Source organism: Eptesicus fuscus, chromosome 13 (assembly GCF_027574615.1).
Source record: "Eptesicus fuscus isolate TK198812 chromosome 13, DD_ASM_mEF_20220401, whole genome shotgun sequence".
NCBI lineage: Eukaryota > Metazoa > Chordata > Mammalia > Chiroptera > Vespertilionidae > Eptesicus > Eptesicus fuscus.
The window spans coordinates 65,918,136-65,990,224 of record NC_072485.1 but is presented as its reverse complement, the minus strand read 5'-3'; the positions used below and the strand labels follow the sequence as shown (position 1 = coordinate 65,990,224).

The window sequence follows — 72,089 nt, the reverse complement described above, 5'->3', positions numbered from 1 at the left end:
AGCAGCTGAGGAACTGCTTTCACTCTGAGCCTGTACTGCACAGGGCAGCTTCTTGGTTCCTGTCTATTTGGGAACAAAATAAAAATGAGATTATAATGATCCTGTGAGGACACAAAAAGTCTAATTAAATATAAAAGGTCAATCCAGGGAGCAGGAGAGTGGACTTCATTTTAAAATGTCTTTTAATTGTCTTAAATTCTTCCTCCAAATGCTAGCTATCCATTAAGTTAGGTCTTACTGTTACAGTTAAACAAAGAAATACAGTCTTACAAACTGCTATTTGAATAATAGGTGGGGAGGTAGGGCCCCACACAGCCTAATCCCTGATATGTAGCCCATGCTAGAAATAGCTAAACTCCACTGAACCTCTTCTATGCATCTTGCATTGGGTATAAATACTCATTCATTCATTCATTTAAAAAAATACATCTCAGACATGAGACATGGTTCTGGGTACTTGGGTCTCAACTGTGATAGAATCAAACAAACTCTCTTATTGTGATTCAAAACCAACAGCCTGAATGAAGGAGATGCAAAATATCAAATAAACAAGAAGAGAGAGAGTTCAGCTACCTATTGAGAAGTTATAAGAAAATCAAAATAAAGAAATAGGCCAGTAAAGTGGGAACTATAATATATAGAATGGCCGCAGAAGACTTCTGAGAAGGAAATTGATGTGAGAGCTGGAGTTCTCCAAAACCTCCTGGTAGCACATTCTACACAGAAGGCACAGAATGTGAATGACTGAGTCAAGAATGAGCTTGATTTGTGCAAACTCCTGAAAGAAAGCTTTAGGCAGATTATGATTTCCCTCATTTTGTATATGAAAAATTTGAGACTCATGAAGTTTAAACAACTTGTCCAAACTCACTTTACACATATTTGCCACTGCTGGGAATTCTTTTACATTTACTTTTACTTCTTGGAGAGGCAAATTGTTTCTATCTCATCAAAGCAGTATAAAAAGATATTCATTGGTTTTTAAAAAATGGGCAGAGGACCTGAACAGACACTTTTCCCAAGAATACATACAAATGGCCAACAGATATAGGAAAAGATGCTCAACTTCACTAGCTATTAGGAAAATGCAAATCAAAACTACAATGAGATACCACCTCATACCTGTTAGAATGGCTATTATCAATAAGACAAATAAGAACAAGGGTTGGAGAGGCTGTGGGAAAGAAGGAACCATCATTCACTGCTGGTGGTAATGTAAACTAGTATAGGGGGCGGGCTGGGAAATTGGGGGCCCCAATCAGGCCAGTTGGCTGCTGCAGTGGGCAACATAGCGACGGGTCATTCTGGTCATTCCGGTCATTCTGTCGTTCCAGTCGCTGGGCTTTTATATATATAGATATATTTCCTGAAGATGTTTCCATGACAGCACCTAAAAAGCTTCTCATTTTGCCATATAATCCTCCCCTGTATCAGTGAAAAATAGTTTATGTGATCATTCCTTTGATGATAACCTAGATTGCTTCTAGATCTTTGCTATACAAGCAATAAAAAACCTGTGCATATTACATTTGGTGTAGGTGAAACCACTGGGTCAAATAATTGATAAAAGTTGCCATCATGCCTTCCAATGAGGTAATAGATTTCTACTCCCACCAGTAATTCCGTTATGTTTTTCTAAAAGCTCATCAAAGGAGGGTTTTGTAAACTTTTGGACTTTTGCCCATCTGATAGGTGAGGAATGTTATCTCTGTATTGTTAACTTCTGGCAGCTCTCTTTATTTAAAAAAAAAAATCATTAACCTTTTATCTTGGACATGAGTTGCAATATTTTCTCAATTTGTCATTTTTTTTAATTTTACTTATGGCTTTTTTGTGTTGTTGTTGTTTATTTTTTGTTTTGTGTGGTTATTGGTTTTTTGCCATGCAGAGATTTAATTTTGTCATTTATTATACTTTTGTTCTTTAAGGTGATCAAATTTTTCAATCCTTTTGTTATGGCATATAGACATTTGTGTCATAGTTACAAAGACTCTCTCCAATTGGAGATTATATAAAAAAAAATCACCCATGTATTCTTCAACCAATATTTTTGTTTTGTTTTACATTTATATAATCCAATATATCCAAAGTTTATCCTTGCATATGGTAACAAGATATGGCTTTAACTTTCAAGAACTGGGACTTAAATTCAGATTAGCCTTTGCTCTTTGGCCAGACCTTAAAGTCAGAGAATAGCCTCAAAGATAAATCTACCTGAATTCTAAAATACATATACAACCCATTTAAAATTAGTTTTTTGGCCCCAAGCATCACAGGTTTCTTCAGGCTTCTTGGCAGCTGTTGGGGACATCCTGTTCTTCTCCAGTCTGTTCTCTGGGGTTGGTCCCAAATGACTAGGGTGTGTAAAAGTCACTAAAGAAGGGAGTGATCAATTGCTCTAGGCAGCCTAGGCACGTGATTCATGCTTAAGAGCCACTTCACTTACTATTAGAAAATGTAGGTCTTAGTCCTACCTTGGACCCCTCCTAGCTATAAGATTTGGAGAAACCACTTACTGGTAATTTCCTTTGGCCTTAGTTATTTTAACTACAGGAGAAGAAGTTTGGACCTTTTCTGCTTGATGTTCTTAGAATTAGTAAGTTACTTATGGTCTACAATGGTTTGGCCAGTCCTTGAATCTGGTGATATGTCTACTATGTTGTCAATTTCTATATATAGTGATAAGTATAAAATAATAGGCATTTACTGCATACAAGGCACTCACTGTTCTAAGCACTTTTTCTGTGTGAACCTATTCAACCTTCACAGCACTAAGAGGTAGATACTGTCATTATTTTCATTATGTAGATGAAGACAGTGTGGCAGAAAGTTTCAAAAGTCACCAACCCAAGAAAAAGTGTGACAGAGGAAAAAGTGAGAGAAGAAAGATGGTGGTCATAATCCACTATAATTTAAATATCTTACATGTGTAAATTATATATATATACAGTGATCATGTGAGCACACTGCTAGGGTCTCTCCCAGAGCCTTGAAAGGGACCAATCCAAGTGATAGGTTTCCAGGCAAAAGAAGTAAATCATGCAAATGTATGGAGAAAGGGTATCTTTGGAAGAGAGAACCACTAGTGCAGAAACTTGAAGCAAGAACAAATTTGAGATGTATGAGTCATTGAAAGAAAACCCCCATGTACAGACTGTAGCTTCACCAGCTGCTCCCGCTTTCTAACCACTCAGGAGCACAAAGGTGGTAAGGACCTCATTATGTAACTTCTGCCTAGAAACTCAGGAGTCACTATGATGAGCTTAAGGGATCATCTGGAATCATCTAATAATCTGAAATGCCCATTGGGTTTTTGACCCTGTCTCATGGAGCTCCAGAGACTGAAGCTCCTCACTCCAGCCTCAGCCTCATTGCTACATGTTTCATGCATCTGATTCATACCTTAGATTCCTCCGAAGGAATATTAGAACCAAGGGCTCTATCTCTGGGAAAGGTTGGAAACTCCATAAACCCCAACCCTGTCATTTAATCTGGGAGGACATGGTAGCTCAGAAAGAGGAAATGGTTATCCCAAAGCCACATGTAGACAGGGACAGAGCCACTGCAGGAACTCCAACTTCCTGATTCCCACTCTAGGGCTCCTTCGGTACTCCATGTCATGCTCACTCCTAATCTCCAATAAATTTTCTTTCAGATATTCTTTTAAAACATAGAGAAGTTGAAAGAAGACTATCATCAATTTCTATTCTCTATCCATCTTCTGAGACAAAGATAGAGAGCTGTAGAACTTGCTCAGAGTAATGAATTCCCCATTTGCCAAAACAGAAGCTTTGAAGGGAAAAGTGAATCTTTTGCAGCTATGATTCTACTAATTGAAGCTTTCACTAGGAATTGACTTCTGGTATCTCAATAAAAGTGTTAAGGGATGATGCCTGTATTTGCAACAAAAAAGCTACGAGGTGGCAGCCACCTCTCTCCTTCATCCCCACCACCCCCATCTGTTCTCAAGTCCTCAATACCTCTCACTTTAAGCCATTGCACAAACCTTCTGATGTTCTATTTGTCTCCAATCTGTCCTCCATGGTCTTGCCCAATTCTTAAATCTTTTAATTAAGTTCTTAAAAACACTCTCCCTTGAGGGTCTTCTACCAAATAAAATTGTAGAAATCACAGACTTTCCAAGAGTGTTAAGATCCAATCACCTAAACTTTGCATTCAAACCCTTTCAGAATCCAACACTAACATTATAATTCCCATTTTACTCCAAATTCTGGCTCTCATTCATTCTGTGATCCAGAAAGTTCTCATTCCCACTCTGTGCTCTATATTTTTGCAAATGTAGATTTGCCCACATGTCCTCCTCTGGCCCCTGCCATTAGAAAGCTTCTTCATCTCTTGCCGAAACTGGTTTGGCTCAGTAGATAGAGCGTCGGCCTGCGGACTCAAGGGTCCCAGGTTCGATTCCAGTCAAGGGCATGTACTTTGGTTGCGGGCACATCCCCAGTAGTGGGTGTGCAAGAGGCAGCTGATCGATGTTTCTAACTCTCTATCCCTCTCTCTTGCTCTCTGTAAAAAAATCAATAAAATATATTTTTAAAAAAAAGAAAGAAATCTTCTTCATCTCTCATGGTCTAATTCTCTATCACCTCCTCTATGAAGCCTCCTTGGTCATGTCAAGCAAACAATTATCATTTCAATTTTGATTCCTCATACTAGGTGGTTTATACCACTTCTGTGGCAGTTTAAAATGCTGCCTGTGTTATCATTCTTTGTGAAATTATTTGTTCCCATTATAGATTATGAGCTCTGTGGGGGCAGAACTAACCTATTCATATTTACATCTCCTAAAGGGCCTAATATACTGCCTGGAGCACAATGAGTGTCAGTTCTATATTTGGTGAAAGCACAGGACTGTGAGGTCCTCAGTACCAACTCCTCTTGATTAGAATCAACCCATGTGAACTGGTCAGAAACTGAAGAGAATTTCTTCATGAACTATCCAAAGGCTCTGCCCAAATGGAGGGGAAAAGATGGAGGGTCATTAACATGCAGATTGACAATAAATAGGCATGCAATAAAATTAGCTGAATAACACTGAAACTGTGTGACTTTGAGCAGGTTCCTGTTTATTCTAAATCTCACCTGCCAAATGAGGGTAAGAGTTAGGTGTGAAGACTGCTTGAGAAATTGCAATTCACATTTTTGGACATAGTAGTTGCGCAGTAAAAAGTAAAACAGCAACTACAAGAATCAGAAAATCAATCGCAAGCTGAGTGTTTATTACTGATCATCAGCCTCCAGAGGCATGAAACTGCCACATGCAGTAGCAAACATCTCTCAGAAGGTGGAGGTTTGGGTCTTCATCTTGTCACCTCAAGAATTCATTAGCCCTTCAGAAAGCATCTTTTCTTGAGAATTTGTTTTTCAGGCTTTGCAATTATCATCAGATCTAAAGATGATGCCAATGACATGAGTGTAAATAGCACTTCCAAAAAAAAGAGTGCACCTGGAATGAAAGACCTGAAGATACTTCCAATTAGGGTGGAAGGGAACAATCAGGGATGACACTAAAATAAGTCCCAAAGCCTAGTACTGCTAAGATGAGCAGAGATCTCGGGGTTTATTTTAACTGAGACATGCACCCATCCACCTTGCCCCTCCATCACAGGGAATAAGTGATAAAGTAGAATTTGAACATCTCTGGATCTTAGTTAAGCATTGATCCATTCATCCACTCTGTAATCAAGTACTGAGAATGAGTTAGTTCCATGTTTGAGAAATGCAGGAGTCATAGATCTAGAGACATAGAAGCCTGGAACAGACTGACGAATCTCAGAGGGAAGAGGGGTAGGAAGAGATTAATCAAAGAACTTATATGCATATATGCATAACCCATGGTTACAGACAATAATGTTGTGAAGGACTGGGGGTGGGGGAAGGGTGGACGAGGTCAATGGGGAAAAATGAGGACATCTATAATACTTTCAATAATAAAGATAAAATTTGAAAAATAATAATAAAATTATGTTAAGGCCCTGCCAATCCTATATAATAAAGAGGTAATATGCAAATTAACCCTTACACCATCACAAGATGGCTGCTTACAACCAGTCTGGCAAGGGGGTTAGTGAGGAATGACCAAACAACTGAACAAACAAGCTGCATGGGGTGACCAGGCTGGGGTGCAGGGGGGCAGTTGGGGATGACCGGGCAGGCAGGCAGGTGAGTGATTAGGAGCCAGCAGTCCAGGATTGTGAGAGGGATGTTTGACTGCTGGGGATCGGGCCTAAACCAGCAGTCGGACATCCCCCAAGGGGTCCCAGATTGGAGAGGGTCCAGGCTGGGCTGAGGGGACGCCCCTCCCATGCATGAATTTCGTGCACCAGGCCTCTAGTAAGTAAATAAAGATCATTTTCAAACCTCCCTCCCCCCCAAAAAAAATAGAAATGCAGAAGTCAAAAGGCATGATCCTGTCCTGGCCAGTGTGGCTCCATTGCTTGGGCATCCCTCTGTGCACCAAAGAGTTGCTGGTTCGTTACCCAGTCAGGTCACATGCCTGGGTTCTGAGTTGATTCTCAGTAGGGGACGTGTGGGAGGCAGCCCATCTATGTTGTGCTCTCATATCGATCTTTTTCTTTTCTCCCTTCTTATCTCTAAAAGTCAATAAAATATTTTTAAAAGGCATGATTCCTGTCCTCAAACAATTCATACTCTACTAGAAGAAAGATGACAATGCAAGCAAGATATGACAAGACCTAGAATCACACATGCCCAAGGAACAGGGAGAACACAAAGGAAGAGTTTCGGTTTTATCAAGATTGACCATGAAAAAATAAAAGTGTTGCTTAAACTGAGTTTTGAAGAATGAACATGAGTACCCTCCCAAGTCAGCATGGTGTGCACATGCAAAGGTACAGTGTCCTATTTGGGACTCTACACATAGTCTAGTGCAGGAGCAGAGAAAAGACAGAAGAGCAGCAGATGATGAACCTCTGATGCATAGTTATCGCACATTATCCCTTTCTGTGTTTCTCTAAGAATGCCTAATATGATGTTTGGCACATATGTTCTCAGGAGATAAGTGGTTGTTATCAATCTCGTATTATCTGTAGACTTAATCTCCTTGTGTGACAAAGCAGAATCAGAAGTATACTTTGTGTGTGGTCAGATAAGAGAACTGAAGAACTCTCAGACATGGCTTCTTTTTATCTTCCACTGGATATTATCTAATGCAGTGTTCCTTAACTCGGCATCCTCAACTACTCTATTAAATATTTTGTTTTCATTCAAATTGCAAAAATAATACATATATTAGAGTGATGAGCCAGCTATCAAGTTTTGCCATGCCTTTTGGCATTCAAGTTTTGTGTTTGTTGTTTTGAACATCTTAACACATGATCAGCCAAAGTGATAACTTTTTACTTCTAATTCAGTATTCTTTGGAATTCAGGCCCTCAAATTTGATAACAACTTGACCTGCAATTCCTGAAGATAAGGATATGAAAAACCAGAGAGGAGAAATGGCTTTGTAATGCTTTCAGCTAGTCCGTAATGGGGACTAGAACCCCAGATGCCTGAATCAATGTTTTCCCTGTCATAGTTAAGCTACCACGCCTCTGAATAGGCATCCACCAGTCCCATGACTTTCAGGATCTTTAAGTACAGATCCAAGTTCATAATTCACAATAGTGCAAATTATTTTATGGCCAGAGTTTCAGCTTCCTGTTTAGCTTGAACAAGGTCTGTGCCTCACCTCTCTGAGAAGCAAGCAGAAAAGATCAGGATAAATTACTCCAGCTTAGGATAGTAAAATTCGCTTTTTAAAAAAATCCATACTCTCTGACCCTCTCCTATGTCAGAATTTGTGACTTCATACATATAAGAAGGATTTCTAATGAGATGGTACCATGAAACTTCAGACCCTAAAGTAAGTATTGCTTTTTTAAACATTATTTTTCAATTAGAGTTTACATTCAATGTTATTTTGTTATTAATTTCAGGTGTAAGTATTACTTTTTTTATCCATTTAAAGGAGGTAGAAATTGCTTTCCTAGTAGGAATTTTAAAAGCAGAGCAATCAATCAATTTATGCTGTGCCTTATACACATTTGATAATTAATAAGTAGTTGTTGAATGAATAATAAATTGATGTTACCTAAAACACCCATCTAATGCAATCAATATTCTAGCTTGAAACTGGAAGGTGAGTAAATCACAGGGTGTGGGGATTCAGCAGAATCACCTGAGGAGTTTTTGGAAAATGCAGACTCTGGAACCCCACCCAGACTAATTAAATAGGAATTTCCACAAGCTGACACCCAGAATTCAACATTTACAAAAGTTCTTTCCAAGTGAACTCTTGACGTATTTTTCAGAGCAAAAGATTCTAAGTTGAAATGATGGAATCAGCAACGATAATCAATTAAAATCCTACATGAGAGCCCTAACTGGTTTGGCTCAGTGGATAGAGTGTCTGCCTGCAGACTTAAGGGTCCCAGGTTCGATTCCGGTCAGGAGCATGTACCTTGGTTGCGGGCACATCCGATGTGCAAGAGGCAGCTGATTAATGTTTCTCTCTCATCAATGTTTCTAGCTCTCTCTCCCTCTCCCTTCCTCTCTGTAAAAAATCAATAAATTTTTTTTTTAAATCCTACATGAGATGCAAGAACTTCTGGCATCATAGTAACTGACACCAGCTGTCCCTTTCCTTCTTCTGGATGTTTTCTCTGCTCAGGACCCTACTTATTCATTCTCTGAAAAAAAAAAACTTATTATTAAATGCTTATCATGCTAGACCAGGGAATAGAGTACTGAACACAATATAAATGGCCATTTTCTCATGGAACCCATATATCTCAGTCAGGTGAGTACTACTAGAGTTCTATCCAGGATATTTTTCTGAATTTATGCGCTTGACTTTCATTCCTTGTATCTCCTTACTTCTCACCCTTGCTACAAAGAAGCATTGGCTTCCTGGTCCCAATGGTGGAAAATAACTATTGACAACAGCTCTATAAATGTACATCTCCTCCATTCAAGAAAGTAGTCAATCCCCAAAAAAACTCACTGCCTCAACCTGGGCTGGGTAGGTCTCCTGGACTAGCCACTGTGGCCTAGAAAAGAGGTGTCTCATTACAAGGGCATGGTTGCTCCAATGGAACTATATCATCAGAGAGAGATTGGGGAAAAGTCCATTAGAAAGAGATAATGGACATACAATTTGATACATTTCAACCACAGTTCTCTGAGGGCCATCCATGCACTTCAGTGCTTGAATGCTATACCATTCATTTGGGTTGCCTAGAGTTTTATGCTGCTTACTGTCCAAATTTTAGCTCTGTTCAGATAATTAGGTTATTATAGTCATTCTTTCATGATTCACTCATAAAACATTTATTCGGCATTGACCTTGTCCTGGTCCTGAGGATAAGAAGAAGAAATAAGCATAAATGTGCTTCTCTTGGTATTTACACTTTACTAAAGCAGACACACATGTAGACACAAAATGATCATTTATTGTAGTGGAGTCATGTACCAAGCACCAAACAAACACAAGAGGGTCATAGAAATCTTCACATATTTCCTTAAATGGGTCTTAATGGACACAAAGGAGTTTTCCAGCTTAGACTGAGTAGGGAGGCTCCCAAGCAAAACATACTGTGAAAACAAAGTTAAGGTCTGTGAAGCAGAAGGAAGTTTCATGGGTGAGAGGTGAAGTAGTAACTATAGCTGAAAGATTAGTCACTTTATAAGTGTCTTCCCAGCCCTACCACTTGTGAGGTGGGTGCACTTGGGCACGTTGTCAGATTTTCTGAACATATCTCATAGGATTGTTGTGCGAGTTAACATTTGCAATGCATGTAAAGTGTTTAAAATAGTACTGACATATCTTGAGTGCTTAATAAATGTTTTAATGTTGCCATCATCGTCATTATTTCAAACAAATGTGCTATTCCTGGGTGAGTTCATTTTACTTGTGTGAGAAGACCCCATTTTGTTTATCATCATGCCATAGTCATTGTGATTTGGACTTGGCCCAGGGCACAAAGTAGTCAATTGAAAGATCACATGCATTATGTTGCTGACAAGGTTATGGTGGATCTTACAGAATTAGCAGAGGAAATTCCAGTGTAATCTCACTCGCCACAAAACCACATGCTGCTTTTGCATAGTTGTATACTCTAGTCATAAGGTGCCAATTCTACTGTGTTTGGTTAAAGACTCTTGCTGACTACACCTCTCATTCAGCCCAGACCCCACCATGTGAACCAGAATCCAACCACATTTTTCCAGAGCATGAACTAGTCTTGAAAACATAGCACCACATCACATGGACAGTTAAATTTCAACTTTGGAACTATTTCTTATATATTCTCAAGACTTTGGTTCAAAGGATGTGATCAATGTCCCCCTCCCCCTTAGATTTGGGTGGAAATTAAAGAATTTTTTTTTATTTCTTCCTCTCATTTCTCTATCTCTTCAATCAAATACCAACAATGGGGACAGTAACATTTGAACTGAAAACTCACCCCAGAACCACATCCTTTGCTAATTCTATTTACATTTTCTCCTGGCTTGGCCTTTTCAGGCTTGCTTCTTCTGTACAAATAATGCTCTTCCTGCTAAATCTGCCAGTCACTGTACAGGTGGTATTCTTTACTCACATGTTGGATGGAGAACCATAATGGATTGCTACCTTCACAGGGACCTGTCTAGATTTTGCCTGCAGAGCAGCTTACCCTGGCCAGTTAAATCTTCCTTCTTCAATGTGAAAGAAAGACAAAGATAGAGACAGAGACTCACACACATGACTTAGAGAAAGAACCATTGAGATCTTGGAAAACACAATGCTATCTATCTTTTCTCTTAAAGAGACATGGTGAAGAGACATACTTTATTAATCTCTGAGAGGTCCAAGAAAGGAAGGAAAATATAGGGAATAAAGAAAAGAGGAGAAAAAGAAGAGGATATGGCAAAGTGAAGAAGAGAAGGAAAAAGAGAGAAGAAAGATTAAGACATCAGTTGTGGGATGGAGTCTGTTTCAATATATCAACATGTTAAAGTAATATTTGCCCACACACTTGACCCCATGCATCCACAGGGTATGTAGAAAGGGTATATAAACACCTCTAAATGTGGCTTCCATGTCCCAGAGGCCAAATGACATTCCTTAAGGTTCACCAAATCTGGGTTTCTTGAGCCAATGGTCTCATGAAACCACATGGTAAATTTACAGGATTTTCCAAAATTGAGATGAGATACTGGATAAAACTGAACAAAAAGCCAAGTTTCCATGAAGTTTTAAAATAAATTTTTTTAACCAGTCACTTGAAGCCACTTGAAGCATGACCACCAGGGCATTTATTTGTTTTCCTTGAACATTAGAGAGTCTTTAGGAGAAAAAATTTAAGGAGTGATTTCCATCTTCACCATTTTTGAGCTATCTAATCCCTCTGAGCTATTTAATCTCTCTGAATCTGATTTCCCCTGCCTGAGAAATGGCACTAATAACAAACTAATAATAAAAAGAAAAACATTGTTATTACTATATTAATAATAATGACAATAACAAAGTAGCTGACAAACCTGAAACTCAGTCCCATTCCTCTGCTCATTCATTCATGCATTTATTCACTTGTTTATAACAAATATTTAGTGAGGAGCTGATCCTATGTCAGACTCTACAAATAGAGTGATGAACCAAACAATCAAAAATCCTGCCCTCCTAGACTTCAGAATGTAATTTTCTACTCTGTCCTCTAGCCTTCCTCATCTCTTCTTTGACTAGGTGAACACAAAGTCTTAGGTATCCATGCTTATTTTTCAGAAATAGGTCTTCATTTCTTTTATCTCTCTATGAAATAAGGCAGTAGCTGACACCACAAGAATGTGGTTGTGTTGAGTTTGTGAGAATATAAGGCTGTGCTGCTCCACCTGGATCCTCCCCACGGCAGGGCCTGGGCCCGCCAGGTGCCAGCTGACAGGGGACCAGGTGAGTGCTGGGAGCGTCTGTGACTCAAGCAGTCCTGCCTGAATGTCCACATTGAGATAATGAGACTCTTCAAAGCCAAAGCACCAGGAGGTAATTGGGGTGTTTTTTAAACAAACTTTGTTGAATGATAAAGAAGCACCCCAGAGCAGTTGCCCTGGGAAAACTGGGTGTTCCATTCGAACAGAGCCAGGGCGTGTCCCAAGCCAAAGGAACCCTTCCGGAAAGCCGATCAGCCCGTGATAAGAATAGGTATGTTCACAGGCACTTGTATAAATAATGTCAGTCCTCAAGGAGCTCAAAGCACTTTATTATAGGTAGGTAGATAGTGACTAATCATACCGAGTCAACAGAAGAATCGAAACCCCTTACACTCAGTCCCACATTCTGCATGATTCTGTTATTAAGGAGAGCAATTATATTTTTCTATCTGAGGAAAAATGGATCCAGTTGGAAGAGTTCTCAGGGAGACCTTGGGAAATCTTGCACTTCCTGTAAAATCACAATTATTGTAACAAATTTCTGCTTTAAAACTATATTTCCATCTCCATTATCCCTTTTGAGGCTCACAACACTTTAAAATACAGGCAGAATATGTATCATTATACCCAATTTAATGAGAAAAAAACTGAGGTTCAGAGAGGATAAGTGACTTCAATAAATATTCTCAGCTTTTAAGAAGAAAAGCATGATCAGTCCTGCTGATGCCAAAACCAGAGCTTTCTCAATCTCTGTGCAGTTTTCAAAGTTTTTCTTTCTTTATTAGTAAAGTTTGAATCCTCAGGACCAAAAAGTGTCATAGACTGTTGTAGAATTTATTTTTAAATGTTTTCATATTTTACCTAAAAGAGAATGCTCTGATTTTGAGGACATGACTATAGGATTGTGCATAACATGGACCTTTTGTGTTGGTTTATGACATCACAGAGTTGGAGAATGTTCACGTATTGATTTGAAAGGAAACAAGGAGCCTGGAGATGAGACTCCAAGAGGTAGAAGATGATTTAGAGAACCAAGCCCAAAAGAGTGTGAGGAGGAAAACTCAACCTGCTTCTTCAGTCTGTGGTTTGTACTTGGATACTTTTTCCCCCACTACTTCAGTTACCAAACTGATACACACTTGTCTCTTTTTCTTCCCCACTTTACTGCCTTCCTACTTCCTTTAAGAAAACAGAGGATACTATGCTAAGTGAAATAAACCAGTCAGAGAAATACAAGTACCATATGATTTCCCTTCTATGTGGAATCTAATGGATAAAATAAATAAGCAAAAAAGAAACAAACTCATAGATACAGAGAACAGACTGACAGCTGTCAGAGGGGAGGGAGGTTGGGGGACTGGGTGAAAAGGAGAAGAGATTAAGCAATACAAATTAATAGTTGCAAAATAGCCACAGACATGTAGATTACAGCCTATGGAATACAGTCAACAATATCGAGATAACTATGTAGTGGGTACTTAAAGCCAGAGGGGACCACTCCATAAAGTACTTGATTTTCTAACCACTTTGCTGTACATCTGAAACTAATAGAGAATAATATTGAATGTCAACTGTAATTGAAAAAATAATAATAATAAAAAGAAAACAATTATTGTAAAGATACTGTATATAGCCATAGCAAGTGCTCATCAGATATTTGCAACAATTGAATAATATGCTGACTCAGAGATTATAGAGTAATACTAGTAGCTAGCACTTACAGAGAATTTAATACATGCTAAGCCCTTTACATGAATTAACACATTTAATCTTCACAAAAAAAATGCCATGAGATATTAAGTATTATGAGTATCATCCCTATTTTAGAAAAATCTGAGGTTAAGACACTTGTCTAAGTTCACAGAGCTAGAAACAATAGTCCTGGATGTGAACTCTGGAAGTCTGACTCTCTAAAAGAAATTAAATGCTCTCCAGAGAAAAGAAGTTTTATTCACGTCTCATTTCCAGGCTATTTAGCATGGCAACTAGAAAATGATAAATTCTTTGTAAACCTTTGATAAATTCTGTAAAGGTCCTTAATGTCAGGAGAAACTACTATATGGGTCTGACAAGCTTCAGGCTGAGAGGTAGGGTGCTGGGATTCCGAAGGCCTGCCTTTGGTCTAACCTGTCTGGCCCAAGGATACTACCTCAAATCTCTTGAGTAAGTGAATACATATATTCAAGTCGTGGTTAAACCCTACTCTGACTTCCTATGAAAAAAAAAAAAAATGAGGTCAGAAACACTCACCTTGTATTTTAAAAGCTGATGAAGCCCTGGAGCACAATGCCAGCCCTCTGGAAGCTACTCAATAACAGGCTCAGGCTCAGATTGATCTGTAAATAACTTGATTGATCTGAAATGACTCCACTGGTGAAAGATGCTAGCTTCTCAAAAAGCGCCGTATGGGATTGATATCCAGAATCCTATCCTTATAGAAAATCTTCAGCATTACCTCTGAGATGAGGCACTTACCTCATTTCCCCCAGAGTTAGAACATCATCGGGAAGATGAGTTGCTTTGGGGGAATCAGCTCTCCAGAAGGCTGATCTGGGAACGATTTGCACACAACCAACACATACCCAGGTTCTGACTAACTTGCATCTATTCTGAAAAGGAATGTTTATTGGGAGCCCAGTGTGCTGAGGACTTTTGCTAAGAAAACCTCCAGTACCAATACTTTCTGAGCCTTGCATGAGAAGGGAGAGACTGGCCCTCAACAAGCAAAAGGTCGTGTGCTCTCCATCTGTGACAAGGCCAGAGTAGGAACTAGCTCTAGGCTGCTCCAAAACCACAAGAGGTCCCTCTGGGAAGGGCAAGTTCATTCCTGTTGACCAGAAACACTCTACAGCTATTTATACACAACCTACACAGAAGACCATTGTTACACTTTCTTATAAAATTAGGTTAGGAAGGTTCGCTTATCTTTTCATAGACTATTAAACTTAAAGCATTGTTGGAGACCTGTCAATTTCAACTTCCAATGTTACATATAAGGAAGCTCAGTCTCAGCGAAGGTACAAGGCAAGCAGTTAGCTGGGGACCACGCTGTAACCAGCATCCTAGTCACCTAGTCAGTTTTTACCACTGTAATAGGCACTTCCTTTCTCTACTCCATACCACTTCCTTCTTTCTTATCTGCTCCCTCTTTTTTAAAAAAAAAAATATATATTTTATTGATTTTTACAGAGAGGAAGGGAGAGAGATAGAGAGTTAGAAATATCGATGAGAGAAACATCGATCAGCTGCCTCCTGCACACCCCCTACTGGGGATGTGCCCGCAACCAAGGTACATGCCCTTGACCGGAATCGAACCTGGGACCTTTCAGTCCACAGGCCGACGCTCTATCCACTGAGCCAAACCGGTTTCGGCTGCTCCCTCTTTTTTTATCTCATTTTGTTACTGACTGGAATGGGGCCCAGCCACTTGGTAGAGGTCAACCAAAAACACATTCCAAGAAAGTTTATTGCTGGCCAGCGAGCAAGGAATGCACTGGGGGTCATTCCCCGAGCTGTTTCTCACCAAGAACAAAAGATCAGATGGTTTTATAGGGCTGTTGCTTACATCATAGCATGTTGAGGTATGTTTTGGGTGAGCATGCACAGTATATGGACAAGGCTAGATATGCATCACATGCACAGAAAACAGCAGGTAAGCCCTCACCTGGGGGAAGATTTTAGTATTACTGAGGGTGTAATGAAGGAAATTCCAATTGAGACCATCGAAGTGTCCTCTGAGCCATTTCAACTGATCTCTGGGGGTTTTCTAGCAGCTTTTCTTGTTTCTTTTTTTTAGAATTTTTTTTAATATATTGATTTCAGAGAAGAAGGGAGAGGGAGAGATAGAAACATTAATGATGAAAGAGAATCATTGATCAGCTGCCTCCTGCAGGCCCCCTACTGGGGACCAAGCCTACAACTCAGACATATGCTCTGACTGGGAATCAAACATTGACCTCCTGGTTCACAGGTTGACATTCAACCACTGAGCCACACCAGCTGGAATAGCAGCTTTTCTTGCCTTTACCTTCTGGCCTTGAAGGAAAACATCTCAGGCAAGCACCTGTAGGAATCAATCAGTCAAATAAGCATAGCAAATATTTGGGTAACTATGTAGGCTTTCTCCTAGTTCTTAACCCCTCTACACCAGCTGGGTAGGCTATAATTTCCTTCATATTTATCCATTTCTCTCCCACTACCCTGTCTCTCTCTTTATTCCACAGAATTGAGTAAAACAAGAATAAAATTATGGGGAGTCAGTTCCTCCTGAAAGAAGATAGAACAGAACTCCTAGCCTAAAAAGTCCTAGATGTCCCCTTTATTTTGGGGTGGACAAAAGGCAGAATCAAAAGAGTTTCACGCCGAAACCGGTTTGGCTCAGTGGATAGAGCGTTGGCCTGCGGACTCAAGGGTCCCGGGTTCGATTCCGGTCAAGGGCATGTACCTTGGTTGCGGGCACATCCCCAGTAGGGGGTGTGCAGGAGGCAGCTGATCGATGTTTCTCTCTCATCGATGTTTCTAGCTCTCTATCCCTCTCTCTTCCTCTCTGTAAAAAATCAATAAAATATATATTAAAAAAAAAAAAGAGTTTCACCTTCCATAGTCAAACACCTCTGGTCTCTCTTCCTGCACCTTAATAATGAAAGTTTTTTTCTATAATATTTCTTTTAAAACAAATAAAATGATGTGAGGCTTAGAAGCCTGAGAAAATAACAAACACAGGTGACTACCTTCCAAAGCAAAAATAAAAATATCTACAATAACAATAATAACAGCTGTTTCATCTATTGCATACCTCTAGATATTAGGTACTATGCTAACTTCTTCCATCTGTATAATAAAACCCTAATATGCAAATAGACTGAACGGCAGAATGACTGGTCGCTATGACACACACTGACCACCAGAGGGCAGATGCTCAATGCAGGAGCTACCCCCTGGTGGTCAGTGCACTCCCATAGGAGGAGCGCTGCTCAGCCAGAAGCTGGGCTCATGGCCTCTCCCACCTCCGCTGCAGGTGGGCGGTAAGGAATGAGGGGTCCCAGACTGTGAGAGGAAGCAGACCTAAGCCAGCAGGCAGACATGCCCCAAGGGCTCGTGGATATACTACAAGCCTCTAGTATATAATAGAATTTAATCTCCTTTGCAAACTTATGAGTGTAGTTTCTGTTCACCCCATTTTATAAACTAACAAAGCTGAGGCACAGAGATAATAAGAATCTTGTGTAAGAATATTCAGCTAAGATATTTCTGGCTCCAAATTTTGTTATTTCCAGAATTGTAAACAGTCTCCTGGCCTTCAGAGAGACTGTACAAAACAAGTACAAATGTTTTAAAGAAATGAGGAGCTGTCTTTATAAGTCTACTAGAGGCCCAGCGCATGAAATCGCACGAGACCCACAGTCCCACCAGCACTGCAGGACCCAGAGCAGAGTCCCGCACCTTCTGGTGAGTCCGGTCGTTGGTTGTTATGGTGTTACGGCCACAGGCCTTTTATATATATAGATTTGATATTGAAGCAGGCACAACTCCCTGGAACCCCTCCTCCAACCAGGTTGTTGTCTTCAAACCTCACTTATACTGAAATTCCAGAGCTATCCTGGACTTATGTATATAGCTTCTGAATACCAAATGTATTTATGTTGGATTTACAAAACTCCCATACAGAAATTATGGAAACTACTGAGGGTTTCTGTAAATACCATAACACTTATGTTAATTTAATGTAGTTCTGAGAATTGTGTTTATTTTTTCACTTTACAGATGGAAAAATGAAAAACCAAAGAAGCAAAGTAATTCACATCATGTTGTATAACTAATAAGTGGTAAAGCTCAAATATGGTCCCAGATTCTTCTAGCTCCAAAATCTATGCATTTTCTTTCTTTCTTGGGTTCCCTATTTAAGAAAACAAAATTCTGCTCTATCTAAATTATAAAAGTAACATGTCTTCATTTGCAAAAAAATTGAGAAGGACCATACAGAATAAAGAAAGAAAAAAAAACTTTAATAACAGGGAAAACTAATGCCAATAGTTTAGCATTTTTTTCTCCAATCATAAGCAGAATATTATTGACTAATTTTTATTTGTTATATTGCAAACATCAGTCCATGTCATTAAATATTATATATATAAAATATTCAATTTATACATCAAAATATAAGCCTTGTTTATAGTTGGACATTTAAGCCATTTCTGATTTTTAACACTTATAAATCATACTGGGATAAATACCTGAGTACATAAATCTTGGGATGAAACACTGATGATTTACTCAGTACCGATTTCTAAATATGAGAATAGACTTTTTCTATTATTTCTTTTTAACATTAAGACAACACCACCACCACCACACTGTAATCTCTTCTTCACCTCATTTCTAAACCACTGAGTCTATACCCTAGATTCAGAGAACCAAATGGAAAGAGTTGGGGACTTGGAATCAGAAAATCTAGATTTACTTCTCACAGATAAGATGATTGTGGCTCATCTTACCTGAGGTTTTCATCCAGTGTTTTCTCAGCTGGAACATGAAGCACTAGCAGCCCCTCCCTCAAAAAGTTAATGTGAGGATTCAACCAGATAAAGCACGTGACCAGGGTTTTGTAAATAAATCATGTGTTCTAACAAACAGCTGCCGCTGTTACTTTCAGGTGTGTTGAAAGACTTGGACAGCTTTCAAAGGGAAATAAAAGAGAGAAACTGGTTTACTGTTGACGTGCTCTTTTGGTAAATATAAACCTTTTTTAAAAAGTATTTTTAAAATGTTTAAAAGCCCTGGAGAGAAATAGCTGTCAAAAAGATCATTTCCCAAGTCCATCAAGCATTCATGTCATCCTGGAGATTTTGAAAGCTTCTGCTCACATGTTGAATTAATAAATCTGAATGTGTTCATTCAGAGAGCTAGGAACCCAACCCACCTTGATGCAGAGCAGGAGGTTACTTGACAGAGCCTAACCCCTCCTCCTGGGGAGGGGAGGCGGGCAACAACATTGTACTGGACTACCATTGGTCACAACTCTTTACTTAAGGACTTAATGGTGACAGATGCTGCTAAGAGACCAGCCAGCAGGGAGAAAAGTGAGGAGAGAAAGGTGGTTCAGCCTCCATCCAGGTAGAAAAGATTCAGGACAGACAGAAGTGAGAGGCTGGGGATGTGTTCACCATCAAGTTTGGGAAGAGAAAATTGGGCTAAAAAGAAGTGTTCTGTGCAGGCATCATACTACAAATGGAATAAAAGGGGGAGAGGGACTAGTTTATGATCCAATCAGAGGTGAGGATTAGAAGTTTCAGGAGTCAACCCAGAAATCTCAGGGGTTCTATGATGATGAAGATTGGAGAAAAGCATGCAGGCAATGGGAGCCTTGTAGGAAAGCGTCAGCTGCCCCTAGGGGAGAAGCATCAGGCAAATGACAAACCAGAAGCAAATGGGAAAGCAGAGGTCTCCCCAAAGCAGGAGGCAGATGGGAAAGGTGACACACCTAGAAAGAGCCTCAACTTGTACAGTTGGCAGGAGATCCAGAGACACAATCAGGAGGCCGACCAGTGGCTGGTGATCAATCGCAAGGTCTACGATGTTACTAGCTGGGCGGACCGACATCCAGGTGGCCGTCGTGTTCTCAACCACTATGCCGGGGAAGATGCCACGGTAAGGGACGCCAAGTTCTATTCTCTCTGTTCCAGCTGCTGGGTGGGTGGGACTTTGACTCTCTTCCCAAAAGCATGTCAAGTAGGTGCTCAAGCTCCACAACAGCTCATCTCCTCCCAAACTAGGATTCCTATCCAGCAAGGATCCGGAAGCAACTTAAGCCTCAAGGTCTAGCTATTATCTGAATCAGGTTTGGATGAGCTCAGATATTGACAATGGGTACTATATTTGTGTATTCTGGTTTTCGTTTTGTTCTTGGTGTTTTCCTTTGAAATGGAGCTGCTGTTTTATAAGAAGAAAGTTGCAAATAGATGAGTAAAATCTGAAAAAAAAATGTACGCAAGAGTAAATTTCTCAGGCTCTTTAATTTGGAGTGTTAAAAAGAAAGTCAGTGATTCATCGGTTAGGCATAAAAATGTTGTTAATAACAATGATGAAAGCCTACAGTTACATAGGCTTTTAGACTTTGCAGAGCTCTTTTGTGTCTTGCAGCTCATTCAGTGTCAAAAAGGTAATACAACTCACTTTTATGGAAGAAGAAATTAAAATCAGAGAGGATAACTGATTGGCCCAAGGTCATCCAACAGCAGAGCTCAGATTCAAAAACCTTTTCTTAGCTTCCAATCTTCCACTTTTCTTCACTACTTCTCCTCATCACATTCCCCCACCAAAGCAGCAAAAGAAAAAAAAAATAGTGTAACATTTATTGGATGCCTAGAATACCTTAGATACATTCAAATGCATCACCTCACTTAAACCTCACCATGTGGAAGGTGGACGCCATCTCCATATTACAGATGAGAAAATTAATGTTCAAAGAGGCAAATGATGCACACAGCCACCAAGTAATATTGCCACATTTTGAAATCAGGGAGGTGTTTTACCATAAAAACCTTTGTAGCTGAGTCCGTACAAATAAAATTTCCATCTCAGCGATTGAGTGTCCACCCAGGAACCAAGAGGTTACCGTTCAGGGTACATGCCCAGGATGTTGGCTCAATCCACACTAGAGGGCGTGCAGAAGGCAGATGGTCAATGATGTTTCTCATTCATGTTTCTATCTCTCTATCCCTCTCCCTTCCTCTCTCTCTAGAAATCAATAAAAACATATTAGAAAAAGGTCTAACTAACTCAAAATCATAAAATTAATATGTGGAGCAGGTTCTTCTTCTACCATCTTCATATCTTGATTCTACAGTCAGCCAAATACATTTCTGTACATACCTTGCTACTTCCCCAATACTTCCATCAGACATGATACTTTTTAAACAAAGTTCAACCTTTTATTGAGAAAATGAGCATGTACTTGTAGCAAGAGATGGGAGTACCTTTGTATCAGGAAGATAGATGGTGGATAGGAATCCAGAGAGCTGAGGATAGAAGTGAGGTGGAAAGAATGTGTACAAGAATAGAAAGAGAAAGATAACAAAAATAAAATGGAATAAAAAATACTACAGATCCCTGTGTATCCCTTCCCTTATTCCCACAACTCAGAGAAAATATGGTTATTGCTTTCCTAACTCAAGTCATAGAATGAGCTCAGAGGATATGTTGGAAAAGACATGGGTCTCAGCCACCATGAAAATCATGGATAAATTCTAAGCTAGAGGCAGCTCAGATGATAAATCTGTAATATGCTGATAATTTTTACCTCCCAGACGTTAGGAAAAGACCGTGATTCTGATCTAATTTTAGCCAACAAGGAGAACTGATTAATAAAATAGAAACTATCAGAACCCCAGGGATTCATATCCTGAGAATGAAAATCCTGAGCATGTTCAGTCATGGACCTCAGACATTAGGAAAGTGAATCCAAAAAATGTTCAAAGAAAAGATTCTCCAAGGGAAGGTGGCTCAAGATGATTGAGAGGGTGCTGGGAAAATTCTGACAACCACAATATGCGGTGACTACTCCGTGTATCAAGAGCCTGGGACTTGGGATTCATTCTATGAACCTGGGAAAGTTATTGGAATGCTCTGCACCTCAGCTTCACCATCAGCATTACCCAACTTACTGGTTTATGGTAAATGAAACTGATGCTTGTAAAGTGTTTAGAAAAATGGTGGACACTTTAATAAAGTTTCATTCCATTATAGCTACAACTATTCATATCTGACATCCATAGCCTCCGAGGTATGATTATTACTTTCTGTTTACTACCAGCTTAGAAATCCTGATTCTATTTGTTGCCATCTATTGGAAACAGCGGGTACAAGGTGGAGGGCACCATGCTCTCTAGGGAAGGAGGTCAGAGCAAAGTCAGAGGCCTTGATATCCAATACTCTCTCTACGACTTGAGAGGTCTTTATAGGTTATGGCCTGAAAGGAAAATGTGGACCCAAAAATGGTCTCTTTGTGTTGGCCCTGGACTCATGACTACACCTGTCCAGAGTGCGCACCTTTTCTTTTTTGTTTACACAGTGAGTGAGAAAAATAACTCTCTGCTTATCCCTGAGGATGAAAAGAAATCTGGGTGAGTTCATGTGACATTCTCTACTCCAAATTGGCTCTCTCCCAAGAAAATAGCAAAAACTGCATTCTCCTCACAAATCAGCCTCCTCATAACTCATGCTCTACCCAAAATATGAGGCAAACTGGTTCTAGCCATTGCTTTGGAGCAGATGAAATCTGAAAAGGGTGAGCAGAGAAGAAATTACTCAAAGAGGTGGTAATGGGTGTCTGTGGTTGGGTATTGAATATTCTGTTGAGCTTTTCTGAAGTGAGTAAATCAAGGTTCTAGTTATTTTGTTTTGTGACTCATGCATATATTTGTCATCAGTTTTTTCTTTCCTGAATTTTGGGAAATTTTAACCTACCTCAGATGAATTAAGTAATATAAAAATACAGTCATTTAATGATGTCTGATTCCAAAGTGTAAGCACTTAACCACTTATCTAGCTTCTCAGTAGGTTTTGGAATGACTAAATAAATGAACATAAGAATTAATGAACCTATGGGGAAGACTGAGTAGTAGTATTATTCACATTTAGAAAAAAGACCAAGGATTGAAAAATTAAGTCATCTTTCCAATATAAACCAGCCTGCTCCCCTACTGGCCTGCATGGTGACTTTGGGTGGTTGCAGCTGAAGAGTTGGCAAGCAGAGTGCTGACTTAATTTCAGCCAATACATTCCCTCCTGGCTGGGTGCCTTCATGCAGGGCACAACCTGGATACAGTACTTGAGTTGTAAAGGCAAGATTTTGTCTCTGGCATTACATATTTTCTCTTCCACTAGGAATCATACTGCTTTTACAGTAAAACACATCTCTTTGTCCCCCATTAAAAAGCAGCAAAAAATTATCAGGATTTCCAAGCTAGTTTTGAAAATCACATTTTTCCTGTGTGTATACTGTTTTGAAAATAATAAATTTTGACATAAATTTATTAATAGGTTAAGGAGTACAGATGATGGTTGAGAAGAAATTCAAAAGGCTAACAGATGAAAATGAAAGAGGAGCAGAAAGGTCAGAAAATGAGATACAGAGGATAGGAAGGAGACAGTGGTGCTTAAGACCTATATCCTCTGAGTTCAACACTTTGATAATCCCAACTTTCTCCTTGTTAGAAAAACTCTATATTCAGCCCTAGCTGGTTTGGTTCATTGGATAGAGCATGGGCCTGTGGATCAAGGGGTCCTGGGTTTGACCCCAGTCAAAGGCATGTACCTTCATTGAAGGCTTCTCCTCAGCCAGGGCCCTGGTCGGGGCATGTGCAGGAGGCAACCAATCAATGTGTTTCCTTCGCATCAATGTTTCTCTCTTTCTCTCTCTTCCACTCTCTCTAAAAATCAATGGAAAAATATCCTCAGGTGAAGATTAAAAAGAAAAACCCTATATTCATTTATTCATTCATTCATTTCCCTTATCCATTAGACATCCATGATCACATGCTATACCCCAGGCATACTGATAGATGGTATATATAATGGAATCAATAGTACATGGTCCCAATCTTCAAAAAACTCAAAGGCCACTAGAGAAGGGGTGGAGACACAGATTGCTTACAATATAATTTGAAAAGTTCTAGGAACAATGTGTCATAGGAGCCCAGAGGAGATCATGAGTAATTTTCCTGGGTGGGTTCAGGGTGGAAATATTTCATTTGGATCGTGAAGGGTGAAGAAGAGCTTTTGTGTAGAGAAAGCAGAGGAAAGCAATGAAGGCAAGGAAACAGTATGTGCAAAACTGCAGAACCATGAAAAGGCATGAAATGTTTATTGAATTGGGAGAGATCCGGTGAATAACATGGTTCATGAAGGGTCTGATGAAAGCTAAGCCTAGGGAGAGAGGTTGAAACCCGAGGCAAAGTGATTCACATGATTACAACCTAAGGTGGGGAGACACCATTACTCTATGCTCAGCAGAAACATTCTGATTTTAGCACCATCCCCAAAAAATCTGATGTTGCTCCTCTCTTGAGAGGCCTTTCAAAAATATATATACATGTTAAGGCTGGAATGGCCCTTTACATCTTTGTGGCTTTAAAGTCACAAAACCCTGAATTCAAATCCTGACTCTACTATTCACTGTGGCATTTGGGGCCAGATATTTCTCCCCTCTGAGACATGGTTTCTTTACCTTTACAACAGAATCAATGAAACCTCACAGAACTAAGATGATGATTGTGAATTGGCCCATAGAGCACCTTGTACATAGGATACATTCATAAATATTGGCAGTATCTCTTTTCCCCTTCATTTTATCCCCTCTCCTTCCTTCAGCAGGAACATACTTGCCCAAGAATGTTGGTAACAGAACTCGTTTTTGCAGGTCTTTCAGGAGGGGATTTCATAAGTGACTCAACATTCAGTCTCTATTAGGAAATTCTTCTAAATCAAATATTCTAAGACAAGCTAAACTTTTTTATTGTACTGCCCATCAATACAATGAAAAGAATTCCATGGAGAAGGGCAATGCCTACTATTCTGGAACACTGTGTAATAGGTCTTCAGTACGTGCTATCACAGTACTGACTAGTGAAGCTTGCAGGGGGGTCAAAAGAAACAGTGAACCCAGAGGAATGTGATTGTCAGCATATTGTTCCAGGACTTTGGATGACTGCTCAGACTAAGATAAAATTTCAATAGCTTGCCTCTCCTTTACACTCTGATCTTTATCAATCAGAATGTTTTTCATTCTAATCTGCTCCCAAACAGCAAGCATACCATGATTTTTCAATATGGATCATCATGAAATACTTTAATCACCTTCTTAGTCACTAAATGATTCTCTTCATGATTAAGGAGACTAAGTTTCAGAATCATTGAGTGTGACAATTAAAAACACGTTTAAAATTATATAGTTTGGCTTTTCCAAGAGGCTTAGAGGAGGTGTGCAGAAGCAGAATGGACAGTCGAGCTTGGACTGGTTTTAGCAGATACAAATCTCTTTTCACATCAGTGAATCTAGGTGAAATAAGTCCAAAGAGTTGATATTGCAGCTTTCCAATTAACCTTATTCACTATATAAGCACCTTTTTATAAGTAGGGTATGTAGTTTTTGGCTATATCTAAAGTGGCTCTATGATTTAAAGATGGTGAATTATCATATTTACCAAAATAATTCAGAGCTCACAACACATTAGGAATTGGAGTATAGGAATAAAATATCTGAATTGCTGTCATGCAGAGAAGATAAGTAGTAAGTTCTTATCGCTAGAGGTATACATATAAGAAAGATGTATACCTCTTTATATGTATACCTCTTTAAAGATACCTCTTTAAAGAGGTATACATATAAGAAAGATAGCTAACATATATTGAGAATTGTCTATCTGCCAACCATATTCTAATTAATTCACTTAATACATAAAATCATTTTCTGACTTGAGCAGCTATTATCATCACTTTCATGTTAGAGAAAAGGGAAGTACAACTATGTCAAGAGACTTGTCCACAACTACACAGCTAGTAAGTGGCAGAGCTAGAATTAATATGTGGGAAGGTTGCTCCTGTGTCTACTTAGTTAGTACGATGCAACAACATAACTCAGAGTAATGTGTATGGTTTCCATGTATTCAAGTTACAACCTTGTTTATATTTCTTCATTTTTAATCGCCCCTACCCCCCTTTCTGTCATAATAGCAGAAAGTCCAGCATCTTCCTCTTAGAAAATCACCCTCCCTCTAAAACTGTTTAAATCCCCAGAGGAAGAGGATGTCTCTCACTTCCAAATATAAGCATGATATAGGAACCACTTCTGTTTCTCATAGACATTTGAAATCTTTACTTAGCAAGGAACCTGAGATGGAAAAGTAACATTGATAAACTCAATTCTGTGCCTGGCTGCCACAAGCCCCTGCAGACACTGCCTCGTGTTTTTAGAATCAACGGCAAATTTAGCCAAGAGCGTGCTACTCCAGATAACCCAGAGCTCAAGGGCTAAACTCCCACACTCTCTTCCATATTTTTCTTAAACAACCATTATCAACTTTGTGGTTTTTGTTTTTAAATTACTTAATTCAAGAACCCCATTCCTTTGGTCCTTGGCTAAGAACCCAGAGGCAGACTTGGATGGAAGACATGATCTGCATAGCCAGTCTTGGTTGCTGCATGCCTTAGCTAGTGTAAGCAACTTCAACTCCAAGCATGATGTTGGACTTGAAAGATTTATCATGGCCCATAAACTCAAGCCACTATTTCTTCTGGTTCTCAATAAAATAAACAGAGGTCTCTTCCAATTCTTGGGGATAATCTGGCTGCATTGGACTTGCCTAGTGAATCAGCGCATTCAGTAGGTGGATCTCCAGCTTTCATAGAGTATTTCCAAGGGTAATTTTGCTCAGTCCATTTGAAGCATCAACCAGGAATTATAAGCAAACTCTCTACAACAGAGTCTGTACTGGTTCTCAAGATGGGCACAGGGTGAGGTCCAGAAGGGGACTAATCTGTAGATAAGCATGTCTCTTCTAGCCTCTAACAATTCCCTCTGGTTTACAGGATGTCTTCAGAGCTATGCACCTGGAGCTTGACATTGTACGATTGTACCTTAAGCCACTGCTCATTGGAGAGCTTGCCCCAGGGGAGCCCAGCCAGGAGAGAAACAAAAACGTGAGTGATGTCTCAGGCCTCAAGAATGTGTGGAGGGATGGGGCCAAGGTACATTTCAGGTTCAACTTATCATTTTCTGTGAGCACCCAGCCATCATGCCTGGGTGGACCTGCAGTAGTATGAATAAGTGGATGCCACCTATTTCCAAACAATGTTCTCCTCCCACTGAGAACTCTGAAACCTCTGTGGAACAAAGGAATAGAATTTTTGGTCCTGTGCCAAAGAGTAATTCCATGTCTCTAAATACCTACTCCATGCCAGGTAATTTATACATATAATTTTTGTCAGTGGCTGCTTGTAATTATTACTTTAATATCTATGTCTATGCTCCCTGATACACTGTGTTCCATGAGAGAAGAGATGTGTCTATTTGGCTTATCCCTATGTCCTCAGGACTCATCTGCACAGGATCAGACATATAGTAGAAACTACATAAATAGCTGTTGAATCAAAGATGTGACCATATTCTAACTACTGCCCTTGTGTAGATTTGGGGAAATGATAGTCCAGAGAAAATAAATTCCTTTCTGAAAGGCCCACAGCTGGTGTGTTGAACCGAGACTCCAAGTCACTCTTTTCTGACCTCTATCCATTAGGGATTCCCAAGGAAAGACATAACTCTTTCTTTCCCCAATACCTTGGCTACCTGAACATTGTCTTCCAAAGGACAGGGTCTCTATAAGATTAAAAATTCACCAGGATGATTGTACATAAAGCTTAAAGGGATTTCAGATAATAGACAGCTTACATTTTATAATTCTTTGGAAATAATTTGTACAAAGTGCTGACCCCCATCTATCACTGTGAGGCAGATAGAATAAGGATTATATTTCCACTTTAAGAAATGAGGAATCAAACTCACAGAGGTCCAGGGAGAATCTGAGGATATAGAACTGGTTATGTGTAGACCTGAGACAAACACTTAAGCTCACCCCTTAGATCCATGTGCATCCCACAAGGCTGTGTGTGTCAAGAAGCATGGCTCTGTGTTCAGAGGGGTGGGCTCTGAGGATAGACAGCTTGGACTCACAACCTAGCCCTACCATAATTTGTATAAGTTTAGGCCAGTTACCAAAAATCTCTGCAGCTCAGCTTCTCTCTCTGTAAAATGGCAACAATAGAACCAACATCATCAGAGTTATTGGGATATTATGGAAAGAGTTAAAAGCATTTAAATGCTCAGACCAGTGTCTGGAACACAGTACATGCTCAATAAATTTTATATGCTATCATTATTATGAAGTCAATATCACTTAGGGCAGGAGGCCCTAGGTTAAAAGAGGAAGATGATGCAAAGCTTGTTTTTCCCAAAAATATTCTCTAAGGAAAAGAAACTCCCACTAATGGCTAAGAGCTATAAGGAGGTAACGATCTACCATAAATTTTCTTTAGTGCATCTATGTGAAGATACATATGTAAGTACAGATGGATATAAAACTAAAGAAAATTTAGGGTTACTCCCAGAGATCAACACTCTTTTAGACAATGAATGATTATCTTATATTTACCCAGATATATATGTAGACAATTAGTGTTTAAGCACAAAACTGGGTGTCAGGAAACATAAGTTTAAATCCAGCATCTGTCACTGACTTGCTGATGGTTTCAAACCAATCACTCTTCTGGGCTTTGGCAACCCTGTCTCTGTAAATAAATAGGTTGGAAAACATGACCAAGGTCTGAGGCACTCTAGAAATGACCTATTAAAATTATCTATGGCCTCCAGATTCCAGGGTTGATGAGGGCCTGATCGATGAGCCCATCCAGACTTTTCCCAGGCAGTAGATCCTTTAAAAGTTGCATCAGTGAATTTTTAAATGAAATTGTTTGACTTCTAGAATTATATTCTTAGCTCTTTTTTATTTCAAATTTCTTCCTTTCTTACATCTGAACAATCCGGTTCTTTCTTCTACTCTGGTCACTTTCTCAACAGGCCTGGTTTCAACTCCATAATAGTCATTAAGCTAAGAGATATTTCTGCCCAGTCTTTGCACTGGCTCTCTAGTATGATGTGACAATGGAGGCTAGTATTGTACATATACACACATGCACATATGCCCGGTGCATGTGCACAGAACCAGGACCTTTCCAACAAGCAGACACTCTAATGCCACTAGAGATCTGTCTTGTTTCTGGGGATCTATTGAGCAGCTCACAGGGAATTTATCCATTGAGCTATTCTAAGTGACCTATATTTGTTTATCTTCATCATCTTCTATGAACCAACCCTTTGAACATATAAACAACTGACAATGTAACAGACTGACAGATCTCAGAGGGAAGAGGGAGGGTGGGAAGAGATTAACTAAAGAATTTATATGCATAAAAAAGAATTTATATGCATATAGGCATAACCTATGGACAGACAATAGTGAGGTGAAGGCCTGAGGTGGGGCAGGGGCCAGGAGGGGGACAAAGGGGCAGAAATGGGGGATAACTGTAATACTATCAACAATAAAAATACTTTTTTTTAAACTGTAAAAATAACTTGTAAACTGTACCAGTATCTATGGTAACATAGATCCATATAGACAACAAAGTTCTCCAAAGCATAACCAGAAATCAGTCAACACCTGAAATAATACTGATGGTTTCTAAAACAACTGTTAGACTTCTGTATATCTTTTTTTTAAATGTATTTTTATTGATTTCAGAGAAGAAGGGAGAGGGAGAGATAGAAACATGATGAGAATCATTGATCGGCTGCCTCTTGCATGCCCCCCACTGGGGATCGAGCCCACCTGTGCCCTGATGGGGAATTGAACCATGACCTCCTGGTTCATAGGACGACATTCAACCACTGAGCCACACTGACTGGGCTGACTTTTGTATATCTTTACTGACCACCACCACCCCTCAAAAAAAGACATTAATTCTAAGTTCCATGCAGCTTGAGGATAGTTGACAAACCACTACCCATCTTTCTCTTTTCTAGAGAAAAAAATTATCATAATATTTTTCAAAGGTTTATTTTCTTATTGTTTTTTTTTGGTTTTAATTCTGCCCTATTAAATGTATTAATATTAATAAATTTCTATTTATAAAATTAAGGTATTAATAAGTTAATAAAATATATTAGTAATTATGATCATTTGAGCTTTCTTTCTCCTGAAAGAACTAATTTCCTCCTTGAATATTTCACAGGCCCAGTTGGTGAAAGATTTCCAAGAACTGCGGAGGACATTAGAGGCTATGAACATGTTCAGTGCCAGCCTGGGGTTCTTTTCCCTTCACCTCATCCAGATCTTGATTTTGGAAGCCCTGGCTTGGCTGATACTATGGCATTTTGGCAATGGCTGGCCAATTACAATATGTATTTCCTTTCTTCTCACAATTTCTCAGGTAAGCAGGTATCCTAACCCCAGGCAATAGCTTTGGGAGAAGGCTCAGAATGTCTTCTTCTCTCTTTAGATTGGTGTCAGCTGCTGCTGGATACTTCTTGGCAAGCTACTCATTGGTGTCTGACCCGGCAGATTATCAAACCTTGCTGGGCCCAAGTTCTCTTACCTGTAAAATGGGGGGATAACAATTTTTTTATAAAAATCTTCTGAGGAGATTAATGTGAACAACACCTAGCACAATAACTGGCATAGTGCAAATATTTAATTTATGACAGTTGCTACTCTTTACCCAATTTTGTCCACAGAAGTTGAGTTTTCAGTCATGTAACATTCATCTTTATCTTTCATTCATTAACCAACCAGCATTTATCAATGCATAGACCATGAATACTTCAAGAGCAGAGAATACATCTTATCTATATATATATAAAAGCCTAAGTGACCGGCCCACCAGCCGTTTGACCGTTTGACTGGTAGCTATTATGCGCACTGACCACCAGGGGGAAGACACTCAACACAGGAGCTGCCAAGCTGCTGTGACTTGGCAGCTGAAGTTCTTGGGTGATGCACCCAGAACCAGAGAGGAGGGAGCCTCATCCAGGGGTGCATCACCCGAGAACCGCCCTCTCTCAATCCGGGACCCTTCAGGGGATGTCAGAGAGCCAGTTTTGGCCAGATCCCCACAGGCCAAACAGAAGGACCCCACTGGTGCATGAATCCATTCACCGGGCCTAGAAGTGAATAAGAACATATATTCAACTGAATATATGAGAATAAGAACATATAGATTCTGCCATAAATGACAACCAACACCTGGCATGTAGACTCAATAAATCTTTGCTGACTAAAGTATGAATCTCTGAACATAGCCTTCTATGAGCACAACACTGTGCTTTGGACACAAAGGGAAATGCACATGGTCCCTGCCCTTGGAAATGAACCATCCAGTGAGGAAGATTGCCATTGAAGTATCTAAACATATTACATGACCGAATGGCATTGATGCCAAGGAGAGGGACAAGCATGTGCTGTTGGAGCAGAAAGGGGCATTTAATTCTGAATGGGACAAATGGGGAAGGTTTTATAGGGAATTAACATCAATATTAATTCCAGAATATTTTATGTTAACTTTTTTTTTGAAAGCCACATTACATGATTCCTTGAAAAGCAACTTTCGAAGCAAGAAAATAATCAAACTTTGGCTGGGAACTTTACATGTATTTATGTTGCACAACAGCCCAAAGAGTAAAGTGCTATTATCCCTGCTTATCAGATGAAGGACGAGTTTCAGAGCTATTGATAACTTGCCAAGAATCCTGCAGCTCAAAAGTGGTGAAGAACGGTTTAGAACCCAAATCTTCCTGACTCCAAAGGCCATGCTCTTTCCACTCCACACTGGAAGATTTTGATGGTGGTGTCAAAGAAAGCATTCTAGGCTGAGGAAACCACCTGCACAAAGGCACAGAGGTGGGAAAGAATGTGCTATGTGTGGGAAATAGAAAGTGCATTTGCCTTAAAGTCAGACGAAATCTCCCACTGTTCTCAAAAGGGCCCCTGAATCAACTAGTGGATTCATTTGTTAATTTCTTCTTCCCTTCTCAGCTCCTCTAACAACTTTATCTCTTCCAGGCCCAGAGTTCATTTTTGCAGCATGACACCGGTCATCTTTCCATATTTAAGAAGTCCAAGTGGAACCACCTGATGCACAGATTTGTGATGTGTCATCTCAAGGTACAGGATGTTCAGGGAGTATGAGGAAATTCTCAAAGGTCATTTCCTAAGGCAGTGGTTTTCAAATTTGCTTGTGCACTCAGATCAGTAAAAAATGTTTGTGCACACCCTGAAAATAAATGTAAATAGACTAGCAATGTAGATACTATGCATATATGCAAATATGTAAGGTTACATTATAATATATATGCTGAAAATACAATTTTAAATTTTTATAAGGATTTATTTTTATTTAAGAAGCTCTAACATTTTTTCTTACCCAAGTAAGCTTTTTGACCCAATCCCTGGCACCCGGTTAAGGAACTCCTCACAGAAGAAGGGTTGTGCCTTTAAAAATGAAGATATGTCCTATAAATTCATGAATAGGAATATTCTCAGGAGGGCTCTGCACATTTACTGCTGGGAAGCTAGGGGAATCCAGCAAGCCTAAATAGTCCCGAAAGGGTGTGGCTGTGAAGAAATAAAGGAAACCGTGCAGAAGAATAGATAAAAGTGAAGAGAAAGAGGAAGAGTGGCCAAGGAAGCTCAGATGGCTTTGGTCAAGAGCTGAAGGTTGCAAAACCCAGACTTCTGGAAAAAGCAGGTGCCCATGATGGCAGTTGGTCTTATCCCACTAACATATGCTCCAGAAGGGCAGGCACAGTGCCCTATGCACCACTGCAATGCAGCACCCAGCAAAGTGTCCAGCACATAGTAGTTCTTCAATGAGCATTTGTTGAATGAGTGGATGGATGGATAGATGGATGGATGGATGAATTAATTATTTATTAATTAATGATTGATTGATTGAATGAATGAAGCCAACCAAAGACTGCTAAGAATGGCTCTTAGTCCTGACTCTGATAAAGTGCACTGTGTGACCTTGAGGGAGTCACTTTCTATCTCTGGCCCTCAAGTGTTGTCATCTGTAATATTAGGAGATAAATTTGTTTTCTGCTTTTCTATGACATTCTAGGATTTGATGACTATGTGCTCTGGCCCAGGAGGATAGGAAATGCCTCTGAGCCTTTCACTAAGCCGAATCCTTCCATACAAGCCAGACCCTCATAGGAAAAACTCATAAGCCCTGCTTCAGAGCCTATTTGTTTTTTCTTACTGAAGTGATTTCATATTGAATTGGAAGATACTTGATTAGAATCACCATCTGATCCTACCCCGTTTCCAGTTGAGCAAAATGAGGCTTAAATGTCTTAAAATAACAGAGAATTGAGTCAGGATTAAGGTCAGCAATGTCTGTTCCCCCACATGGTTAGAAGGAATAATATATTGTCATTTTATATAACAAGTTTAATGAGAAAATTCCTGTAAGTACACTATTCAGCCCTTTATCCACTAGTGTTAGATGAAGTGTTTTGGGATTCACTCAGAAATCTTTAAAACAGAAATAAAGCAGAGATGGTTCTTTATGGCATTGTGGGATTCAGGTAGTGTACCCTCTCAGCCTCCCTCCCTCACTCTGAGGAAGTCAGAGGAAAAATGAGACTCATCTGCTCTGGAGATACTTGACAATTGATTTAGTGCCAGTGAATGTAATATTTCAATCAACTCCACCCTTGCTGGTACTTTTTTAAAGAACTATTGCTTTCCCATTGATCCAAATTTGTACACAGCTCTCTTGTTATAAATTTTGTCTCCAGAAACAATTTTGAATATAATCTTGATGACTCATGACCAAAGTAAATAAAAAGCAAATCAAAAGTGGTCTAGAAGGGATCAATGGGGGAAAAGGGAGACATCTGTAATACTTTCAACAATAAAGATTTTAAAAGTAAGTAAAAGCAAATCAAGTGCACTCAGGCAAAACTAGTGATTTATGAGCACAACTAATATAGGCTTCAACTATGCACAGGAGAGAGTTACCTGTGGGGAAGAAAGGTGGGCTGGGGAGAGGAAGGGAGTAACAAAGAAAATAATCCTATAAACAGCAAACATCCCCGCTTTGTACATGTACGACAATTTTAAATTTCAAAGCTTGATTTCACATTAATTTACTCTCCTCCCACCTGGAAAAGGCACAGATATTGAGATAACTTGAAATTTTCATCCACCAGCTGTGCAAAAATATATACATTCTGGTCTTTGCCATGCTTGCATAAGAAAATAGTGTTTCTGAAAATAAACCACAAAATGTCTGCATACATTGTGGACTTCTGTGCAATGTGAAAATCAAAATGGACTCCCTGTAGCATATTTTTACCCCTCACCCCCCATATGCATATTTTGCAAACTATAAGAATCAAGTATTATTATAGATATAAAGAAGCAGAATAGTTGAAATTAACACCTTCCTTAAAAATCTGGCTTATATTGTTTCCATGACTACATCTTAAAACATTTTGGGGGCAAGAGTGTCAAGCATGGTATTTCCTGTAATCCCTCCGGTAACCTCATCCATTTTACAGTTGATGAAAGTGGTCAAGGGCACACACCTACTAGCAGGACTTTAGATTCAGGATGGTTTCATTTCAAACCCTGGCTTCTGCCCTAAGAAAGGACATAATGTGAAAATGAAGAATGACTTAGGGTGGTTCCTGTATGGAACTAGGTGCCCAGTAGCCTGTTTTGCACAAAGTTGATAATCCTTACTTCCCCAGGGATCACTCTCTCCCTTATCTCCAGAAATTGTAGCTTCCAGACAGAGGAGCCAGGAAGGAGCCAGCTGCTTTAGATCACACCCACACCACTCTGACCACTGTTCTAAGTTCCACAACCTTGAGCAGACGCTCTCTGACCTTCGTGAATCAAACCCTGTCTGTCATATTACCAATTTCCATAGATAGTTGTTGGCTGAAGGATATAGTAAGCTGGTAGAAGAGGCCAAGGTATTGGCTATCAGAGGATTTAATTGAAAAAGAGAACCATTATTTATCAGTGTCCTTGTTTAGTTGTCTCCTGCTCTTATTAAATTATATGTTTCATAAATGTGGGAATCCCATCTAATCGTGCCTATCTTTATAGTCTAAATACTGCCTACTTCAGTATCTGATACCTGGGACATACTTCAAAGTACATAATGAGTGGGTGAATAAATGAGTGAGTACACAATTGTAAGAGTGAGTGGGTGGTGTACAATTTAATAGGAGAAATGCAGAGTCCATTGGAGACCCAAAAGGGGGAATAGAAACTGATGACTCCATGTTGAGTTTGAGATGTCATGAGACATCCAAAGAAAATGTTTTGAAAGTGATCTCCCATTCAAGCATGAGATTCAGGAGAGAGCACTGGACTGGAGAGAGATTCCACTGGAAGGACATTAGGGAATGTTAGAAGTGAGAAGAGAATACTGCTCGTGATGATTGAGGGCTTGGGTTGCTAAGAGAAAACTGCAGTGAAGACTATGGGAAGGCAATGCTAACAGATTTTTCAAACAAAGCCATCTCTTGTACCATAGATGTATAGTGTGTACCTGGTAAGTGACTTTAAATTTTCTAATAGCCACATGTTAAAAGGTAATTTTATTACTCCGTGTATTCAAATATCATTATTTCAATAGGTAATCAGTCTGAAAATTATTAAGATATTTGTATTTCTTTTTTATCTTGAATCTTTAAAATTCAGTATGTATTATACACTTACAATCCATCTTAATTTGGTCATATTTCAAATATTCAATAGCCACATATGACTATGGCTACTGAATTAGATAGTGAAGATCTAAAACATGTATTGGCCAGTTATTGAGAGATGTCAAATGCACAATAAAAACCTACTGCTGCTTATTCTTCTGTGAATGATTAACACAATAGGGGAAAGGAGGGGAAATTAAATATCTCAATATGCCAACATTTTGCATAAAACTTCTCATATCTCCCCAAATGACTTATGGAGGTAAATATTATCATACTATTCTTACTGTAAATGAAATTGAGCTTTAAGGAGAGCAGGTAATTTGCCCAAACCACACAGTAATATTTATACATCTAGTATATGAAACTAGGTTGATATGCCTTTAATCCCTTTGCTCTGCTAAGACCTTCAGACTTTAATTCAGAGAGATAAAATCATAAGCAACCTAATCAGAGATGATTCAAGCATGACATCAGCTAAAATATTTTTGTTCTCATTTATTTTTATATATGAGACCATTGAAGCCTGGACATGCAATGATCTGAGCCAAGCTCCCCTAGGAGATCACATCAAATCCATATTCTTTGAAATGTTCATTGAAGTAAAATTCCTGGGGCCATTTTTTTCCTCCACAACTAATTAAAGTCTTAGAGCTGAGGTTTCCTTTTATTTTTTTTTTTTAAATAGAAAAACTACTCTCTGCCCCACCTACATCCAGAAATTTTTTTTGTAATAGTTTTTGTGTGGTTTTTTTAATACTCACCCAAGGATATTTTTTTCTTTCTTTTTTTTTTTCTTTCTTTTCTTTTTTTTTCTTTTTTTTTTTTTTGAGACAGAGACAGAGACAGAGAGAGAGAGAGTGTGGAAAAGAGAGGGAAAGACAGAGAGAAATAGCGATGTGAGAGAAACACATTGATTGGTTGCCTCCTGCACAAGCCCCAACCAGGGCCCAGGCCAGGGAGGAGCCTGCAACCAAGGTAACTGCCTTTGACCAGAATCAAACCTGAGATCCTTCAGTCTGTAGGCCAGTGCTGTATCCACTGAGTCAAACCACCTAGGGCCAGAATTTTTTTAATGAGAATCAAAATAGAAAGATAGAAAATTATTTCATTTCACCAGGTTCTGATGATTTTTCATCATCCGGTGTTATTTGAGCCTGAATTTTATGTTCCTGACTCAGATGAGTAATTGTTTGTAGGCTTTGAGAGCCCCTGTCCAATGAATCACTCTGTGACCCAGCAATGGGAGCAAGTTTGAGAAGCTCAAATGTCTTGTTTTGACTTTGGAAATGCATGTAAAAAACTCTAATCCTGCCCTAACCAGTTTGGCTCAGTGCATAGAGTGTCAGCCAGCGGACTGAAAGGTCCCAGGTTGATTCCAGTCAAGGGCATGTACCTTGGTTGCGGGCACATCCCCAGTAGGAGGTGTGCAGGAGGCAGCTGATCGATGTTTCTCTCTCATCGATGTTTCTAACTCTCTATCCCTCTCTCTTCCTCTTTGTAAAAAATCAATAAAATATATTTTTTAAAAAAACACCTCTAATTCTGAAGAGCATTTCAAAAGAGAAATCTTGCCACCACTAATGAACCCTCTCTTCTCTTCAGGGCCTGTCAGTAAAATGGTGGAATCACCGACACTTCCAACATCACATAAAACCAAACATTTACCCAAAAGACCCAGATATTGATGTGGGTCCACTTTTCCTGGTTGGAGATTTGCAACCTATCAAGGTATGTTTAGAAGTTCTGGCCAACAGAATTTCCTAGAAGTGGTTTCTATAAGTTCCTAGAAGAGGTTCTTAGACAGGTCTATTGCCTTGTTTTGGAAAGATCAAGCTAGAGCTTCCAAATTCACACATGTCCTGAGAATATCTCTCTTTTTAAGTCTAGGATATAGATTTTAAATAACTGAACCTGGGATTGTAAAATTAGAAGATGTGGAGTATAAAATTATTTATACTCATTCAGTACAACCTCCTAGTGTAAGAAATATAACTCATATCACCCTGTTTGAGCAATCCTGATGACAAGCAGATACCTGCCCACTTCCTGTCACTAGCTTTCAGGCAACATATGCTAATTTTAGGTAGTAAAACTAGGTGATGTGAGGTCAGCAATGACTCTCCAAGAATATGGAGACATTCACTCAGGGAAACAGGTCAGTACATTCAATAAGCACTAAAGCACAAACATCTAAATCTCTAATTATTTCAACTAATTCTAGCTCAGACAATGCTATTCTTTTTAGTTCATGTTTATTTTGGTACATTTACACATGAGCCACAGCCCAAATGTTTTTTAAGACACTTAGAGACTCCACCTCTAATTTATATTTCTTAAAATATAGAAAAAGGAAGGAAAAAGTCAACTCCAGAATTTCTCAATTATTGATTTTTTTAAAAAACCTCAACTTAATGTCATCATGTAAAGGACAATCAACAAGTTTCTTAGAAGTCTTCATTCAATAGAGGAAGTCTAAGGACATGGATCCTAGGAAGAATCTGCTATCTTCTCCTAGGACTATTCTGGAGTTTTATAAAAATAAGAATCTAGCTTTGTCAGTTGCTGCCTGAGCCTTGTAGTACCCTCTTTTCCATCTGAATTAGGAAACAAATTCTCTTGCCTATATTTTGAAAGACAAAAATCCATGGCTGTGATTGTGAATCAGTTGCTTTTGACCATGGCTCCACAAACAAATCGGACCTCTCTAATGTTTGTGAACTTCATGCTCATCACTAAAATTGTGACATTTGATTTACCATTATCCCCCCTGACAAAGAGAGATTTGTCTCACTGAAGTTCATGAAGCAGCTTGACCTTCTTCAGAAGGGACTTCTATAGAGCTTTACGAATTATCAGGGCCACCTCTCCAAGTTTTACAGTTCCTCTTGGGACATATCCCTAGCATCTTAGGGATCTATATGACATAGTTTCAAAGCTACTGCACAAAACATTAATTAAAATTATTTATACTCTAAAATTCAGTTGTTTCACATCAAAAATAGTTTTGATGAGTCTAGAATATTTGCTTTTTCACATTTTATTGTCAATATTTCTATCACTTTCTTCAAACATTCATTCTTTCAACAAGCATTAATTAAATCTTCTACGTGCCAATTCCTATGCACCTGCAAGACTTAGCATCCTCCTTCAGAATAACACTTAAAACCAGCCTTTCTCCTAGGTTTGCTAACTCCTAACCATTCTTCATGTATTTCCTTTTCCATTTTCCCACCACTTAAATATTTGGGAGTTTGGGAGTAACTGCAAATAGCTATTATTATGTCATCACCATGATATTTCTTTTTATTTATAACAATACGAGAAGAAAGGATCAGACCTACTCTCCAAATAAGAGAAGAAATCTATATGTAGGTGGGAAAGTATTAAAAGAATGGGGAAAGTATTAAAAGAATGGGGAAAGCAAGAGTCAAACCTTGCCCATAGTGTAACTGAGTGAATATTCAGATAAAATATACAGTGGGATGTGAATTGCCATTCATTCATTCAATTAAACATTTATTGAGTGCCTGCTAGTTATTGGAGATATAACCAATAATTTTATTTCTCCTCTCAAGATATTTTCTGTCTTCATGCACTGAGAACAGATTAAATGAATGAAGGAGACCCCTAGAAAATAAATCAAATTTCCAGTACTGATATATATAATATCACTGTGCTTTACAAATAGTAAATTACAGCATGAGATCCATAGTCAGAACACAAATGAGGAAAGATGGAACAGATAGGAGAGGCCATGCCTATATCTTTTATCACATGACCATTAAATAGATATCTATTGAATGAATGTAGATAGAGACTGAGCTTCAAGCAGAATTGTAAATGCCATTGTTAAAGAAGAGATAGAAAAACTCATCAGTCCTGACTGGTTTGGCTCATTGGAGAGAGCGTCGGCCTGCGGACTGAAAGGTCCCAGGTTTGATTCCGGTCAAAGGCATGTACCTTGGTTGCAAGCACATCCCTAGCGGGAGGTGTGCAGGAGGCAGCTGATTGATGTTTCTCTCTCATCGATGTTTCTAACTCTCTATCCCTCTCTCTTCCTCTCTGTAAAAAATCAATAAAATATAAAAAAGATTTTTAAAAACTCATCAGAAATGTGCCTTTTCAATCACCACTCCACAGAAGGAACAAAAAAAAAATCTCAAAATGGCTTCTATGCCAATAAATTTTTTTAAAAAATGATCACAATCCACATACAGTAGTCAAATAGAATAAACAATCTATACAAGAATTGCTCATATTTAATTAAGGCAAAAAGATGCCACAATATTTCCCCCCACTCCACTTATGCTTCTTCTAGTGCCTTAAGTTCAACAACCAATGAACTCTGACCAGATGGCTCTTTCCATAGAGATTTTAGGCACTCACAAACACACAGATGTCCTCGAGTGTAATGGCCAGAAGTATTGTCTCTTATTTAAGTTTTATTCTCTCTCCATTCAGTATGGCAAGAAGAAAATCAAATACATTGACTATGAAAAGCAGCACCTTTACTTCTACATGGGTGAGTCTCCTTGAAGCCAAATTCCTTATCATTCCATTTCCTTGAAGCAAGCAGTAGTCAAGCCAGAAGACATGACTGGAATGCTCTAACAGAGAGACCAGCGCATGTTGTCTTATAACTGAGAAAAGCAGAATGCCTTCTTACAGACTTACTGTGGTGGAAAACTGAAAAGGAAAAATTGAGAAGCAAATAGGAATCTTTAATAGGCATTTCATCACTCTGGATATTGGGTAGGGAAGGAAATGCTCTGAGAAGGATGGAAGTCAGGATGCCAATCAAGGAATCTTGAATCTAGGACTCTAATTGTGGAAAGACCAAACACCTACAAGAAGAAAAGCATAGTGGCATTTGGGTAGGGAGGGAAGAGAGATAGGAAAAGAATGCCAAAGCATTGACAGTATGATGCCAGAAAAAGTAGAGACCAGGGAACAAAAGGCACTTATACAGCTTCTGTGAAAGAAAGCTGGCTGTTTCCATGGCTTACATACGGTTGTAGAAGATATTTTAGTAAGCATAGACAGATAGATGATAGATAGGTGCTATATGATAGGTAGATAGACAGATAGATAGATGGTAGATAGATAGATGATAGATAGATAGATAGATAGATAGATAGATAGATAGATAGATAGATAGATAGATAGATGATAGAAATGTGGGATGTGGGTCCAGGCTTAAAAGAAAATAGGGTAGCCCTGGACAGTGTGCTCAGTGGTTGGAGCATTGGCCTGGGCACCTAAGGGTCTTGGTTTCAATTCCTAGTCAAGGGCACATACCTGGGTTGCAGGTTCAATCCCCACCCTCAGTCAGGGCATTTGTGGGAGGCAACCAATGAATGTGTCTCTTTCACATCAATGTTTCTCTCTTTCCTCTCTCTGTCTCCCCCTCCCTTCCACTCTCTCTAAAAATCAATGGGAAAAAATATCCTCACTCCTTGGGTGAGAATTACAAAGAAAACAGGGTAGCTAAATAATGCTGATACTAATAAAGATCATTAGAAGCCAAATGCTTTGATCCTAACCAAAATCAAAACCATGACAGCTCACATAAAAAAGTTTCATGGAACCCCAAAATGTTCATCTAAAACATTTGGGAAATAAACCAAAATCAGGGAAGGATACAAACATTTTCTGTAGATCAGGGTTCTTAACCAGGAGCAATGTTGCTCCCAGTGGGACATTTGACAATGTTTAGAGGCATTTTTGGTTATCACAGCAGAAGGGGAGAGATAGTACTGGATCTGGGAGGTACAAGCCAGGGATGCCATTAAACATCCCACAATACACAGGACAGCCCCTAAAACAACGAAGAGTTATTGGGCCCAAAATTCCAACAGGGCCAAAGCTAAGAAACTCTGTTGCAGATTATCTGATTTTCCCAAATATTTGCTGCCAGTGGTCATCTGTAACATGCCTGAACAGACGCCCTATGGTCCAATTTTTGGAGACATAGGGACTTAATTCCACTGTTGCCCCTTCCACTGCTGGAATCCTGCAGCCCATCCCATAGTAATCACCTGCTCTTTCTCTTGCACAACCAAAAAGAAGAAGGAGGACATTGGTGCCACATTTTGAAAGGCAGCTAACCTCCAACCTAGCTAGATGTGTGTTCACATAAGAATTTCTCTTCTGAATTCTTCCCATCTCTCATGCGGCAATATGCCTTTAGCGTATGAAAAATGAATGAATGAATGCTGTGGAATCACTGCAGAATCTCCCCCTCCCAAACCACACTGCCCACAGGGGCTGTTTCATTGTGTCCTTTCCCTTCAAATGCCAACTTAGCATCTCAGGTACATATGAATCATACTAAAACTGTCAAAGGGAAACAGAGCTAGACATTTGTTAGAGATGGCAAGACATATTTTATTCAAGCTATTGCAGTAAGGGAGAGGGCTTCAATGTAAACTGAGCTCAACTCTGCTAGAACAAAAAGTGGGGCACTTTTAAAACATGGGGGCATGCTAATAGGTATTACTGAAAGATGCTGAGGGGATGAGAAAATGGTCAATGTGATTAGGCCATCTGTGTCTGCTACTGGTGCTTATGAAAGTTAGGCTCCTACCCTCCCACAGCAAGTGGGAGACAGGGCCCTAACCTTCATTATTATATTTCAAATGGATGATTTTCAAGTCCTTAAGGAAGCCATTTCTGGGTCATCTAAGATATATCTCAGTGGGTCAGAGAAAGCATTTACAATTGTAAGATTTCTAACATAAATGCTCTAAGAAAACAAAGGCATCCCAGGGATGTGGCCCTGAGCTGCTAGAAAGTATGCTAGTATTTGTTCAAGTTTCTTTGTATGTGGGATGGATGAAGTCATTTGTGCTGAGGGGTTACATAGTTTGAGAGTTTGCAGGCAGACACAAGCCTACTCTAGAAGAGGACTCAGAGGACCTGACTAAAGTGTGGTCAAGGAGAGAGTCTGTCAAAACCCAAAGGTTCTCCATAAGACTTGTTTGTGCTCTGGCCTCACTGATCCTGGGTGAAAGGCAGATAAATGATTCTTAAGCCAAGAAAGGAGTACAGCTTCTTTATTTCTGCCACCTTGACATATTGTGATCAGGCCCTATCCTAAGGATTGTGAAGGATGGAAGGTTTCCATAGACCTTAAGCTAACTTGAAAGCTCACAGTAAAAGTGCTTTTAGGATGCCTCCATCAAGAATGACTCAAATCTTGAGTGCTTCCCTAGTCTTCCTTGAGGAAGCTTGAACCAAATTCCTGGTTCTGCCTCATAGAATCAAAAATCCCATTTTGGATCTCAAGCTTGCTGCCCTTCTCAGAGGCAACATTGCAGGGTGGCATGTTAAGGAGATAGAGCCTGTTGACTCGCACTGAGGACACATTCTACTCATTTATTCAACATATTTTTTGTTATTGTTGTTTTCAGTTGCACTTCCCCTCCTCATGCCTGTATATTTCAACCTGCAATCCATGCAAGTGATGTACCTCGGAAGATATTGGAGGGTGAGTAACAACTCATTCTCTGAAGCCAAATCAAGTAGAAAATGGGAAATGAAAATGCTTAGTCTCTTTCAGATAGAGCTTCTTTGAATAGTGAGACGTAAGATTTAGCCAGTACATGAAGGGACCCTAGCCCAATGAAGGGGAAATGAGATTGTGTTCAGAGCATCTAACTTTCAACACTTCTCTCTGCAGGACATTGTCTGGGTCAGCAGTTTTTACATCCGATATTTCATCGCATTTGGCCCTTTCTATGGAATCTTCGGAACAATATTGCTCATATATTTGGTCAAGTAAGAAAGCAAGAATATCCACTTTATTCCCTAGATAATTCTCTTATCTTCCTTATCTAATCCATTTGTGATTAGCATAAGATTATGGCACCATGCCCCATTCTCTGTAACTGTGAAGAAAACAAAAGTTGAAATATTTGAGTAAGAAGTGCTCCTTAGAAAAAAATACTGGCCTGATCTTCTCTCTTTGTTCCCACTTGCTTAATTCCCAATTAAGTATTTCACCTGACCCCAAAATCTTTTAAAACTGTAATTTAGTTGGACATCATAATCCTTCCAAAGATAATGGAAGAGAAGAAATTTTTAAAACTTATTTTATGACTAGGAATTTTCCCAAAACCAAAATGACTTCCCACTGAATAGCACTCTTCAAATTCCCAATTTACCCTCCTCATTATTTTACTTTATTATTCTAAATTCTACATAATAATAAAGATAATAATATCTACTCTGCATTAGGCACTTTGCTAAAGGCTTAATAGGCATTCTCTTATTTGCTGCAATCCTCACAAGATCCTGTATTGTAGATAGTATCATCTTATTTTCTGCTAAGGAAGCTGGAGCTCAGAGAGATTAAATCACTTGCCCAAGGCTACAGAGATTTTATGGTCCAATGGCAGTACCAAACCAGAACTTGAACCCAGCTCTATCTGATGACAAAGCCCAGGCTGTGTATGCCCTTAAGTTAGGTATTTTTTTTATCCTTGCACCAATGCTACAGCAAACTTTGGGGCACTGCTTCTGCACATTAGGCAGCAATGTAGGTCTTGTGACCAACTACCTAGTGTGTCATTTCTAGATTTAAAGAGGAAAATAAATGACCACTATTTTACTGGAACCTTGGAGTCACTTTTACTTCCTCCAATACTCAGCCAACTTTGTCAGTAATTATGTAAGCCCAGTGATTGGAACTTTAACACCTCAAGGAGTCATGTCATCAATTCCTCCTTTTATTCTCCAAAAGGTTTCTTGAAAGTCCCTGGATTGCATGTGTTACGCAGATGAGCCACATACCAATGAAAATGAGCAGAGAGGAGAACAGAGACTGGCTCAGTACTCAGGTAGTAATGAAGTTCCTGGGAGAGGATCCTTCAAAGCATAATGATTTAGAGTCTGGTTACCTCCAGTAATATGAATTCATTCTTATCCAATGCTTGCCAGAAACTAAGCCCTGTCAACTAGTGTGCATCTAACTATATGAGATAGGTGCTATGATTACTCCCACATTGCAAATGATAAAATTGAGGAATGAAGAAGTTGAGTAACTTGCATAAGATCACATAGTTAATAGGTGGTACAAACAGGTTTTAAACACAGGCAGTTTGATTTCAGGGCCTTTGCTCTAAACCAAGGGTCAGTAAACTACAGTTCAAGGGCCAAATCTGACCCACTTTCTATTTCTGTAAAAAAAATTTTTCTTAGAACACACCATGTTCATACATTTTTATATTATCTATGAATGCTTTCATGCTACAACAGCAGAATTAAGTAGCTCTGACAGAGAATTAAAATATCTGCAGTTCGATACTTTATAGAAAAGATTTGCTGACCACATGACACAGCCTTTCAATTACAGAATAAATTTAACACCCAAGAGGACACTGGAATGCACCTCATTTCTTTGTATAGGTAGAGAGGCTCAGTGAGGAGACACAACATGCTCTCCAAGCATCTGTGAATGATTCAGAGTTTTAACCAGCGCAAAACAGCCCTACCTCCTCGGCCTACCACCTGCTGAGCCACGATTGACTGGAGAATCCAGTCATAATTCTACTTCCTTCTCCAAACTCACTTCCAAGTTCAGTGGACCTTCCATAGTGCATCAAGTAGTGGTTATCATATTTTTTGGTTACAGAACCACTTGACATTCTTAAAAGTCACTGCAAACCTGAAAGAGCTTGTGTTTATATCGGTTATTTATATTCATGGATATTTACTATAGTTGAAATTAAAACACTTTCAAACATTTATGAATTCATAATGAATTCATTATTAATTAATATAAGAATCAAAGCAACACATCAGAGTGATGGTGCCATCCTATATTAATAGCCTCTGGGAAAATCTACTGTACAAGCATGAGAGAATGAGAATGAAAAGAAAAAAAAAGTCTTAGAAGTATTACAGAAATAATTTTGACCTTGCAGATCCCCTGAAAAATGTCCTAGGGAACCCCAAGGTTTTCTGAAGAATGCTTTGAGAAATGCTGACATAGAACAACCACAAAAATAATATTCAAAATGTCAACTCAACTGGAATTAAACCTTAGAAAAGTATTGAATAAAATAACATTCACAAAGGATCTTAATCTTTGCAGTCTGAAGAAGCCTACAAACTCCTCATGATGATACTTTTCAATGTATAAAATAAAATACATTAGATTACAAAGGAAAATATTTACATTGAAGTACTTCTATGCACTGAACCCTTGGTTAAAATCCTTGAATGCCTTATTCCCCATTGAGAAGCCCTTCAATTCCATTCTATGGAAATGGATTCTAACCCCTACAATCTCTACCAAACTCCTCTATTCTCACTTTTATCTGCCAAGGTCCTCATTGGTGACACTTTAGTCTTTTGTATCTAAGAGCTGATTGTGACTTAGCCCCCTCAAATTCTATGCACTTTTTCATATCTATTGCCTTATATATACTTCTTAGCAAAATGTCTTATTTATGTTTTAAATTGTAAGCTATTTATTTCCCTGGGGCCACCTATTTTTTTTATTCCTCATAGTTTCTTACACAAAAGAGGTAATCAATGAGCACTTGTAGAATGATTGCCTGGGGGAGGGGGGAACTAAACATTTTCTGTTTGACACTTGAGCTTATTTATATCTAATGTAAACTTTTTCTTTTCAGGTCTTGGCCACCTGTAATGTTGAACAGTCCTTTTTCAATGACTGGTTCACTGGGCACCTGAACTTCCAAATCGAGCACCAGTGAGTAATAGAAACAATCCATGAAAGGGGAAGGGGCTCTGACTTATAATAGCCTCCATACAGTCCAGAGCAGAGCCATAGGGTTGGGATCTCAGAGGGAAAAAATGAACCAGAATTCTTTAAAGACTGCTATCTTTCTACTAACATTAAGGGTAAAGAAGAAAAAAGAAAAAGAAAAGAAGGAGGTACAACAATAGTGAGTAAATAGAGTGAAATCTTAGAAACTACCAGTGATTTGGTTTCCAGATTCCCTTGGATTTAGAAATTGTTGATTGTTTTCTTTGCATTTGTTTTGTTGGCAAAACCCAAGAAAAATCATGACACCTGGGTAACCAAGTTGTGTTGAAACTTAATTGTAATTTAATTTAAATGCCTAGCTGTATCTATATCTTTAGAGCTGAGGTTACAAAATAATCAACAATGAAATCCAGTCTCTGCTGCAATTTCCAAATGGCATCTGGAAATACATTACCAATGGGTCAGTTAGGCAAACATGCCCTACAGAAAGAGTAAATGATAATCCTTTGAGTTAATCTCCCCAGAATATTCAGGGGAGAGATTTTCCACAACCTCTTTATCGAAGCCATTTCTGTGATAGTGAAGGAAGAGATCTTATACTTATTCATAGGATTTTTTTATCCTTTCTTTCATGTTAGTTCTTTAAAATCCCAGCAAAACAAGACATAATTATTATTTATATTTTATCAAAGAGGAGATAAAAACCCAAGAAAGTCATCTGGCTGATTAGTTAAAGCCTTGGATGAAAGCCCATCTGTCCTCACTTCTTACTCCTATCCTAGAACTTTTCCCCACATGCCATTACTAGAACTTATCTATTCGTGATGCGGGAGTTAGATGGATAGAGAAACAGACAGACAGAGAGAGATGGAAGGTGAATATCTCCAGCTCTCTAGATAATTTAGAATGGTAAAAAAAAAAAAAATCCATACTTTCATTTGAGCTGCCAACTATAAACATTTTTTATGATGCTAATATTTATTTTCTTAGCTCTTCCCAAACATTGCCAAACACAGGGCTCACAGAAGGTTAAGAGATAAGAGTGTTTGGCAAGAGGTTGTTTTGTTTTTTTTTAACTTCCTACAGCAGTATTGTGCAAAGTCAAGGTTGGGTCTGCATTGCTGACATAATTTTATTTAGTAATGGGGAAAGAAACCTCTTTCCGGTTGCTCTGTAGGTCTAAGTTTTGTACCTCCTGTTTCTGTTTCCCTAGTCTGTTTCCCACTATGCCCCGCCATAATTATCAGAAGGTGGCACCTCTGGTGAGGTCCCTGTGTGCCAAGCATGGATTGCAGTATGTGAATAAGCCCATATTGAAAGCATTTGGAGATATTGTCAGGTAATAACAGAGTCTCCTCAACTCAGCTCTCATTTTTTTTCAGGTCCCCAGACTATTCACTGGGTTGTGATTCATTCACCCAAGAACCATTTATTAAGGGGCTCCTGTATGCCTGGCATGGACATGAATAGCATCAACTGCAGATTTGATAATAATAATAATAATAATTTTACCATGTACCTCTGCCTTCTAGGTACTTCTTAGTGGAAATGCCTTTCTACAAAAGTTTAAGCTTCTTAAAACCAGGGCTGCATATTATTTGCCTTTGTGTCCCCTATAGAGCCTTTGCATGCTTGACAACTTAAGTGGTGGGAGGGACTCTCGAAGATTCTGGTCCAGGGTTGCAAATGAAGATACTTGCAGAGTCCAGCAGGACATAAATGTGTGAATCGGGCAGGGAAAACTGATCCCCTATAGACTGACCCCAGGGGTAACTGACCAAGAATGGCAAGCCCTGAGGGAACTGAAAATTCATACCCATCCTGAAGCATTCAATTCCCTAAAAAGCATTGTGCTAATCAGACTAACAGCCAGTGATCTGGGTTTAATAACTTCCTTTTAGGATTGGGGGGAAAAAAACAAGCAAACAAAACCACAACAGTATCTTGAAAGAAGCCAACAAGGCCAGTCCTGTTCTGATCTGATCCCTGCCTAGTACTCCAGTGTCAGGTTCTACCACTCTCCTCCTCCTTCTCTGCCCTCCAGATACCTGGCCTCCCTTCATCTGTTACATAACCCCCTGGCCTTGCCATTTCACTTCCTTTGTCACCTTTTCTTCTGCCTAGAATGTTCTTCCAACCTGCCCTTGTCAATTTTCAAGGCTCATCTCAAATGCCTTTTCTGCCTCAGTCTTCCCTGGCGCCTATGACTAAGTCACATGCTCTTGCCGCATTCATGACTTGTGTCATAATCATGACTAAATAACATATTGGGTAATAAATTCTTTAATATGTGTCTCCCACTAGACCAGAAACTCCACGTGGACAGGATCCACCCCGCCCCCCCCTATACACTGTTGCATCCCCAGAGCCTTGAAAAGTATCTTTCACATCTAATCTAATAATAGACAAATATGCAAATTGACCATACCTCCGACACACCCACAAGCCACGCCCACAAGCCACGCCCACCATCCAATCAGAGTGGGTATGCAAATTAACCCAAACCAAGATGGCTACAGCCACAAGAGCAAGGTTTCCTAGGTAACAGTGGAAGCCAAGCTTTCTGCCAGCCGTTGCAGGCCTAAGCCTCACTCAAGCTACAAAGTTTCCATTATAGAAGGTAAACAAATCAAACAAATGGCGGCAGAATGGAGCTTGAGAGAGCAGGCAGGGTTGCCGCCGGCAACAGGGGAAGCAAAGCTTTCCGCACACCCTGGCCGGGCGCACCCACTTAAGGCAACAAAGTTTCAATTATAACCCCAACACAAATGGCTGCCGGCTGCCCGTGGAGGGAGCCCCAGGCTTGGCTCTCCAGGCTACAAAGTTTCAATTGTAGAAGGAAAATAAATTCCAGATACCAGGGCCTCCGCTTGCATTGCCAGAGGGTGTGGCCGGCCAGCAAACCACCACAGGCCCCTCACTCAGGCCGCCCCATGCCCCAAGGGAACCCCACCCTGATCAGGGACACCCTTCAGGGCAAACCAGCTGGCCCCACTCCTGTACCAGGCCTCTATCCTATCTAATAAAAGAGTAATATGCAGATTGATAATCACTGCAACACACAATATAGCTGCCCCCATGTGGTCAAAGATCCTGCCCCCATGTGGACACAAGATGGCCACCACAAGATGGCCAGCAGGAGAGGGCAGTTGGGAGGCACCCGGCCTGCAAGGGAGGGCAGTTGGAGGTGATCAACCCTGCAGGAGAGGGCAGTTAGGGGTAACCAGGCCGGCAGAGGAGAGAAGTTGGGGACAAACAGGCTGGCAGCAGAGTGGTTAGGGGGTGTTCAGGCTGGCAGGCAGAAGCGGTTAGGGGCAATCAGGAAAGCAGGCAGGCAAGCAGTTTGGAGCCAGCAGTTCTGGATTGTGAGAGGATGTCCGACTGCCCGTTTATTGGATGGATTGTTATACAGTTGCATGCTTTATCTTGTAGAATCTCAAAAGAGTTTTTTAAAAAAAAAAACTAGAGAAAAGAGTAGGTGATGGTTTGGGATACAGAAGAGAGTAAATGAAAGAAGAACAATCTCTTCCATAAAAGAAAGGTGACCTCACCTGCTAAAAACACAATTCAGTGTATTTGACTCCCTCCACTGGGCAACAGAAGAAGATATTTTTCACATATCACTGAAAATGACAACATGGCCCTGAACCAAGTAAAAGAGCATATGTTCCATGGAGTAGCAGCTTTTATCTTTGAGGCTCACCTCCTGATAATCTTGTTCACTCCTCCCACAGGTCCTTGAAGAAATCCGCAGCCCTCTGGATGGATGCATACTATGAAACATGATGCAGATGCCAGCCTTGATGTGCACGTAATTGCATCTCTCAGGGAGGCTGGTGAATGTGTAAGAACTTCCCAGTTACCTGTCAGTGCTATTGGCATACCGGAGTGTGCCAGGAGTGTGAACTCCAAGGATACATGATAACTCTTTCTCTGAAGGTTTCCTCTGCAAATAAGAAGCAGAGGGAACACAAGATGGCTTTGACCAGAGTGTCAAATGAGAAATGGAGTCCAATGTTATTATTTTTTCCAAAAGATCTTTAACTTAGTCCTACCAACAGGCCTTACTCAAATCATCTCAGTCGCTGGGCATAAGTACAGGAGCCAGGTAAAAGTCTCACTGACAATGTGGACATAGACAGAAGAGGGTCAAGGAGAGACTTCAGATAGAGCACTTTTTGAAAAACTGGGCAATTGCTCTTTGAAGGGAATCATACATTTAAGAAGATCCTGGTGAAGCACAATTTTTTTTTTTTGCTTATTTCTTTTTTAAACACTTGAACTTATTTTTCTTTAAATTTTGAGTATAATTAACATTAAAATCTCTAAATATTTAAATACTCATTTCAGATTTCTATTATTGTACTGCACATGTATAATTGGTATGTGTATATATATACATACATATATATATATATGTATATGTATATATATATTTGTTTCCAAGTTATAACATTTCTTAAAAGTGCTTCCTACATTTAGTCCCAACAGCAACTGGTAAAGAATAGACTCTCCCTGATTATAAGATTTGTTTGCCTAATCCCTACCCACCAAAACAGAACTGCCAAACCTCATTATTAGGTGACCCTACTGCAAGAGAGGAATATGTTTTCTATAAACTAGACCACAGGCTATGTCAAGGCATTTTTTATGGTTACATAACACCCTGCTGAAGCATGTTTTAGGATGAGAGAGTTTCAATACTAGAAGGATGAGTCAACACTCTCAGTAGCTAGTATAGTGATATTTAATGTCTGGCTTTTGCTCATCTATTTACAGCGGGTGGGGCAGTTTACACATGACCTGTCTGCAGGGAAAAACAAAAACAAATGGCATGCCCTCCATCCTCAGCGTTAGGGGTTTATCTGTTGTCTGACATTCTACCAGGAAGTATTACATCTCCTTCTTCCAAACTCTGCAAAATATTTGGGGTTGTTTTTTTTTGTTGTTGTTTATTTATTTGTTTTTTTTTTCTTAATTTAATCCCTGGGTTGTGAAGCAAAGACCCTGTGGCAGGAAAAAAAAAAAAAGTGTGGAGACTTGAAAGAAGCCACTGGGGTTGAAGCAGAGGGAGCAGGGGCCACAGAGGGGCAATGAAGGAAAATACATTAAATTACTCACATGTCCTAAGGGTAATCCATGCATGCCAAAGCTAAGAAAGGAGAAGGGGTTGTCTGGGAGGAGTGAGCATTTAAATACTAGTAATATTCAATTGGGAAGTTGGGTAGGGAATGAAAAGGGAGAAAAGTTTTGTTGACTTCATAATTCTTCATAATGTAAGCCCTGGGTGGATCTGATAAGAGCCAAGAATCCTCCTGCCGGTGGATCTACAGAAGATTACTTCTGTCTGAAATCAGGGTTGCAAATGTGAGTGGAGCACAGTGGTTGCTTTCTCTATCCAACTCCCAGAGATGTTCAAGCATGATTTGTTCTCCTAGTCACTAGAAATAGCAACCAGACCTCTGCCTGGACACACTTACTACCTCAAGGCGTTCCTTCCTCAAGGTGGAAACTAGCCCATGTTGCATTTCCCCAAATGGAGTTGGTTACTGTGAAACTGAACAAATCTGGGAGATTTAGACAGATGATGTAAGGGAAATGTGAAAGCTGAATGGAGGTCATGCCATTTGCTTTCTCTCCCTGCAGCCGAGGTCATCTGTAAGCTGCTCTCCACCCCACCCCTACCCCCACCCATGAATATATGAGCAAAAGCACAGACACACTATACTAGCTATACTAGCTACGGAACCTCTCTGTCACTCTCCCTGCTCTCACATACAGTTCAAAATAGGTGCTAGGTAAGAACAAAAGTTTATAATGGGATACATTTTAACTTACTAGTACTAGTCAATAAGGGGGGTGAGGGGAGGTAAGAGATCAACTGAAGGACTTGTAGGTATGCATATAAGCATAACCAATGGACCCAAGACACTGGGAGGGGGGTGAGGGCATGTGCCGAGGGGATAGGGGAGGCGGGGGGAAGGTCAATTGCAGGGGGGAGGGGGAAGGAGACATATGTACTACTAGTTGTAATACTTTAAACAATAAAAAAAAGAAAAAATGGAAAAAAATAGTCTTTTTCCTGAATTCAGTCTCTCAATTCATTTCTCTATCTCACCCTGCTGTGACTGGTGATTGCATCTGGGGAGACACATGACTATATTTATATTACTTGTTCAATAAATTTCCCAGAGGAGGAGAACCAAGGCCTGTTACTTTGACAGTTTCCCAGATCTCTGAGCACTAAATTGGAATTTAGATGATCCAGCCTGCAGGGCATTCCATTCTGCCCTTCATACCGCAGATTTCTAATGACTCCTGATTGTTATAATACAGTCCTACCTGAAACACTTCAATGGATTCCCATGGCTCTCTGAATAAAGAACAACCTGGAAAAATGCCTACAGACTTTGCCTGCACTGGCCTTTCCCCGTGTACCTTGCCCCACCTTATAACATTCTGGCACGTGCTCTCTCTGCTGCAGCCCCAATGGCTTCTTTTGAGTCCTCACAATTTCTTCTGCAACAGGATCTTTGCTCGTGAACCAAGTGTCTGAACCTTTCTGTCACTCTCCCTGCTCTCATTCCGTCTCCTCTGGTTAGCTGTCACTCACCGGCACACCCCAGGGAAGCTTCTCCACTGTGATATGCTCTATAGCAATTACTATAGGTATAATTTTACATTCATTTGTATGATTCCTTAATTAATTTTAATTCCACCCTAGCCTGCAGAATCAGTAAAGATGTACTGAAGCAAAGAAGGAAGGAGGGAGGAAGGGAGGGAGGGAGGGAGGGAGGGAGGGAGGGAGGGAGGGAGGGAAGGAAGGAAGGAAGGGAGAAAAGAAGGAAGGGAGGGAGGGAGGGAGGGAGGGAGGGAGGAGAGGAGGAGAGGAGGAAGGGAGGAAGGAAAAAAAGAGGGAGGAAGGAAAGAAGGGATGTATGTAAATGTAATTCTTTCTAACTACATAGAAAGGTAAATTTTTTCTAATATAGGAAAAGCACTTCCATATTCTAACTCTGAATTATTAAAATTATTACCAACACTTGAGTATCTACCAGCCACTTAGTACTGAACTGTACCCCTCATTGGCATTATTTTATTTAACCCTCCTAATGGTCCCATGTCACAGTACTATAATTAATCTCATTTTATAGAAGAAAAAGTTGGGGCCTGGGGAGGCCAAGCAACTTGCCTGATGTCACAAGGTAGAAAGTGGTGGAGTAGAGTTTCAGGCCCAGAGATGTCTGACTCCATAGTCAATGCTCATTAATTTTCATGCCAGAAAATTCAAAGTAATGGGGAATTAAGTGGCATTAGAAGGCATAGCAGTTGGTGTTTCTGGAATATCTCTAATAGCTTCCCAGAAGCTAATGAAATAAGCATTTCTACCTCAGCACGAGCACGTACCTGGGAAGGGGAAGGCGGGAGGGGCACATGAAAGGCACAGTGGCCACTTGGAAAGAGTTCCTGTTGACAAACTTCTACTCACCAATCTTAAAAGAGTACTCAGCTCAGACAAGTTTCACTTGGAAGGAGTCAAGCTGAGATTTAACCTTTAACTGCATCAAACATGGAAGAACAGGATAAAGATGTCCATTTGGGATTTTGTGATGACTTAGCATGATTTCAACCCAAGGAAAATTACTCTTTCCCTGTGGCTGTCTTTATGTGGCCTTACCTGAATCCCATTTTTTTTCTTCTTTTTTTTTCTAATTCTTTTAAAATTTTTTTAAATTTCTTTATTGGTTATGGTATCACATAATTGTCCTCATCCCCCTATTCCCATTCCGAACCCCTCCCCACGTATGCCCCCACCCCCCTGTTGTCCATGACCACTGTTTAGGCTTATATGTATGAATACCATTTCCTTTAAAGCTGTACTCCTCCTGGCAAAATTTACCTCTGAGAAATCGCATGTGTTTTCAGTTAGGCATTAAGTAAGGGTGACTGTGTTAGAAGTCAGGGACCTAGATTCTTATTTCAGCTCTTTAATTTAATACTCTACAATGAAATTGGCCAGGTCATGTATACACTTCCTACTTCAAAGTGTAAAACAGGTGTGGTGCATAATATTACCTGGCCTACATGTATCACAGCATAGTCAGAACAATCAAATGAGGTAAGGCAAATGGGATAGTTTCACAAGCCAGGAACTCCCGTCCCATCTGATGCTGGTTATTGTTATTATAGTGAGGGTTCCTCCCATCCTAGACCCACCAAAAGCAAGAGAAGCCTTAGAGTCACACCGAAACACAAGAAGGAGAGCTAGTGAATCATTTTTAAAATGAAAGGATGACAGACTTTCCCCAAATGAGAGGCTTATTAGTCACAATCGAGACTAATTGCAACAACTAAGACCCAGGAGTCGCCCTCAAGGTCTGACTGTATTCAACCCCCTGGGACCAGCTTTGAGAGCGCAGGCTGGAGGAATAGGAAAGAGCTGAAGGTTCTAGTTGCCAAACTTTTGATGAACCAAGTGAGTACACAATTATCCTGGTTGGAAATGATGCCAAATATAAAGTATACAAATTAAGCAATAAGTATTGCATAATCAGTATATTATAAAGAACTTTCTTGACTATCTCCCTGCTAACCACCTAATCATCCACTCCAAAGATGCAGAAAAATATAGGAGATTGAACCTAAACTCTATTGTGAGCATGAATATGCTCAGGTATTTTTCCTTTCTCAACATTATTTATGAAAGTTTGCAAACAGACAGCAATGTTGAAAGAATTTTACAGTGAGCATCAGTATAGCCATCACCTAAATTTCAACTTGAACATCTTAGCAAACTTTTTTTCATTTACCAACTATCCATCCACCTGTCTCTTTATCTATTAATCCCCTTATTTTTTATGCATTTGAAAATAAATTTCTAGGAGCTGACTTTTAAAAGTAAACCTAAGATTATGCAAACAACAAAATACATCACTTTTCTTCAATAAAGAATTGGTGAAAATTGTGTAGCAGCTTCATCTTTGAGGGAATTTTTAGGAAATTTTGCTACATTATGGGACTATAACATAGTTAACTTTCTGCAAAATCAATTACTAACTCAAAATAGAATAAACCTTCTCATATATACATTTATTTTTCATCATCTTTTATTTATGCATATATCTATATTCATTATTCTCTTTCATCTGGCAAATTTATTGAGCACTCACCAGGTGTCAGACACTGGTGATATGAACAAGAGGGACAGGAGCCAGCCTCTTGAAGTTTACATTTCTTTCTTTTTTTAAAAAATATATTTTATTGATTTTTTACAGAGAGGAAGGGAGAGGGATAGAGAGTTAGAAACATCGATCAGCTGCCTCCTGCACACCCCCCACTGGGGATGTGCCTGCAACCAAGGTACATGCCCTTGACCAGAATCGAACCCGGGACCCCTGAGTCCGCAGGCCGACGCTCTATCCACTGAGCCAAACCTGTTAGGGCTTGAAGCTTACATTTCAATGGAGAAGACAGTCAATAAACAAGTAAATAGAAGAAAAATCAAGGTTATTACATATCCGATATAATAAAAGGCTAATATGCAAATCAACCAAACAGTGGAATGACCAGTCACTATGATGTGTACTGACCACCAGGGGGCAGACATTCAATGCAGGAGCTACCCCCTGGTGGTCAGTGTGCTCCCACAGGGGGAGCACCACTCAGCCAGAAGCTGGACTCACAGCTGGCATATGCAGCAGTGGTGGTGGGAGCCTCTCCCACCTTTGTGGCAGTGCTAAGGATGTCCGACTGCCTAAGCCATCAGTGAGACATCCCCCACGGCTCCTGGACTGCAAGAGAGTGCAGACCGGGCTGAGGGATCCCCCTGAGTGCATGAATATTGTGCATCGGGCCTGTAGTAAAGAAAATAAAAGAATATTGTGAGAGAATAATAAGCAGAGAACTAGTTTGGGTAAAGAGATCTGGGGAAGGTGAACATGAGAAGAATGTGAAGAAGCCTGCCCTGAGATTCTGGTGAGCAAGATCATTAAAAGCAAAGTCCTGAGACGGGAACAAGATTCTGTGCTAAGAACAGAACAGGAGGTGTTTATGACTAGGGAAACTTGCAAGCAGCAGGTTTTTCCCTCACTGTCAATTAACATCATTTCTTCATAAGTATGTTTTGCCATGGCTTTTCAGCAGCATTCAAAAGTAATTTTCTCTTATTTGTGTGAGCATTGTTTTCTCTGAGAAGTCTTCCCAGATTTAAATGACCAGGTTAATTCTCCATTTATAAGCTCTTATGGCCTGTGCACCTCACAAATTTTATTGGTTTCTGCCTTCACACCCACTAGACTGAAAATTCCATGAGGACTATGACCTTGATGCTGTTATTCACCATTTTATCACCAGCAGCAGTCCATTGCTTATCATTAAGTGAGTATCCAACAGATGTTTTAATAAATAATTAATTATTTAGAATAATGGTAGGTAAACTTGGAAAGTTAAATTGGGTGTATATTGAAAACAAATCTGCAATGCTAGGCTGGAAAGTATATGCTTGGTTAGTAAACTAAATGGATCCATAGAGAATTTCAAGCTGGAAAGAGGGGGAATTGGAAATGGTCTCTGGAAAGAACCATCTTGAAATCATACAAAAGAAAGATTTGGAAAGCAGGTAGCATGGAGGTGGGGACCAGCAAGGTGACTGTTACAGCAACCTGGGTAACAGATCATGAGAACCTAAGTTCAACTGGTGGTACAAACATGAAACAGAAAGAAATAGATGGAAACAGGTGTGGAGCCTGGATCCATGGAACATGGTAAGTAACTCAACATTGGGGAAACCTAAAGACAATGCAAAGTTTACATATTATAGGTGGTGACATTGAAAGAAAACCCAAGTGGAGATGCCAAGCAGGTAATTGGAGAAAATCCCTTCTGGACCTTGTAAAGGAAATAAAGGAAAAAATATACTAACTTGAACATACTCTCCAGAGCGATAACCAAGAGAGTAGAGGGAGAGGCTTGATTTGACAGAGAATTTTTTAAATGTTCCCAGTGTCGAGTTGGGGGGGGGGGGGAATGAGCCAGAAAAAACTAATGGTTAGCTGAGTCCTAGCAAAAAAAATACAAGAGAAGATATGAGGCAGAAGGTGGGAGAGGAGAAGGGTTAGAAAAGTGGCTAATGAGCAAAGTCAAATGTGGAGAGAATGCATTATAGAACAAAGCCTATTTCATTTTGCTTTGTTTGGTTTGCAAAAGTTGAGTTGTGTTCATCTCAAGAAGGAACTAAACATCCAGGCTGGAGAATATGTACTGGACATGTCATCACCATATTCTGAAAGCATTATATTGCTAATGTTTGAAAATGTGTCATTTTAATAAACAGAGAGAAGGATTTCATATTTTGATACCATGAAAAAATTTCTGTAATGACACAAACATAAAATGAGAATGTTTATATGAAACATAAGGGTAAGGATAAATGGAACAGGATGCTCATCCCACAAGATGACCCACCCAGAACTATGGCTGCCCAAGCCCCATCCAGCTAAACTGAATAGTGAGGAAATTAATATTCAGCATGGCAGGATGTCCCAGAAGACAGGTTGGAAAGTTCTGGTCTACCCCACCTCAAGGGACATGTCTGGACTTTACTGCTAGTCCTACAGCCAGAGATAGTAACCAGCCACTTCAGCTGTATCATTTACTAAAAGACAGAATCCACCATATCAGTTGGTAAATAACCACTACCTTCTTCCTTAGGTTCCTGTCCCCCTGATGCCCAGCCCCTCGGCCAGGACACACCCCTTCACTGCCTCAGAATGGGGATAACTGGGTTGGTAGGTAGGGGGTACTTTTTCGTATATTTAAAAAAAAAATTTATTGATTTCAGAGAGGAAGGGAGAGGGAGAGAGAGATAGAAACATCAATGATGAGAGAGAATCCTTGATCGGCTACCTCCTGCATGCTCCCTACTGGGGGATCAAGCCCACAACCGGGCATCTGGCCTGACCAAGAATTGAACCGTGACCTCCTGCTTCATAGGTCGACACTCAACACTGAGCCACATTGGCTGGACTTTTTTATACCTTTTAAGTCCTGTTCAATGTAATGATAAAGCAGCTTATTTACAAAAGACAAAATAATATTTAACCTCTAGGCCTCCCTCGGCTGATTTGAGTTTGATGATTTCAATGTGGCCTACAAACTCTCCCAATTAAGAGCAACAACAGAAATCACAAAATGTCACTACCTAGTAATGAAAACAGTAAATAATCTTTCTCCTCGTGACAAGCATTCCAAAAATTTTTGGTAATTGCTGCCCAGAAGCCAAGTGTCATTCTGATGCTCTCTGTTCGGTATGAGGACCCAAAAAAATGCCTAAGTGGATGGTATCGTTAAGGCCTGTAATTTGAAACGCTTTGCTCAGGCAATTGAAAAAGGTTTTCCAAGAGCAATTTGAATCCCCTTCTCATTGGGACAGACCCAAACCCTGACTCACACCAAGAGAATTCTAGTACATGCATTCTGATACGTGATTTATTGGGGAGAGAACTGGGCAGGGCTGAAGAGACAAGAAAGTTGAGGCTGCCCTAAGCCACAATGGGGAGTTTCTAGAGCCCTGAACTTGGGTTTTAATAGTTACACATCTACTTCTAACTAACCATGTGATCATGTGATTGTCCTTTCCTCTCAAGAAATTATCTCCTTTATTCATTGATGATGAGTGAAATACAAGGAATGGGAGCTCTGTTTGTTTGTTTTCCATTTGCCTTTGCAGCAAGCTCCCTGCGTCACCGTGTGCCCATGCTGCTGAGGGGGCTCCATGGGAGTGTTTACTGTGTTATCAGCTATTGAAAAGTCCTCTAAAGAGGCCCAAGGAATCCAGTCTTTGTCTCCTTAGGCCCCTCTGTACCCCTGTTAGCAGCTTTTCAGCATTTTCAGTTTTGACAAAGTCCTTTACAAAGCCTTTGAAACTCGTTTTATGTTTATGTTTCAGTTACACCGAGGATTGTTTCTGTTGGTTTTGGGTAACGTCTTATCCGATTTATCTGCACTTCATTTTAACCTATTCAGTCTTCTCTATCCGTTAAATGGCACCACTATTCACACAATTGATCAGATCCAAAATTTAGGAGTCAGACTTCATTTCTCTCTTTCTTTTACTTCCTAAATTCAAACCAAAATCAATTCCTTTAAAGGCTGCCTTCTCAAAATAGCATAATTAAAGTACCATTGTCTCCATTTCCTTTATATTACCCTAGTCAAGCCACTATTATCCCTCAATCAAAAAACCACAGAGTCTCATATATGGGCTCTCGATTTTCATTCTTGCTCTTTTAATCTATACTCCAGTCAGCACAAGAGCAGTCTGTCCAGTGCAATGATCTAATGTCACTTCCTCTGCTTAAGCTACAATGACTCCCTATCATACCTCGAGGCCTTATATGGTAAGATCCTTGCTGGGTCTCTGATCCAATGTGTATGTAACATGTTCCCCTTCAGTCCCTCCAGGCTGCTCTTTCTTGTTCTTGGCACACACAAGCAAGCTCCAGCCAGTTGCCATCTTTTCCCTCAGTTGGGTTTGCTTTCCCTACTATATCATCTCTTAAGGAGGCTTTTCCTGGCTGAGGTAGTCTCCTCTCAGGCACCTTCACTTCACAGTATTGTATTTTCTTTATAACAGAAATTGTCTTGCTTATTAGAGAGTTTCTTTGTTTGCAGTGTGCTCTCAACACAAACAAAGATGCAAATTCCATGAGTCACATCCATATGTTCCTGATTCCTATGTGTCTCAAGTGCCTAGAACAGTGCCTGGCACATAGTAGGTGCTAATAATATCTATTGCCTTGACATAAAACATTTAACAAAGAATCACTGAATTTATGTGTTTCCTTAAGAAGAGAGAAGATTCTGGTTCTTTTTAAACTTTGGGTCTGGCTAAGCCTAATGAATGAGATCTCAAATTCTGTATTCAAACTGACTTACTATTTGAATTCCATGTTGTACTAGGCATGTGTTCATGCCTGACTCACTTCACATCTCTGAGCCTCAGCTCCTTTCTCTATAAAATTCACATAATAACAGTACTTACTCCATAGGGTTGTGTGTGGATTAAACAAGACAATACATGTAAAACCTATCAGCCCAATGCCTTGGAATGGTAAACCCTCAATAAACATTATTACTCTTACTGATGTTGGTTTTGTACTCTGAGTAGTCATCACTGTAAAGTAGAAGGGATAGCTTTCTCTATCAGAGATCATGCCTTTCATTTACATACATTCATTTATTTATTCCATGAAGATTTCGATGCAAACTAGTTCCGAACACCATGCTAGGTATGGCCTACACACATACTAATAAGTATGCTTGCCTTCAAGGAGCTCACCATGCAAAGAAAACAAGTGATTCAAATTAGTATTAGCACATGGGATAATGGATAGACACATGCCCATAGGCTATGGGAAGAAAGGGGGAAAGATCTAAGTCACAGGGGGTGGGGAGGGAATGATGCCCATTTCTCTGAACCAAGAATCAAAGGCATGAGTACATGCATATGCATTTGCTCTTGCAACATCACTGGGGCAACCACGTCTGGTTCATTAGCCCTATTTTAAAGATGAAGAAACCGAGATTTGGAGCAAGCGGAAGATCCAGTGTGCAAAATCTAAGATCAGCCCCGGGATGGAGATATGGTCCCTAAGCTTGTGGAAGTAAACAAGGCAAAATGTCCCTAAAGGACAGAAACTTGGGGAAAAAAATTGTTTTTGTTAATGGTCTCAAGTGGGACACTCCATACTGCACACACTCAGCCCAGCCCCAGTGTCTGAGATTCTCAAGGGAATAGGTCTTAATCCCACAGCCCTCAAAACTAAATCCCCCGTTTATAGCCAAAGCAAACATATTACCTTGAAGTGAATGTAGAAAGGGATATTCTAACATAAATATTACCTTTTTAGAAACGTAACTCTTGGTATATTTTTCTAAGCAGACATTCACTATCGTGTCTGGAAGGACAATTGATGCCTGGAAGTTGGAGAAATACACCAGGAATTTTATCTTTGGTTCTTCTCAGACTTCAGAAAATCCCCCTCCAGAAACTCAAAAGTGGAAACAGTAGCAGGAGCTGCTGAAGGGTGAGTGGGGAGCACTTTGGACATTCAACAATGTCCTAAAACAATGTCTCAGATATTGCCAATGCTCAGTAGAAGTTTTGCAACTGAAATTATTCACCTCCATTACCAGCTAACACTTTGGGAAAGGGAGAAGTCAGGTCTAGACTCAGGATTTACTTTGTTTAAGAAAATCTTTGAGTAGACCGGTGGTGGCCAGGGGTCAGAGGGTGAGGAAAATAAGATCTTGGTCAAAGGATACAAACTTCCAGTAATAAGATGTATAATTTCTGGGACCTATTGTACAGCATGGTGACTATAATTAACAACACTGTATTGTGAACTTGAAAGTGCTGTAAGAGTAGAGTTTTTGTTCTTATCAAAACAACAACTGTGGCCGAAGCCGGTTTGGCTCCGTGGATAGAGCGTTGGCCTGCGGACTCAAGGGTCCCAGGTTCGATTCCGGTCAGGGGCATGTACCTTGGTTGCAGGCACATCCCCAGTGGGGGGTGTGCAAGAGGCAGCTGATCAATGTTTCTCTCTCATCAATGTTTCTAACTCTCTATCCCTCTCTCTTCCTCTCTGTAAAAAAAAAAAAAAATAAAAAATAAAAAATAAAAAAAAAAAACAACAACTGTGTTAGGTAAAGGATGTAATAACGAACTTTAACATGGTAAACATTTTGCAATAGATCCATGTATCAAATTATCACATTGTACACCTTATACTTACACAATGTTATATGTCACTTACATCTCAATATGAAAGCTGGGGGGGGGGGGGATAGAATATATCCGAAAGAGATACAGGAAAAGCCTGTTGTGATTTAATAGAGAAAATTCTGCTAGTTAGAGCAACACTCCTTAAGTATATATAATGTAAGTCCCTATTGTGTCTTGCCCTTACCTTGTTCAAAGTACTTTCTCTGCTTGGCGTTACCTTCCCTGGCTATATAGATCTCCAACTTATATAATCCCAAGCATATTCCTAGATCCAATTTTAAAGTTACTTATTTCAAGGAAGGTTTCTCTGGCAAGGTTCTTCTAACAGTATGAGATCTTTCCTCTGAATTCAAACAGCATTTGGTCTGCATCTCCTTCTGGACACTAGTCAGTCTGACTTTGTCACAGAGAATCACTATAACATTTGAAGTTGAGGACTGTGGGGATAACTAATTCACTATTTTAGACCATAAGTCTCTGAACATTGTTTTTAACACCCAAGACGCTCAATTTATTTTTTCCCTTTGGACTTAATTTACCTCTTCCAACACCTAAAATAGTACTACTCTTGTTTCTTCAATGTCTTATCAAGAAGGTAAGGCTTCAAGTTAATAAAACTGGCAGCATTTTGACTTGCTGAGAGATGGTATGTCTGTAACGCGCTTAACAACAATCTAAGGGTGTAAACTACATATAAAAATAGTTAACAATTATAAAAAGGCACAAGACATATAAAATGAAACATGTAACAAATAGCTATGGATATAAAATTCCACCAATACCATTGAAGTCCTGGTAGTATATGTAATGTAATCAGTCAGTCAATAGCTCTTTTCCTCAGCATTATGTTTCTAAGTTTTGGGTTAAGAAATGTAGTTCTTGTAATTTATTTTTCCTAATGCATAATATTCTATTGTTTTCTATAACATTATTTATTTAACCATTAGTTGTTTAATTTCTTTTTAATGTTTGTCTATTATGTAATCACATGGCTCAATTTATCATTTTAAAATCCAATTTGATAATCTTTGAATTTTAATGATGAGTTTAGTCCATTTATATTTATTTTTCTTACAAATTTATTTTGATTTATTTATGCCTTCTCAGGTGATTTCTATTTATCTTGATATTTTCTATTATTCATATCATCTCCTCTACTGTGTTAATCTGGTTTGGTTGACTTTAAAATTTCATTCATTCCCCTAAACTTAAAAAAAATCATTTTTATCTTTTGTAATTATTGAAAATATATGCATATAAGTAAAAGTCTAAGGACAAGAATTTTAGACCATGATAAACATAATGAACCCTCCAATTTAATATATTAATTTTTTGCTGATATGTTTAGTTTATCACTTCCACATGGACAATATTATTATTATGTTATACTGTCTCTATTTATTCCTGTTTTTCCATATGTTCCCCAATGTCTAAGCTCCTTTCTTTTTGCTTCTGAGACTTTCTTCAGAGAGTATATTCCTCCTTTCTGAATAACAGTCTTTAAAAGCATCTTCAGTGCACAACTCTTGATGGTAAGCTCTTGCCATTGTCCATATGAAAACATCTTTATAATCTATGTTTTTCATTAGATTTTTAAATATAAAACCTTCATAATAATTAAAAATATATTACAAGGAATCCTGACATACCCTTCACCTAGATTAACCAATTCTTTTTCTTTTCATTTTGCTTTATCTCCACATGGACAAATTTCAAGAGTTTGAACCGGGATTAAACTGATGAACGACTGAGAAAAACTATAGGTTGTTGAAAGGGTTCAAAGTCCTATTTTAATATTGCTTTACAATATTAAATGTGGATATCTGTTTAATTTGGTAAAAACATGTTTTAATTTATGTTTCTTAGAATAACACATATTAGAGGTCAGTCTTCTATGAAATCTTTAGAAAATGAATGTATGGCTCAGCTATCACTTTTATTGGGGTGGTTTCTTCTCAAGAAAATAGAGGAACTATTTACTAAGCAATAAATCCTGCTGTGGAAATGCAAGAGGCTTTCTTCTTTAACTAAGTCATAAACATTTCCCTTCTTTTCTTTATCCTCCTCTTCGTCCTTTCTAGCCATGACCCAAGAAAATAGCACTGAAGTGACTGAGTTCTTTCTTCTGGGACTTGGTGCCCAACACAAGTTTCAGTATGCTCTCTTCGTTGTATTTCTAGTCATCTATGTGACCTCTATGGTGGGTAATATCGGAATGATTCTGCTCATCAAGACAGATTCCAGACTTCGAACACCCATGTACTTCTTCCTACAACATTTGGCTTTCGTTGATATCTGCTATACCTCTGCTATCACTCCCAAGATGCTGCAGAACTTCATAGTAGAAAATATATCAATATCATTCAGGGGCTGTGTTATGCAATTATTGGTTTACGCAACATTCGCGACCAGTGACTGTTACCTCCTGGCTGCTATGGCAGTGGACCGTTATGTGGCCATCTGTAACCCACTTCACTATTCCATTGTCATGTCCCGAAGAGTCTGCATCCACTTGGTAGCTGGTTCATATGTCATGGGCTCCATAAATGCTTCTGTGCACACAGGTTTTACATTCTCATTGTCCTTCTGCAAGTCCAATGCCATCAACCACTTTTTTTGTGATGTTCCACCAATTCTCGCCCTTTCATGCTCCAACACTGACATCAACATTAGGCTACTTGCTGTCTTTGTGGGATTTAACTTGATGTCCACTGTGCTAGTTGTCATCTTTTCCTACATCTCTATCATGATTGCCATCCTAAAGATGTCTTCTACCACAGGGAGGAAAAAGGCCTTCTCCACATGTGCCTCCCACCTGACAACAGTCACCATTTTCTATGGAACCCTATCATACATGTACCTACAGCCTCATTCGAATAATTTCCAGGAGAATATGAAAGTGGCTTCTATATGTTATGGCATTATGATTCCCATGTTGAACCCTCTGATCTATAGTTTGAGGAATAAGGAAGTAAAGGAAGCTCTAAAAGTGATAGGGAAAAAGATCCTCTAGATTGGACCCCAATTCATCACATCAAGGCATCCAGTAGAGATGTTTGATCACTGTGTAATGTTTTGAAATTGGAAACATTCACAACTTAAAACAATGCTACCTCTTTCAATAGATAAGTTCTTAGAATGTGGAAAATATATAAACATCTCATGGGACTAATTTTTCCTTAAGTATAGTTTGAGAAACATATCAAATACTACCCATGAAAAAGGGCTTTATTGAAATTATTTAAAATATTAAGAAGTGTGGAGAGAAATCAAGATGGCGGCATAGGTTAAGCACCTAACCTGCAGCCTGGCACAACAATTTCAAGAATACAACTAAAGGTCAAAACAGACATCATCCAGAACCACAGGAAAGCTGGCTGACTGAAATGCCCACAACTAGAAGGAAAGAGAAAACCACAGGGAAAATCAGAGGAGCTGTAGGAGCCTGAGGTATGCTGGGGGAATCTGGGCTGCAGGGTGGAGGCACAGAGGAGCCGCGAAAGGCAGAGCTCCAGAGGCACGCACTCGAATGCGCACAGAGGATGGACTGTTGTCTATGCCGCTGAATTGCCCTGGCGGGGAGGAGACAGGGGTCCGGACCCTGCAGAATCCCAGTTCCGGCTGCGCTGGGCCCCGGTTATGGGCAAGACCCTGGGAAGCCAGGCTCATGCTGGGGGAACCTGGGCTATGAGGCGGAGACGCAGGGGAGTGGCGAAGGGCAGAGCACTAGAGGCGCGCATGGGAATGCGCGCAGAGGATGGTCTGTTGACTGTGCCGCTGAATTGCCCTGGTGGGAAGGAGACAAAAGCGCCAGACTGCGGTGAGCCCCAGTTCCGACTACACTGAAACCCAGTTCCGGGAGAGAATCTGGGAATCCAGATTCATTGGGGGAGAGACTAGACTGTTTGGCGGCGGGCGAAGCTCCAGGGCACTTTTCTCTCAGAGGTGTTTGCAGGGAGTACAGAGGGACACTGAGAACCAGGAACCTCATAGGGCGGGGCTGACGGGAAGCCAAGGCTGTAGGCTCCACCCTGAAACTCCGCCCCATCCAAGCTGAGCACAGAGGCTTTTACAATTTTGCAAGTCTAGTTGAATAAGGCTGTCTCCCAGCATAGACACAGCTGATCCTCGCAGCCAATTGGACTGGAGGGCAAATCCACCCAGTGTACCAACAGCAATCAAGGCTTAACAACACCAAGACTTTGCACTCAGCCCACAAAGGGGGATACCAAGAGCGACCACCTAGGGAGATTGGGGAAGCTGAGCTACCGGCCCCTATAGGTCACTGACCACACAAAGCCACTCCATCAACATAGGGAGGCAGCCAAAAGATGGAGACACCGAAGAAGGTGATGAATAGAAGGGATGAAGGAAAGTAAACTAATGGACGACACAGTGTTCAGAACCACATTTATAAGGTTACTTAAGAATCTTCTGGAGGACCGAGATGGCGGCATAGGGCAGATGCCTGATTGTTGCCTACCACAACAATTTTGAGACTGCAACTGGAGGGCAGAGCAGACACCATCCGGAACAATGGCCAGAGGAGTTGCTGGGAGGGGATTAATCGATGGGAGTTGGGATCGGGAAGACGGGGCCCCACTGGGTCCCGGATCCGGGTGCGCTCGCCCAGCGACTGGTCGCCGCTGCAGGCCCGAGTGCCACTGCAGCGACCTTAGACCGGCCCGCCGCCATGCATCGGGCACACCGGAGCTTCGCTGAGCCCGCCACCTGGCAAGTTCCGCAGCGGCTGCCCCGGAGCTCTGAGAGGATGGCCGAAGGAATTGCTGAGAGGGAAATGACCAACAGGAATTGGGATCGAGAAGACAAGGTCCCGCTGGGTCCCGGGTCTGGGTGAGGCCATGAGCCCCTGGGTCAGGGGGAGGCCACGTGCCCCTGGACCTGGGTGAGGCTGGGTCCCGGGTCCGGGTGAGGCCGTGCCCCTGGGTCCAGGTGAAGCTGGATCCCGGGTCCGGGTGAGGCCGTGTGCCCCTGGATCCAGGAGAGGCCACGTGCCCCTGGGTCCAGGTGAGGCCACGTGCCCCTGGGTCCGGGTGACGCTGGATCCCGGGACCGGGTGAGGCTGCACACCCCTGAGTCTGGGTGAAACCGCACCCCTGGGTCCGGGCGAGACCAAACCAGAGGGAGTGGGACCTGAATTACCACCATTGGTCCACTACCCAGAGCTGAAAAGTCAGTGCCGACATGTACACATAAGGAACTGGTGGACACTGAAAATGGGTCTCAAAAGAACTGTTGGTCCAGAAAGAAACTTACTACAGACTGATTAATTTGCCTGTCAGCATAACTATTATTGCTCGTCTCACATTCAGTTCTTATAAGTATATTTCTAGTGACACATGATCTCACTCATCTAGGGAAATGATGAACAACATAGACTGATGAACAAGAACAGAACCAGAAACAAGGAGGCATCGATCGGACTATCGGGCCTCATAGGGAGGGTAGGGGAGGGTGGGGGTAGCGGGGAGAGATCAACCAAAGCACTTGTGTGCATGCATACAAGCCTAACCAATGGTTAAGGACAACAGGGGGGTGGGGTGGGGGATGGGAATGGGGGGATGAGGACAAATATGTGACACCTTAATCAATAAAGAAATAAAAAATGTAAAAAAAAATAAATAAAATAAAATAAAATAATAATAAAAATAAAATATTATGAAGTGTGTATGGACTTTAAAAAATACTTAGTTATTTCAAATATTTTGGCTATGTTCTTAAAGACTAGAAAACTCCAGTGTTGATATAATTAATTTTAAAACTGAAGTCCATTATTCCCCATTCATTTTAACAAGCTCCCTAACTTGTCTACAAAGAGGCTTCACATATGTTCTGTTCCAATTATTGCATAAATCCAAATATAAAATAAACTGATTTGAAAACACCTTATGTCTCAGGCTATTATGTTTTCTACCTAATAATCCCCTATTAGTTACATTCTCTAGCACTTAAAAACACATTTTTATATAATGTTATGGTTTATTTTTGACATTAGTTACCCACTTAATTCTTAATGTATCTCTTTCTTGCATAAAGTAGGAAACTTCTAGAAACATTTTTGATATCTGTCTCCATTAGAGGTAGAAAATCTAGAATGGCCCTAGCCAGTTTGACTCAGTGGATAGAGCGTTAGTCTATGTGTCCAGGGTTCAATTCCGGTCAAAGGCACATGCCCAAGTGTGGGCTCAATCCCCAGAAGGGGGCATGTAGGAGGCAGCCAAACAATGATTCCCTTTCAGAATTGATGTTTCTGTCTCTTCCTCCCTCTCCCTTCCTCACTGAAATCAATAAAAATATATTTTAAAAAAAGAAAATCTAGAATGTAGATAGATCTAAAAACCTAAACAATGGTCATTTATTAAAGGCATGCCTGATCATTTTAGTCCAAATGAATAACTTTAAACTATAGGAATTCAATGAAAAATTGAAGGGAGGCAAAGAGCCCATTGAATCAGGAAGATAGACTGTTGACTAAAAAAAAAACTTTAATATATAGGTTGAAGGTAAATGATGGAAACTCCCACATGAATCTCAAGATGCCATGCTAGGAAGATGAAAGAGCAAGCTTCACATTAAATAACACCAGCCAGTGTAATGCACTGATGAGAAAAATGTACTATTAAATAACAGCATGGGAGAATTGGGCAAGAGATGAAGATATGTTTTTTTCAAATATGCTATCCTACTTAAATTCTAAGAGAAGATAAATAATTTGAAGTCAGTGTAAGATTACCAGAATCTCCCCAGCAAAGACTCTCTGAAGAGATCTTATATCCAAGGAAGTTCCAATTATCTCAAAGATCAGGCCCAGGGACAATAACTGGAGGATCATGATAAGGTAGACAGAAGACATCCTGAGGCCCTAGAGGGAGAAATTGGAGACTAATGATGACTATAGTTGAAACTCTATATCATATGCTTGAAATTTGTTAAGAGGGTAAATTTTAAGCACTGTCACCAGGAAGGAAGGACGGGAGGGAGGGAGGGAGGGAGGGAGGGAAGAAGAAAATGGTGACTCTGTAAGGTGAGGGGTATGTTAATGAGCTTCATTGTGGTGGTTATTCCACAGTGTATACTTATATCTAAATGTCAACTTGTATACCTTAAAGATATATAAATTTTGTCAATTGTACCTCATAGCTGAAGGGGAAAGCTAATAAAATGGAGAAAAATTTAGTACAAGTTGGGAACTCTATCTGGCTAATTGGAAATAGAGCACAAAGTGGAGCATCACATTAGTATTCCACATTCAATACTGAGATGAAAGAAATCCCAAAAAGAAATAAACTCTGTGACAAATGGACAATAGGAGTGAAATTCTTGAGACACATGTGAAGGAAGAAATGGATGATTTGGGTTTGTTATCACTTGTGCAAGAGACAACCTTCCTTTCTGACGTCATAAAGAGTAGTAAGGGCCTGATATTGCATAATCATACATTGTTTCATAAATCAACAGCTACCATTTAGGCTGTTTGAGCCTAATTTAGACTGAGGAGAACAGGGAGATATGGACCCTAATCTTGACTGAATGAGCACTTCACACATCCATTTATTTATTTATTTGCAAATTCAAACATTTATAGAATCACTGGATAGCTACAACTCAACCAGATACCATCTCTAGCAAAAGATTTAGGAGGCATCTAGCCCCCCACCCAAAAAAAAGGGGGGGGGGCCTTCTTCCCAAGGAAAGAGAAGGATACAGATGTAGAATCATTCCCAGCTCAGAATAGCAGCCCAGAGGTCTGAGAGAAGCAACTGGAAGAGTAGCTAGAGGCCAACATAGTATAAAGACCAAGCAAATATCCATGATGCAGCAGCCTAAAGCTCAACCATCAAGAGAACACCCTTCTAAAAAGTGAAATCACTCAAGAATAAAAAAGAATAAACTATTGATACTCATAACAAACAAGTTGAATAAATACCCAGGGAAGCATGCTGAGTGAAAAACGCCAATCCCAAAAGTTATATATTGTATGATTTCATTTATACAACATGTTTGAAATGACGATATTTTAGAAATGGAGGATAGCTCAATGGTTACCTGAGTTTAGGTATGGAGTGAGGTAGGGATGAGGAGTAGAGGAGGGAAAGGATGTGGTGGGAATGGTTATAAAATGGCAATACAAGATGTTCCTATAGTTTTGGTGGTGGGAACTGTTCAGTATTTTTACTGTGGTCATGAACACAGGAACCTACACAGGTGACAAAATTTTATAGAACTTAATACAAACACACACTCAAATGAGTATGTAAGTAAAGCTGAAGAAATCTGAATAAGATCAATAGATTGCATTAATATCAATATCCTGGTTGTGATATCATACTATACTTTGGCAAAATGTTATCATTGGGGATTATTCACTTTCCATTGCTGCTGTAACAAATTACCACAAATTTAGTAGCTTCAAACAGCACGAATCTATTATCATACAGTTCTGGAAGACAGCATCCAAAATTGGTCTCTATAACAAGATGTCAGAAGGGCTATGTGCCTTTGGGAAGATTCTAGAAAGGAAATCTACTTTCTTGATTTTCTGGGGGTTCTAGGGAAGAATCTATTTCCTTTATTTTTTAGATCCTAGAAGCTACCTGTCTTCCTTGGTTTATAGCCTTTTTTTTTTTTTTTAATCTTCAAAGCCAACATCAGAGCATCATCAAATTTCTCTGTGATCCTCACTCTTCTGCCTTCCTCTTCTAATGCTAAGGACTCTTGGAAAATCCAGAGTGGTCTCTCCATCTCAAGTTCTGCTGATTAACAACCTTCGTTCCTCTTTGCCATGCAATCCAGCATATTCACAGATCCCAGGGATTTGGATATGGACATTTGGGGGGAACTACTCACAGGAGGAATTTGGGAAAAGTGTACAAGGGATCTCTCTAGTTTATTCCTTACAACTTCACATGAAGTTATAATCATCTCAATAAAAAATTTTATTGAAAATACATTTAATGAAAATGTTTGTTAATCTGTGCTATCATTAAACTGATTTTCAACTGTGTTGATCTTCATCTTTTGTACAAACATATCTTACACCATCCTGGGCTTACCTTGTGCTACAAAGGAAGAAAAAGGCTCCCCCATAGATGTCTTCTGCCTAACGACTCTCACTGTTTTCTTTGAGGCCTTCTCTTACATGTTCTTACAGTATGGATCTAATGAGTCTCAAGAATAGAAAAATGCAACATATTTTGTGGCATTATAACTCTTATATTAAATCTTCTTATCTACCACCTATGAAATGAGGAAGTAAAAGAAGCTCTACAATCAATCAGGAATAAATTCGTCTTGCTTGGGTATCAGTTGCTAACACTGAGTGCCAGAAGTATCTAAGTGGTGAGTGTTCTGTGACATTTGCTGATATCACATTGACCATAGCAAGTCACACAGCCAACCTAGTTTCAAAGAGTTGGAGTAATTGACTCCAATGCTTGTCAGAAAGATCTATAACATCACATTATAATGGTGTGGATGCATCGAAGGAAAGCATTTGTGGCCATTTTTATAATTGAGCACACCATGTTCCTGCCCAGAGTAAATTGTCTTCTTTAAGTAACACCCTAATCAGGATATGATTCATACTGCCATAGGTGTATGTATAAGAAACTCTCAAATTTAATCTTTACAAACCCAATGATAATTTGTATTTTGCTCATTATTGTATCCCCAGCATCTATTAATTGTCAGGACTATATTAGATCCTCATTAAATGCTTGCTGAATGAATGAATGAACAGAGAATGTGCACAGAAAACTTGATTGTGGTCACTACAATAAAAACAACTACCAGCTACAGTCCAGTACAGCTAACTATTCTTATAGCAGCTCATGTTTTATAGGGGCTTTTTAGGTACAGCAACTGTCTCTGAGACATTATGATAGATGCTTAACTCTTCAACCAAAATTTGAAATCAAGGATTAGCAAAGATGGCTGACTTTATAGAAAATGTTAGTCTAAACCAAGGTGTGTGTGGGGCGGGGGGGGGGGGGGAGGGTCATATGGCACCAAGCATAAAATATTCCAATAAGAATAACATGGAGAAGAAAGCAATACAGGAGCTGAAAGGCAAAGAATCTATGCACCATCTCTTATGTGGGTTCACTAGCAATGGCAAAACGTACTTTCTTTTCCATCCACTGTCCATTCTCCTCTTATTCCATTCTAAAAAGATTCTAATGTAATGTGGAAAGTAATGTAGCCAGATAAGTAGGTACTAATTTCTCAGTTTCCATTGTGGCCAGGATGATATGTGTCTTAATTTGCATTCCTGGGAT

At 39.8% G+C, this 72,089-nt stretch overlaps 2 protein-coding genes across 3 annotated transcripts; both read left to right on the top strand.

Annotated features, from left to right (window-relative positions):
- The first annotated feature begins 19,004 nt into the window (after positions 1-19,004).
- On the top strand, positions 19,005-51,937 carry LOC103302324 (fatty acid desaturase 2-like protein FADS2B). 2 transcript variants are annotated; one of them, XM_008159386.3, is made up of 12 exons: positions 19,005-19,578; positions 26,518-26,628; positions 29,773-29,970; positions 31,599-31,700; positions 36,872-36,997; positions 39,731-39,791; positions 42,682-42,758; positions 42,951-43,048; positions 44,013-44,109; positions 45,910-45,989; positions 47,221-47,346; positions 49,742-51,937. In XM_008159386.3, the coding sequence occupies exons 1-12, from the start codon at positions 19,189-19,191 to the stop codon at positions 49,791-49,793; spliced, it is 1,518 nt and encodes a 505-aa protein (XP_008157608.3). In that variant the 5' UTR covers positions 19,005-19,188; the 3' UTR covers positions 49,794-51,937. The 2 variants fall into 2 exon arrangements, with proteins under 2 accessions (XP_008157608.3, XP_027991966.2); XM_028136165.2 differs by lacking the exons at positions 45,910-45,989; positions 47,221-47,346; positions 49,742-51,937 and adding an exon at positions 45,196-45,328.
- Positions 51,938-57,785: 5,848 nt separating this feature from the next.
- LOC103302325 (olfactory receptor 5AK2-like) lies at positions 57,786-64,804 on the top strand. The gene is made up of 2 exons (XM_054725451.1): positions 57,786-57,793; positions 63,873-64,804. Exon 2 carries the CDS (start codon positions 63,875-63,877, stop codon positions 64,802-64,804), a length of 930 nt encoding a protein of 309 aa, XP_054581426.1. The 5' UTR covers positions 57,786-57,793; positions 63,873-63,874.
- Positions 64,805-72,089: the final 7,285 nt, after the last annotated feature.

Bases quoted from the DNA above. Each gene is read 5' to 3' on its own strand.
- LOC103302325 (XM_054725451.1), top strand. From the start codon at position 63,875: ATGACCCAAGAAAATAGCACTGAAGTGACTGAGTTCTTTCTTCTGGGA.
- LOC103302324 (XM_008159386.3), top strand. From the start codon at position 19,189: ATGATCCAATCAGAGGTGAGGATTAGAAGTTTCAGGAGTCAACCCAGA. The intron at 19,579-26,517 runs GTAAGGGACGCC...TCTGGTTTACAG, and splicing joins ATGCCGGGGAAGATGCCACG to GATGTCTTCAGAGCTATGCA. The intron at 29,971-31,598 runs GTAAGCAGGTAT...TATCTCTTCCAG, and splicing joins TTCTTCTCACAATTTCTCAG to GCCCAGAGTTCATTTTTGCA.